The sequence below is a fragment of the Rhinolophus hipposideros genome, assembly GCF_964194185.1.
Source record: "Rhinolophus hipposideros genome assembly, chromosome: 13".
Classification (NCBI taxonomy): domain Eukaryota; kingdom Metazoa; phylum Chordata; class Mammalia; order Chiroptera; family Rhinolophidae; genus Rhinolophus; species Rhinolophus hipposideros.
Window position 1 is genome coordinate 54,375,974 of NC_138059.1, and position 72,089 is coordinate 54,448,062.

At 38.0% G+C, this 72,089-nt stretch overlaps 1 protein-coding gene across 1 annotated transcript; it reads right to left on the reverse strand.

Annotated features, from left to right (window-relative positions):
• Window positions 1-5,009: 5,009 nt before the first annotated feature.
• BPNT2 (3'(2'), 5'-bisphosphate nucleotidase 2) lies at window positions 5,010-35,381 on the reverse strand. Its single transcript, XM_081071113.1, has 5 exons — window positions 34,726-35,381; window positions 20,314-20,476; window positions 18,684-18,779; window positions 11,074-11,235; window positions 5,010-9,615 (listed from the first exon to the last, which is right to left on the reverse strand). Exons 1-5 carry the CDS (start codon window positions 35,110-35,112, stop codon window positions 9,344-9,346), a joined length of 1,080 nt encoding a protein of 359 aa, XP_080927239.1. The 5' UTR covers window positions 35,113-35,381; the 3' UTR covers window positions 5,010-9,343.
• Window positions 35,382-72,089: the final 36,708 nt, after the last annotated feature.

Sequence of the window (72,089 nt, forward strand, 5' to 3'; positions counted from 1 at the left end):
AATAATTAAAGTGGAAAATGATCTAAGTATAAAACAGGGGATACCATAAGTAAATCATGTATACATGTACATCTGTGCATTTGAATATGATAACTATTAAAACTTATGCTGTAAGAGTACTTATATGAAAAAATATCAAAGCTATATTGCTAAGTTGACAAAGCAGAGTAAAAAATAGGTAAATATATTTGTTAAAGTATGCATATATAATGTGTATTTCCATGAGGAAAAAATACACACATAACTGTGTAAATCATGGGTAGCTTTGAGTGGAATTAGAGTGTTTTTTTTACTTTGTGCTTATCTATGTTTTATTCATTTTCTTTGTAAGAATATGTTATGTCTGTAATTTTTAAAAATTTACTTAAAAAAGTATATTTCTAGCCCCACTCCTATAATACATTTTAAAATCTCTTAAGCTAATTTAATGATAGAGTATAAAATTGCTCAGTGGAAATGGGAAAAAAAGACAGATTCACAAGACATCTGGTAGGCATAATGACAAACACTCGAGAATGGGTGAAGACAGGGGCAGGCAACTAAAATAAGTTCATGAAAAGTTGATTTCTGTTCTTTAGTTTGTGAGAATTTGGGGACATTGATGTCCTTACTAAGGAGATTGCCAGAGGTTAGTTATATGAGGTCTGACAATTAAGTTTGTGAACTTGTTGTAACGATGTTGCTAACCTTTTTGATATCAGAGAAATTATTTATTATGAATTTGTACCAACTGGACAAATAGTTCACGAAGTTTACTATTCAAAAGTGCTGAAAAGGCTGCACAAAAATGTTAGACGAAAACAACCTGAACTTTTTGCCAACAATTCATGGCTCTTACATCACGACAATGCACCAGCTCACACGACACCGACTGTGAGGGAGTCTTTAGCCAGTAAACAAAGAACTGTATTGGAACACCCTCCCTACTCATCTGATCTGGCCCCCAATGACTTCTTTATCCGAAGATAAAGGAAATATTGAAAGGAAGACATTTTGATGACATTCAGGACATCAAGGGTAATACGATGACAGCTCTAATGGCTCTTCCAGAAAAAGTTCCCAAATTGCTTTGAAGGGTGGACTAGGCACTGGCGTCGGTGCATAGCTTCCCAAGGGGAGTGCTTCGAAGGTGACTGTAATGATATTCAGCAGTGAGGGATGCAGCACTTTTTCTAGGATGAGTTCGCGAATTTAATTGTCTGAACTCCTAAGAATACAATAGTTTAGATTTGAATATGCTTAAATTGAGGAGCATACAGGTTATTCAACTAAGGCAAGGCATTTTGGAATACAAACCTAGAGCATAGGAGACATTTTAAACGGGTGATATAGACCTGGGGTCACTGGCGATAGGACATACGTGACAGTTTAAAATTGCCCTAGAATATGTTGAATGTAATGACCAGAAGGCCAAAAACTGACCCTCTGGAACGCAAACATCAAAGGGATGAATAGTACAAAAGATCCAGGAAACAAACTGAAAAGAAGTAGTTAAAGAGGCAGAAGGAAAACAAGAAGAAAATAAGGTCACTGACATCAAAGGGGGAAAGAGAGTTTCCAGGAAGTACGAATACACCACAGCAAAATTCAAGTGCCAACATTCAAAATGGCACTTGGCAATTTGCAACGTGGAAGACCATCTCTAAAATGGGAATATATGCTTTCTCCAGGCGCTTTTAGTGAGCTTGAAATTAAAAAATGTGAAAATACCACACAAAATAAGTTATTTAACCATCACATGCACATATCCTGATTTCCCACCCTTGCTTGTGGGAAACTTTCCTTAAATAATTGGTGAATATCCACTGTGCTGTTTTCTTTCTTTCTTTTTAAAAATCACCTTACCTTCCTTGATTCTGACTTTTCTAGGGACTTTTCACAAAACCTGTTTCAATGCAAGATGCTTAACTCTGAGGAGTCTCTCCTTTGGAGAAGAGGGCTACGGGAAATGATGCTGCTAGCATATGTTGCCTTTCAAAGAACATAGAAGCAGAAATATCGAAAGAGGGCCACAGAGGTGATCCAACGTTGCAAGAAATTAAAATGTGCTATGAAGAAATAAATCACGGAAATTCTTGATATTTTTTGGTTAGATGGCATGAATTTGAAGTGGATGCCAGGGGTTTAAATTTCCTCCATCTCACCAGTAGTTAAATAAAAAGAGGGGGAGGGTAACTAGATAAAATAGAACACTTACACTGCCCTTTCCTGAGCTGAGCACTTATAATAATAAATACAATGATTAAGGTATATTTATGGAGTATCTAATACAAACCCAATACTGCAAATGACTCAATGTAAAACCAGGAATGCCAGATTTCTGAAAAGCATCAAGAGGACATTTGCTTCTTCCAGTTGTCAAAACAGGTATTTTCTGCCTCCTACATGTAACTGTGGCCGAGAGGGACCTGCTGAGGCTGGAAGGAGTAGTAGGAAATTCCAGAGTATCAACCACTTTGAAATTCACAGCCAGGACAGGGCTCACCAGCTTCAAGAGCAAGCCCATATAACTCTCCAACCTTGCCATGTTTTAAAAATTACAGTTGACATGTAAGGAATATAGTCAATATTGTAATAACTTTGTATGGTGACAGATGGTTACTAGACTTATGGTGATCACTTTGTAAGGTATATAAATGGCAAATCATTATACACTTAAAACTAATACAATATTGTATGTCACTGCCATTTTCATACTCAACTTTGGGGGAAATGCTAATCAAAAAGCTGACAATTTTACAAGAAATACTCAGGAAACTTAAGTAAAATTTCAGAAAAATCATGTAGCATTTGAAAAAATGTCTATTTATATTATAAAAGTGTAGCTAACGAACTTAAAACAACGTAACAAAAAGTTATCAATAGCAGTAGAGATGTGGCTTGCCAGTGACAGAATGAAAGGCCTTATTCTTCTAAAGTTGCTTTATCCTCAGAAGAAAACATCTTAAAGGAGATGGATGACCTCTCTTTATCATCTACAAGGCTTGAGGAAAACAAAAGCCTTGGATATCTTTCTCATCTTACTTTTTCTATGATCACCTTTCTACAATTTTGTTGTCTTCCTTTGCTCTCTCTATCCTCCATCTTAGTTACATTAAAAAAATCTAATAAAGGATTCAAGTTATACTTTTGTTATAACTATGTTTGTCATATACACCCACTGTCAAGCAGGTAACTTGCAAACATGAAAGACAGAAAATTCTATAAAACACAAGCATTCAAAAGCCGATGCATTCACGACAGAAAGCATGACAGTGACCAGGGGCTGGAGAGGAGGGAATGGGGAGTGACCGTTTAACGGGTACAGAGTTTGGGATAATGAACAGATTCTTCAGATGCACATTGTGAATATATTTAATGCCCCCTGAATTGTGTATTTTAAAATGATTAAAAAGGCAAATTTGCTATAGATATTTTACCACGGTTAAAAAAAAAGGCAGGGAAAAATCAGATGCGACACACCATTTCAGACATGACCAATTTATTCAGAAAATTCAAATTTCAGTTTGGCAAAGTATATCCAGGGGCGGAGTTTGGGATAATCATTTCACTGGAGGCAATCACAATTTCTAGAGCTGATGGGCCGTGGACTAGTATTGGAAGAAAGCAAAACTTATAAAAATAATTTAGTGTGTGTGTGGTGGGGTGATAATCATAAATATTTAGAGGAAACAGAACAAGCAACCAGCTCACATAACTTGAGGCATGAGAAATGCTAATGCTAATAGTAACCCTTTATTCGATTTAGTTCAACATAACATTAAGCACCTGATTTGTTCAAGACACTGGGCAAGCTGCCGGGGTTGAGGTGGAAACAAAAATCACCAAAACATAATCCCTGTCCTTCAGGAGTTTACAACAGCACATATAAAAATAAATGTTATAGGTGAAGAACAAAACACACACACACACACACACAAAACAAAAAACTGCTCCAAAAACAGGAAGGAGAGTTTACTTCTCAGTAGAAGGCTGAAGTTGGGACCCCTTAAATTTGGTGGTGTGGGTGAGGCAGGGTATAGCAGGCCAAGTTTCTGATGAAACTCTGGCATCTCAGCATGTCTTAGCAACAGGAAATGGTCTAGTTCCTCCACCACTTTAAATGTATAAGGGGGAGGGGTATTCAAAGGTATTTTTATTTTAACCCCTTTCAGCAATAGTCTTATTATACAGGAGAGATGGACTTAAGTGAGGATGATAAAAAACAAAGTTTGAAGAGAGGCATAGACTGGAAACACCATTTCACAGTTTCAGTGTAAACTTAACCCTTTGTGTATATACATCTATTAGCTTAAGTAACACCATCAAATGGGGAAAAAACCCACCCGCAGTGACACAGTTCATCATGGCAGAAACATCTCTCCCGTTGGACTATAAAGTAGCTTCGGCCACTGCCAATGGTGGACATGAGGGTAGATGGAAATTGAAGTCCATATTTTACACAGAAATTAAAGTCCATAAACATTTCCCCTTTAACAAAAATGAAGAAGAGATAACATGGGGAGAGAGATGAAGTCTTTGTAGGCTAATTGATCTAATGATGAGTTGATATGCTATATTTCCTATTTAAAAAAATACAGGATCTTTCCTGAATAATTTACTATGTGTATATCATACACTTCAAAAAGAATTTTAACGGAACATACTACTAATCAAAGATCAGTTTCTGCTTTTACAATTTACACAAATTACCTTAATTATAATACTTTAGGGAACCTTACAAACACAATATACAACAACTTTTAAATATTATTCATCATCTTTAACTTCTGAGTTTGGCTTGTATTATCTCAAAGGAAAACTACTTATTAATCTCGCAGAATTAACTCACCACCAAATTTTAAAAATAAGCAAAGGAAAAGCTTTCCTGTAAGCCTTTACAAATGGAAAATTTCAATGCAAACACCTGCCAGGTTTTGATGACATAAAAATCAACAATATACATAATCAGCACCTCAAAACCAAAACCTTTTGAAGTACAAAATTCAATTTTTTTTTTTTTTAAATTCAATTCTTCTTGCCCTCTTAGTAACTGGTAATCAGAACCCCATGTAGTGTAGGAACTGTTCAGATTTGTTACGTAGTACAACATACATGATTTTTGAAACATTAATAAAGTATTGATATGGCACCATGAATAGCTATTTTTTTAAAAACCAAAGTGAGTCAGAGGGCTAGAACAGATATAATAGCAGTGAAATCATTCAAAAGTAAAAAAAAAAAAAAAAAGTAATCTAGATTGGCCTATATTAATTTAAATTAAAAACCAAACGATAAGTAACATTTCAGACCTATATACATCAAGATGCCAGTTATAAAAATGTATTTTAGCTGTAAATGCTAGATTATGCAAAAATAATTTTATATCAATTTTATTTAACTTTAATGAATTTCCCCAACTCTAATATTAAAAACATTAAAAGAACTTAAAATTTCAGTGGCAAAAATTTCCCATTTTCCCCATCTGTTAAAAAAAAAAAAAGACATATTTTTGTTTCCCTTAACGTACAATGCCCTATTGTTAAGGCACAACTTTTTTAGGGTAGAAATGAAACCATAGATTAGGTTTACTTTATACAACAGTTACAAGACAGACTTTGTAAGCATATAGTGAAAATAATTAAATACATTTGAAATTTAACCAAGATCTAAAATGAAAAATCATTGTTTCTATCCAGCAGCAATGAACACATAACCAAGATTAGTTGCAGTTACACTAAAATCCAAATAGTTTGTTTACAACTTGCCAAAGATTATCTCCATAAGGCCATTTTCAAGGTGTTATCAAGGAGAGACAAGCTGGATATTTTCTTTTTTGAGTAGAGGGTGGCATTCTGCCTTTCTTTTACGCTTGAGCTATCAGGGATAGTTGTCACCCTCAAAGCCTGAGTGAAATCCAGTTTTTGAAATTAAATATCTGAGAGAAGGGCAGAGTTCCTGAACACAGGGGTCCCAGCAGGTGTTTGCTTTGTATCTTCCCTCTGCTCCTCTTCCCTGAGCTTTCCTTTCCCAACCTTTTCTTAGCCACCGCCCCCCCCTCACTTCCTCTGACAGTTTCCACAATATTCAAAGGGAGCACCCAGCAACAGGAAGAGTTTGCACAATTATTACGTAAAACACATAAACTGAAACATTTGTTACTTCATTATACAGCTATAAACAATTCACTTGAATATTGATTTAAAATCAAGAAAAAATCCCACTGAAATTGAGGGAAAGGGAACAACTGAATGCCAAAGACAAATATGACCCATCTTGTAGGCCCTTGTAATCTCAACTGCAATAGGCTTACACGTATGAAAACTAATAGGAAAAGCGAATGGTCTCAAACAGGCTTATATATCCAACTCTCTTGTATTTTCTGCATTTTCATTCTTTGAAGGATAGGTCGGAAAAAATGCTTTGCAAAGACAGAAGCACTGAATTAGACCTGACAGCTTAGAGCTTTGTGGTTTTGCAAGTGACTTTCCTTTCCTTTTTGCAGTTTTTGGAAAGTAATGGTCAAGTAGGATTCCTCCAGGACTGATCTCCCTCACTGGGAATTTTACTTTGGTCTCAGTTCTACTCTAAGATATCAGCAGCCAATCTTGAGAGAAATAGGTCTACGAAAAAATTCCTGGACATGTTCTGGGAAAGAGTATATAGGTTAAGAAAGAGGAGCAGAAATAAAAGAACATTATGAGTTAGAGAGATAGGGAACAAGGTAGAAATGAAGAGAGGCAGAGGGAAGGGACAGCTATTGCGATTACTGATGTCTCTGCTTTTACTAATTGTGTAAACTCAATTTTAAGGGAAAATTATCCTCTAAATAGGGGCAAAGATGAGGGAAATGGAAAATCAGGAGTTGGGGAGGTAAGGGTCACTAAAAGTAAACTCTAGTGATTTTGCTACATTTTAGAAATTTTATTTATGTAATTCTGGGACATGTTATATGCCTCACTTATTTATGAAGGTGTTTTACTGCTATGTTCTGGAATAATAATGTCTCACATAAATAAATATACTGTTCTTTGTAGTTATATTAGTTCTGTAATGTATATTGACTTTTAGAAACAAAAAAAAATGTTTTTAATGGAACTTTCTATAAAAACACTTAAAAATCATTAGTAACTAGACTATACCCAACAAATTATAAAAATAATGCATTTAACTGACAGCCAATGTTTGCACATAAGACCTTCACAGTCATTATCTATATGCAGATCAATGAAATTAAAAATAAAACCAAAAGCAATCATGCTTGCTAAGATGAACTAGCTTCATTTCCATTAAATCATAAAGTTTCCAATGTAATATTGGGGGGAAAAGAATTCCATTTAAATCCCATTTCCCACTATGCCAATCAGATTTCCCTAACTTTGACATGTTTACAAGGACACAAATGCTTTTCTATATAGGACTCAGGAAACAGCATATGCCTTTTGCCATCTCTCCTGAGACAAAAGGAATCCTTTATGTCATTGCAAAGCAAAAAGCTGAGGTCTTTCTTCAATATTGTTCAGGACTTAGAATTCCTAAGTCCTGTTTAAATGTCAAGTGTTCCTACTACCAAAACTTTGAACAAAAGCTTACCCACTGAGACCCACTATTCTGTAAGGTTTGTGACCAGTTGCTAGAGATTGGATGGAAACATGTGCATCATACTAGGCTTAATTCCCTAATGAAGAGTTAAAGGGCTTTGGACAGTATAACGTGCAAACCTAAAGCTGGATGCACATTCCACCAGCTGAGGATGTCCACTCTTTGGTCAATTATACTTCCAAGATAAGAAAACAAATGGAAAGTTGCTTTACTGCTAAAAAGTTAAAAAAAAAAAAAAAAAAAAGAAGAAAAAAAAAAGGAAGGAAAGAAAGAAACCATGGGAAATCCCTCTCCTTATCAATGTATTATGGAATACAAGGACATCACAGTCCCATTAAATAAGAGTTTGTTTGTATACATGAAGCTTTCAGATACCACATGAGAGAAATCAGACATCCCAGTGATAGTTCACAAAGCAAGGTTCTAATTACAGTGACACAGCGAGTATGCCACAACCTTTCTTCCAACCAGATTCTGCATACTGAAGAGAAAAAAATTTTTTTAATGCATCAAAAAGTAACTTTAACCTTCATTATTTTACTCTAAAGGGTAACTATAAATTATTTCAAAAGTTACTACTATGAGAGTTTGGTTAGGTTAGATCCATTTATTAATGGTAAAAGCAACCATGGCAAAAGCGACCATGGCAAAAGCAACCATAACTCATTCTTGATAATGAGAGAATCCCTATCCACAAACCTGGCAAAATTTTTAAAAAGTACTTAAACACATCTTTTGAAAATAATGAAAGCTAGCGCAATTCATACAATCTCAAATAACTTTCAATTAATAATATAATTGTTTATATTTCTGTAGTGCCTTACAGCATATTTTGTCCCTAAAGAGAAAATGTACCATAATGCTAGTGCTAACACTGAAACCTTAATCCAAACCTTACATGTTAAAGAGTAATAATGCTGGCCAAGAGGAAAAGGATGGAACCATGCACTGTCCATAGGGCAAATGAAAATCAACAGCAAGATGGCAGAAAAGATGAACCCATGAGTACAAACACACTTTCCTAGTAGAAACACACACACACACACACACACACACACACACACACACACGCAGAAATTACAACGCAACCATCATATATCTATATTCTATTAGTTGGTGAACCTGTTATTAAAATTTCAAAGAAATAAAAACAATTTAAGCTCTTTCTATTTTAATCCGTAAGAAATCTTCATTAACAGATAAATAGAGCATTTGTTGCATATTAATGAACGTGTGGCTTCTTGTGCTTTCCATCTGAATTAGGGTAAAAACCCCCAATCACTTTATTTAAATGAGATATTAAGCATAAAGTAACATTAAACATCTACAAGAAATCTATCCTTTCTTCAGCCCAATTCTATATGAACGTACTAACAGTGAAGATTCATGATGTGTGGAAATGGTGATTCACAACAATGTAGACTCAGCTATAGATTGTAATTCACACATATATATATATATGTACATACATATGTACATATATATATATGTGTGTACATATATATATATATATATGCCTTGTGTATGACAACTGTACGAAAATAGTCTCAAAAATAAAGACAATACTTGAGACACGAAGCAACCCATCTTCCCTGATCTTGCATCCTATTACAGGGAAAATAAGTCTTTGATGCTTCATAAATACTTTAAAAAGTTCAGGATGGCCTTAACCATGCAGAGTCTCCACTGATCCTTTGAAGTCTCCAGCGTTTCAGGCTGACCATTCAGCTCTGGAAGAGCTGTGATCTGTAATCAGCTTTGCTCATTTATGTCCTGTCTTCTCCAGATCTGGGAGTTTTCGGACCAGAGCTTGGTGGTTCATTCTGATGCTGGCCAGGAGCCCACCTTCAATGCCGTCGGCACCGGTGTAACTGATTTCTTCACCACTCAGGGTGGTCATATGCCCCCCAAGGGCTTTTAAAATGGCATTGCCAGCACATATATCCCACTTTTTGATGTATGTCACATGAATATATAGATCAGCTTTTTCTTGACTCTTATCAGGCACATCCAAGAGTGCCAGAACTTTATAACCTAAAAGATAAAACACAGAATTTAGGTTACTGTTGGAAAGATTTAAAGAGCTGTTCAGGAGCTCTCTGTACTATCTTTGCAACTGCTAAGTCTAACATTTTAAAATAGTTTTTTAAAGTTAAGCACAGACATTAAACCAAATGAGCAAAAAATACACTGCAACGTAACTTATTAAGGTATTCTCAAGTGTAACCAAATACATGTCTGTAATTTTTAAAATTTACATCTTTGTGGTTGTTTTCATGAAATGAAACATCCAGGATGTATCATTTCCTATGGATATTATGCTGCAACTAACACCCACAGGCTTCACTTGAATATTCATCTAAGAAGGCGGGATTTGAAAGAAGAGAATACAAAATAACACTATCTTACTTCTTCTTCATATGGAGGCAAATTTAAAAATAAAATAACAAAACAACCACAGAAGAAACTGGGTCTAGAATCTGGTTTATCCCATTCCTACTGAGTATTCTGGCCATTACTTTTCATAATCGACCTAATAGAGCGTCTATAAGAAAATAACAAAGTGATATTAAGGAAGGCAGATATATGCAATCAGTAAACTAAAACTATTAGGCTTAAAAATTAATAAGCATTACTTTTTCCTTTATTATTGTGCTGAAAAGGTTTTTAAACACACATTTCTGACCATTATTCGCTATTTATTTGAAATAAAACACCTCTAAGACATTAAAGAGCATTCAAAACTAGGGTGGGCAAATGACCCATGTGTCAAATCCAGGCCATAGTCTATTTTTACATAGCCCTCTAGGTATGAACACTTTTTATATTTTTAAAAGGATGGTTTAAAAAAACAGAACAAAACAAAACAGAATAATATGCAATAGAGACCATATGTGGCTCACAAGGCCTAAAATATATACTTTCTGGCCTTTCAGAAAAAGTCAGCTGATCCTTGATCTATAACATAGGCAATGCAATAGTACAGAATATACATTAAGCTAGCTAGGTGGGCACTAGACTCTCTGGCTCATCCCAGACACGCGAGCTGAGGAGTTCAGGGGTGTTAAAAGTGACCCAGGGATTAACCATTGTAATAACACGATGATTCTTGGCATGCTTCTGCCACATGAAGTATCGAATATACTTGGAACTTTTCTTCTCTCCCTGATATTCCTAGAGTTAAATCAGATCATATGTAAAACAATCACTGACGGTACGTCACTGGCAGGAAGAGGCTTTTGTAGTATTCGAGGAATAGAAATCACTATTGTGAGGTTGTTTGCTTCTACCAGGAGATTGTTTCTAACAAGAAGGTATGTGTGACTGAAATCCCACCCTAGAAATAACCAAGATGAGACCACGCCTGTCTTGAAAGTCCACTGTCCATTCTCATTTTCTTCCCAAGTATGGCGCAACTACTTCTTCCTCCTAACAGAAGCTTTGAACATGCTGGGAACACTTTACAGGCATTGCAGGGGAGAAGGAACATACCAGCGCCACCAGCCGAGATAATTGTAGTCTGGTTTCCAAAAGTCTGAAGAGCAACCTGTTTGACCATTCCTGAATGGGAGCGAGATACAACAATCCTTGGGGTCTTCTCATCGTAAGAAGTACGAGCTTTCACATTTGACCCACCATCTACCATTGCCCAAGCTGAAAAGCAAATATATAATAATATCCATTTAGAGCACTGAAGTTTTTAAAACTATAACTCAAAGTACAAAGACTGAAAAAAATCCTTTTCCACACACAGAATTACTTGTACATTTTTTCTAAAACAGAAACCTTTTTTTTTCCTGAATACAGAGTAACATGTTTTGTTTTTTTTCTTTTACATTAAAATAGGCATGTATTAAGACAAATCTGAAAAAGACCATATAATCTTGCCCAGCCAGAGATAATAACTAATAAATACTTGGCTTAACAACTCCTAGGCTCCAGAGCTCCCGGTGGGGGTGGGGTGGTGGCTGAATCTTCACTGGAATCCCATTGCAACTCAACTTCTTCTTGTACCTAATCCAGTTTCCTTCCCTCCCTTCCACAAAAGTAATCCCAAGAGCGCCCCTAGGAAATATCCCGCATGCTAATCCCCATACCAAAGTCTGATTCCTGGGGAACCCAACCTGGGACATAAGCACAGCTAAGTACCCTGGATAACTCAAATTTTAAAATTGTTAAAGAGGTAAGTTTACATTTCTGCTTTATCAGACAGCATAAAAAGAAAAAAGCTCTAGATTTTAAAATAGAGTAAAAGTTTTTAAGAAAGTGAGGAGACTCTAGAGATGGCTTGAAATGTTTTTCTTGGTTTAGAAGTTTTCTTTACTGTCTACCAAACTACACAACAAAACCAACTTACTCAGAATTCTCCTAATTAGGGTGTTGTTCTAGCATTCACTCACAATGGGGTAACTATAACCCACCATGGCTAGCAAGGAAAGCAGCTGTATTACTACTTATTCCTGGCTGCAGAAACAAATAAAAACAATTAACAGAGTCTGGGTTTCTGAGTTCCCCAAGGATGATGGCAGTCTCTCCGACTTTTCTCACATTTCTTTCTAAAACCCCACATTGCAACAAAGATAGTAAATACAAACACCCTTAATCAATTTCTGTAAGTAGAAGAAAGAGGATAACTTAAACCCTAATTTATGAGAAAGAAGGGGAGTAAATACTCAAGATCAGCAGAGTAAGTGCTGCCACTGACTTCGGTGTGGGGAACATGGCGGGAGCTTCACAGAAGTGCCAAGAGGTCAGAAGACTATCAGTGGTGGTAGAACTCAGATAACATCAGCCAGGATTTCTCCCCAGAAGGAAAAGGTCCCATGTAAAATGAGAACTACTAAAAGCAGGCCAGGAACTTGACAATAGAGCAATGAGAAGAAGAGTCTTACAGAAGACATGGAACGAAAAGTGAAGTCTTAAATAACATACTGGAGGATGTATGACATCTTTTAGATGTCTCTCCAAGAGACATAACTTGGAAGACAGCAAATAGAACTAAAGAGAAGGAATGGGTTGAAGATAAGGACCCTACTCGACCAACACAGGATCAAACGAGAAAGAAGAAATGTGAAAACAAAAAAAGGTGCTTGAAATAAAGATAATGCCTTTTTCCGGCTAACAGAAAAGGAGGCTCCTTAATTGAGAATCATCACCCTCCAATGGATTCCACAGTAGCTGGCCTGAATATGATTAAGAAATGTAAAACTGCATGTCCATTGAAAAATCACAGAAGAAAACACAGAGAAAAGATTAAAACATTTCAGACTAATTGAAAATTTCTACAAAGCAGAGGAAAACTGTAACACAACATTACAGCATGAATAAAAAGCAACAAAAAAATAAAACAGAATGCTATGACACAAACAAAAAAACTTAAGAAAAAATGAGCTAACAATAGGAAGATATGAAATAGAAACTTCTATAACACAGGAAAGAAACTGAAAAAAAAACCCACAAAAATCACTGAAGACTGCATTAAATCACAGAATACACAAAGAACTTGTCCAATAGCACAGCAAGCAATGAGAAAAGCAAAAAGTGAAAAAGTAAACAGATAAAAGGGACTAGAGAGAAAGTGACAGATATAGAAGCCAGTGAAAGAAGAGTCAGCAAACATGTTAGGAGTCCCTGAAAAAGAAAAACAAATAATGAAACAGAACTAATCTTTAAAATGATAATTCAAGAAAATGTCCCTGAAATAAGACTACCTAAATGTCCTCACTGAGCAACAAGATACTATGTAGGTATCTGACCAGAATGCCAACACCGAATCTGAGATATATTATCATTCTATGATGATCTTTAACTTTAAAGATAAACTTATTTGGCTCTCCAGGCAAAAAGACCAAGCCACTTAAAAGGAAAGAAAATCAGGTTATCATCCTTTTGCCAACAAGAATGAACATGCGCCCAGACAGCCAGTTCAACAGTTTCTACCCGTTAACCAGGAAAAAAGGGCCTATGGAGGGTTGAATAGTGTCCTACCACAAAATTCATATCTACCCCAAATCTTTAAAATGTGACCTCCTTTTGAAATAGAGTCTTTGCAGATGTAATTAAAGATGAGGTCACACTGGACTAGGGTGAGCCTTAAATTCACTGACTGGTGTTCTTACAAGCGGCAACATAGAAATACAAAGAAATGTGAAGACAGAGGCACGGACTGGAATGATGTGTCTACAAACCAAGGAACTCCAAGGATTCCCTGGCGCCACCAGAAGCTAGAAGAGGGAAAGAAGGATTCTTTCCTTGAGCTTTCAGTGGGAGCAGGACACTGCTGACAACTTGGTATCAGTCAGACTTCTGGCCTCCAGAATTTCGAGAGAGTAATAAGTTTCTGTAGTTTTTAAGCTGTGGTCTTTTGTTATGGCAGCCCTAGGAAATAAATACAGGATGAACCAAAGATTTTATAACTATCTAAGAGGTCTTTCAACTATCACAGAATGGGAAAGATTTTGCCATGTAAGAACTCAGGTAATACCATATCCATGAGCTAGTTCTCCGGAAGAAATCTATTTGAAAACAAGCTTTATCCAAACAAGAGATGACTGAGGAACTCTCAGCAAAAGCATTGATTGTTAGCACTGAATTTAACTGTATTTAAGAGGAAACAAAAGATATGAACAACAGTGGGAGAATAAAGGTGTGTCAATGCTATCTCATAGTTGATTGGTCAGAGTCAAAGGACACCATTTAAATCTGAAGAGCTAAATCGTAAAGAAATACACACATAAAAAAAGGTATTATTGACTAAAATGGGATGGTGGTCAAGGAGGCTAAAATAAGTTGACTTAACTGTTGCTCATATGAGAGAAACAACAGATAATAGCTAAAGGAAAGGACCATGAAGTGGTATATATTAAGATGTTAGGAAAAGTGAGCAACAACAAAATAACAAATTTAACTTAAAAAATAACTGTAGTTTGAATCACATTGAATACATAAAAATCTATGCAATCATAGTTATACCAAAAAAAAAAAAAAAAAAAAAAAAACCACAAAGCAAAACAAAAAACCAAGAAAGCCTGCTCTCCCCCACCAAATAACATTTGTTTTCACTGGAGATAGTTTTCACCCCAACTCCTGATTTGAAAACTAGGAATGAGTTAAACATTTATCTTATAAGAACGACATTTCAAGATAAACAAATAACTTCAATTGATGGAGAAATTTCCTTTATAGAATTCTAGCCAGTATATGTAGGAAAAAACCCCAGAATATCCCATTTTACATTTTTAATAGATCTTAAAATTATTATATGAAAGAATCTCAATTTCTAATAGTGTCAAAATCTCTCCAGATTACATGCTGGCAGCAAGAGAATCAAAATAATTCTATAACTGAGAGATCTGGGCATGAGCACCATCAATAGTGAGATATTATATGTCACATAATATGATGTAGAGCGAAGTACATGAAGAATATCTACAATGTAGTCTTGACAAAAATGCTTAACCTTAATCCAATCAAGGCTCCAGAACTGATTCGTACTTTATAAGAAAAAGACATAAAAATAAGTTAAATGACACCCTGAGGAAAAAGAAAACTTCAAAAGGCAGGACATTCTATGAAAACTGACCTGGTATCCTCAAGGAGTGAACGTCATGGGGAAAACGGGACTGAAGGTGGTTGTTCTAGACTAAAACAATGTAACATAACCACCAAAAGAAATGCTTGCCTGCATCTTGGCTTAAAGTAACCAGTTGTAAAAATCCATTTTAGAAATAATTGGGAGAAATATGAATATTCAATCAATTAGGGAATTAATTTTTAATTTTATTCTTTATAGTACTGTTTTTGTGTAGAAACAGTAGTCCCCCCTTATCTGAGGGGAACACGTTCCAAGACCCCCACTGGATGCCTAAAACCACAGATAGCACAGAACACTTTTTTATACTGTTTTTATATGTGTACACACATATCCATAATCAAGTTTAATTTATAAATTAGGCACAGTAAGAGACTAACAACTAATAATAAAATAGAACGATTATTAACAATAGACTGTAATAAAAGTTATGTGAAAGTAGTCTCTCTCTCTCTCTGGTAACCAAGAAAGTTACTCAGTGACCCATGGGTGGGCAGCATGGATAAAAGGATGGACAAAAGGATGACTCACATCCTGGGTGGGATGGAGCAGGACGACACAACATGTCGTCATACTACTCAAAAGGTAGAGCAATTCAAAACTTATGAATTGTTTATTTCTGAAATTTTCCATTTAATATTTTTGGACTGTGGTTGATCTCGGTAAACTGAAACCATAAAACATGAAACTGCAATGGGGGGGTACTACTGTAGATGGTAATTTATTACAATTTTATGTTTGTTTTAAATTATTCATAAGAAAAGTTTAAGAAAAAGAAATAGAAGGGAAAAATAAAAATCCTCTAAATTCTTTTTAGAAATGATCTAAAAAATATAGTATTACTAAGAAGTGAATTTGCAGTGCTTTATCTCTAGAGGTCAGTATTGTGTAAGAAAATAAAGACAGCATATCTCAGTAGATAGTACCAGGATAACTTTAGGTACAGACTACTAATTTAATACTTTAAAAAATATATTTCATGTTTCATAAACTCAATATATTCAGTCACAACACTTACATGGACAAAATTATTTCAATCACCTTAAAAAATAGAGTAGGTGCTTACGTAAATATTAATGACTGATGATGAGGTAATAGTTATCAGGTAACATAACAGCTAACACATGTTTACTCCCTGTATATGCTAAAAAAAAAAGTCCACTAGGAAATAAAAAAGGTTTGGTACTTTGCTACAGACTTCAGACGCTATAACTTATTTTTAATAGCTACAAATTTTCACTGAGTGGATATACTACACTTATGCATTACTTCACTAAAATACTGAAGCATCTCTTGCTTCTAAGAATTTTCAACTCAGTGAATTCTAGTTAAATCTGACGAGAATTCTTATCAGCTTTGCTCTAACTGCTGCCAACAACAATAGTATCTAGCTCCCATTTATTATAGTCAATTGCAGTTAAATTCTGGTAAACAAACAATATTTGACAGGTGGTGCTCTGTCAACATCAATATACAGTCTGGACCGGAAAATAACAGTCCAAGAAGAGGGCACAAGCCAAACAAACCTTTGATCCAGGAATAGAAGGTCAACCGACACCTAATTAAGGACTTATTGATTCTTGTGGAATGTTTGCTGACCAGCAAGCAAGCACCTTCTGTTCCAGCACGCCGGACAAGTCAGCCACATCAGGGAAGAACGTAACTTGTCCCTAAGTTAGAGACTTTCAGCTTTTTTATTCTAAGGGAGGTAAGCCTTAGCATCCATATTTTTATGGAATAAAGATTTTTAAAATGAGCATTTTATTACCCCAATTTCCCTGGCTAAAATGAACGGATATAGAAACTAGGGCCCAAAGAATGTGAATCTACTTGCCTATCCAATATCAATTTCCTCCACATTTTCTTTATTATGGTTCTCACTCTCTTTGGAGTAGTAGGCTCTGTTTGTAGCTAAGGGTGCCATGTGATATCTGGCCAAGGAAATGAAGCAGAGGCCTTCAAGTTAATATAAAAAATAGCTGGGAATGATTTTTTGTCTCTCTTCATTTTTCTTTCTTCCTGTCTAGAATAGACCCACGGTAACTGGAAGCACCCATCTTTGTGAGCATGTAAACAAAAAGTCATCTTCTAAGAACAGAAAACAAAACGAGGAGTCAGATGCTAAATGGTACCAAAGCCACCGAACAAACCCTATTCTTTGGCAGTGTTATTAGTGAGAAAAATAAAGCCCTCACTTGTTTAACCACTGTAATCAGATTTACTTCATATGTAGCTAAATGCAATCCTAACTGGTATAGAAGAGGCAATGAGAGACATTGTCAAAAGAATGAGAGGGCATCAAAGACTAAAGCCCCATGCTTACTCAACCTTTATGCGTCCATGTTCTTTTTTATTTAAAAAATGACTATAATTCCTGTTTTATGTTCTTTCTAGAGTTGTTCTGAGGCTGAAGTGAATTTATATAAGTACACTTCATAAACTGAAAATACTGAACCAATGTGAGATATGAAAAAGGAGTGGGTAGCTCTTATAGCAACATTTTGAAATGCATCGTTTTCATGGTAAGAACTGCTAAGCCCTTTTTATGATCAGTAAAAAAAAGACAAAAACCTTTTTCCTTGTCACACAGTTATCTACTGAAAGGTTCAAATGAGATAATGTTAAATATATTGCAAATTATTAAATACCATACAAATATTAGGAACCATGGAATTATAAAAGCAGTGCAATTTACTAATTAGCATAGAATTCCTGGGTTGACTTCTCCACTAATTTAGCTGGATGAGCATAAGGAATGTACTAAATTTCTGAGTCCCATTTTTTTCACCTGTAAGTGGGAATACTGATAGTAATTGTGTCTCTCCCTCCTGAGCTATACTAAGTATAGCAGTATTGCTAAACTATACTCCAATATCTACTTTCCCTATTTCCTAAGTGACAAAATCCCTGAATTTCAGCTTGGATGGCCACTGAAAATAAAGACTACATTTCTTAGCCTCCCTAGTAGATGGGTTCTAGCTGTTTCGATCAATGGAATGTAAGCCGAAGTGACTTATGCAACTTACAGGTCAAACCCTTGGGGCGGTGGGAGTAGAAACCTTATGCCCAGCAACAGCATGAGAGAAACAGAGAGGACCTCAGCTGCTGGGGAGTCCATAACCCGATGCATTCCTATACACTAAGAATCTCTCATCTTCATTAAACAGTCTCTATCCTCTAAACGAAGTTTAGAAAGCTCTGCTTTGTCATGTATTATGAGTACCAACAATAAATTCCTTACTGTATCTAGTGAAGGGGTAAGGGGATTGACTCTAATAATTACTGAGCTGAGACTCTGACAGGATGGTAAGTACTACCATGCTTCCCCGAAAATAACACCGGATCTTGTATTACTTTTTGCTCCAAAAGACGCATTAGGGCTTATGTTCAGGGGATGTCATCCTGAAAAATTATGCTAGGGCTTATTTTCCGGTTAGGTCTTATTTTTGGGGAAACACAGTACAGACAAATGATTTAATAACATTAATTCTTACTCTGACATATTTCTTACCTGTATATTCAGAAAATGGCTTATGTATTACTCCTAGCACAGGTTTACCGTTTACAGCCACACAAACCATAGTAGTGACATACTTTCGAAGATCCTCTGTGAAAAAAAACCAACCAATAAACAAAACACGCGACTGTCAAAGTAACATATATAAATTCAGGATACAATGCAACCCCCCCTCAAGCAACAGAGTCTGGCAATGAGAGCCAGTTTAAGGAAATAGTTGAGTTTTGGTTTTATAAATGAATTAGCTGTGTTATTTTTCTAGCCTACCACTTTATTATCTGCATGTCTTCGGGAAAATTATTTAAATTCAGTTTCCTCATCTGTAAAATATGGACACTAATTAAGCATCCATCTTTAGGTATAAATTTAAATAATTTTTAATTTTAATATTGAATTTAAAAATCAAGTTAAATACTTAGAATAGTTCCTGCACAATGGATGTGCTTACTAAGTACTATCACTATTATATGATCAGGCCAATCTCTGTTTGGGGAAAACTTTTTATAAACAAACTCCTCGATATTCTGTATTCCTATTATCTTAATAGAAAAAATATTGTTTTATACTTTCAGTTGCTATTATAACAGCTAGAATAACACACCTATTGTCTTCGTCCTGTTCTCCAAATAGTTGTTATCTATTGTCTGTTAAGGGACAAGTTCAGTGCTTAGGCATTAGAACACAAAGGTGAAAAAGTAGAAGCCCCATACATTCAGAACTTACCATCTAGAAGCAAGCAAGTTTAACATATATACCAAGAGAACAGAGAAAAGGCAGGCATTAGCTATCTCTAGGTAAGAAACAAGGCATGGGAGAGGGTCCACAGAAATTAAATCTGAGCTAGGACTAGGTAAAAAAGAATGAAAAAAGGGGATGGGGTGGTAATTCTGTTTTGCTACTTACTTGCTCTCTTGGTGTCTAAGGATTAGTTTACTATTTTGAATTTCCATGATAGATTCATATGTAATAAAATTGAAATTTCCACTATCACAGATATTGTATTCTGGCTACATAAAAACAAACACCTCAATAACACATACCTCAATATACAGAGAGTGCCCAAAAATGTATACACATTATAAGAAAGAAAAAAACTGTACTAAAATTATGCTGATGGTAACCACTTTGAATACCTCTTGTAATTGCAGAAGTCAAACGTGACTTGTATTCATCTTTGGATATTGGTACTATATATATTGAGTATTAAAATTTTAATAATGTTTTTTCCTTTCTTAAAATGTGTATACATTTTTTTGGCACCCTCTGTATAAATAAACACTTGAATAAACAGGTGTCAAATAGGAACTATTTTGTTGTGACTGCTAAAAACTTCCCTTTACACAAGAATCAATGACATAACATAGTAAGCCACTATCACTAATAGTATGGCATAAATACAGTGGTTTTTTTTGGGGGGGAAACACTGATAATAACCTATCCTGTGCAAATCGTTCATATGACTCTGCATTAATCCAGCTCTCTGTCTTGAAAGAATCTAATTGGAAAAGATGTTTTAGCTTGGTAAAATACCTTATCACCACATATACAGTGCCTGCCTTAATTCTGGTTCTCTGATGTATAATGGCAATCTAAAGTTTGAGATCAATTTTAATTTAAAAATTACCCGTATATTCCTGTGTAGCATCAAGTGGGTCGATCCAGACAGTAACACTTTCCGCTGGTACCTCTTTTGGGGTGGCTATTTCCTTCAGGATGTCCTCTGGAATTTTACGATCCCATAAGATAACCTCCTGATTGGTTGCATCCACATGTTCCTCCGTATTTATCTGCATTAAAAATAGCTGATAGTTAAAAAATTTGAAGTAAAACAAAATCACTAGCTGAGAAAGCAGAAAAGAAACACTTCAGACAAAAATCACATAAATTGAAAGTAGATAAACCAATTTTTTTTGCTTATTTCAAGGCATTTCACTACAAAATTACACATAAAAGAAATTCCAGAAACATCGTCTTCAAGTACTTTCCAATCTAATGTTCAAGCTTAGCTTATTGTTTAAGAATCCAAATATAGAGAAATATAGAGAAAGCATCAAAGAAACAAGCAGACGACTGTGCTTTCTGACAAGCTTCCTTTCCAGAGTAGATCAGTGTATTAGTATTTATACTGAATGTGATACCATGCCCAGACCCCATACTACAGTGTCAGAGTAATTATAACACTGACTGAACATAAGCAAAAAGTCATTCAGGGTGAAAACCCTACAACTGTCAACAATCTCTGCAAAGTACCCCAAAATATCCCAAATTGTTATAGAAGAGGTTAAAAATAGTAATATTCTTGAAACACCAAGCCACTTAAGTAATAAAACATTTTAGTACAGAGTATAGTAAACATCCAATTCATCCATTCACTTTTTCCTTTATTGATTTAGCAAATGTTTACTGATTGTTTACAATATGCCTGACACAGTGCCACGTCATAATGTAAAGTGGTGATCAATGTGCGACAAAGATCTCTGCCCTTGTGGAGCTTAGATTCTAGTGAAGGAGATAAGCAACCAACAAGATAACTAAACCCTGTGGTATGCTGGAGAGTGGCAAGGAGGAAAAAATAAAGTAGGGAAGAATAGGAAGTATATTATAGGAGCAAAAGGATTATTCTTTAAGATAGGGTGACTAGGATCATTATTCATAATAGCCCCAAAGTGGAATCTACCAAATGTCCATCAACTGATGAATGGATTAACAAAATGTGGTACATCATACAATGGAATATTATTCAGCTATAAAAAGAAATGAAGTACTGATTCATACTATAGCATGGATGAACCAAAAAACATTATGCTAACTGAAAGAAGCAGACACAAGAGACTACACATTGGATGATTCCATTTATATGAAATGTCTAGAACAGGTATGTCTATGGAGACAGTAGATCAGTGGTTTCCTGGGGCAGGGAGTAGAACACATATTAGCAGTAAATGGGCACAGGAATATTAAGGTGATGAAATGTTCTAAAACTGACTAATGACAATGATTGCACAAGTCGCAAATCTATAAAAAAACTACTGAATTGGATATTTGAAATGGGCAAATTATATGATATGTAAAACATATTGCACTAAAGTTGTTTATTTTTAAATGACAGGATAGGTAAGAAAGGCCACACTGAAAAGGTGGTATTACAGTGAAGATCTAAAAAAAGTGAGCCTGGCAGGCATCTAGAGAAAGCACATTCCAGCCCATGGAATAAAGAATGCTAAGGCCTTGAAGTGGGAGTGTGCCTGGTATATTTGGCGCACAGAAAGGAGGCAAGCATGGCTAGAGCAAGTAAGCCAAGAAAGGAGCTGGAGATGAGGTCTGAGAGCCACATGGTAAAGGACCCTGCAGGCACGACAGAGCCAGTTACCCTCCATCATAACCACTGTTACCAATATGCAGAGTCCTAGCCATTGCAGAAAGCTAAAGAAGGGTGGGGGTGTGGGGCAAGGATTGGAAAGGAAGAAGCAAAATCCTAATATTATGCGAATGATGGCTGATTATTGAGAAAATCCAAAAGAACTTGTGGATAAATTACAGAATAATAACAGAATATAGCCAAATTGCTAGATCAATAACTATCAAACAACTGCATTTTTATACACCAGCAACAAATATTGAAAATATTTAACATAAAAAAAAAGGAAACCTAACAACAAAAAATAAGTTACCTAGAAATAAATGTACCCAATATTTGCAAAAATGTTATCAAGAAAATTAAAACTATATTAAAAAACACTAATAACTTTTTAAAAATGGTAAAGATGTCAATTCTCAGTAAACCACAAATTTAACGTTAAGTCTAATTGAAACCCCTACAGATTTTTTTTTTTTTTTTACCCTTTCTTGGAAATAGGACAAGCCATTGCACAGGTGCCATATTTTAGCTCCTCACTACTATGGCTTCATTGAGGTATAACTGACAAATAAAGTTGTTCATTTAAAGTGTACAACATGATGATTTGATATGTGCATATACTGAAATGATTACAATTAATTAATGCATCCATCACCTCACCAATTTACTTTTTTCCTTTGTGGTGAGACACTTGAGATCTACTCTTGAAGCAAATTTCAAGTATATAATACAGTATTATTAACCACAGTCCCCTTGCTGTACATTAGATCCTCAAAACTTAGTTACAATTGAAAGTTTGTACCCTTTGAGGAACATCTCCCCATTTCCCCCACGCCCTAGACTCTGGCAACCACCATTCGACACTCACTGTTTCTATGAGTTCAATTTGTTTTTTTTTAACTTCACACATAAGTGATACCATGCAATATCTGTCTTTCCCTGTTTGGCTTAATTCATTTAACATAATGCCCTCCAGATTCATCCATGTTATCCCAAATGGCAGGATTTTTAAATTTAATACTAAAACTAAAATAGCTAAATAACATTCCTGTGTGTGTGTGTGTGTGTGTGTGTGTGTGTATGTACATCTTCTTTATCTACGTATTCATCTACCAATAGGCACTTACCAACCTGTTGCTTCCATATTTTGGCTATTATGAATATTTCTATATTTCTATAATGAACATGGGAATGCAGATATCTTGAAATACTGATTTTACTTCATTCAGCTCTTTATCCAGAAGTGAGATTGCCAGATCACATGGTAGTTCTATGGTAGAAACTCCAGTTTTCCATAATGGCTATACCAATTTAACAATCCCAACAACAGTATAAAAGGGTTCCCTTTTCTCCATATCCTTGTCAACACTTGTCTACTTGATAACAGCCATCCTAAAAAGTGTGAAGTGATATCTCATTGTGGTTTTGGTTTGTATTTTCCTGTTAGTGATGTTAGTAACATCCTGTTAAAGATGTTAAGCACCTTTTCATGTAACCGATGGCCATTTGTATGTCTTCTTTGGAAAAACATATCTATTCAGGTCCTTTGCCAATTTTTAAACCAGATTATTTATTCTTTTGCTATTTAGTTGAATGAGTTCCTTATGTATTTTAGATATTAACCCTCTACTAAAGACTATATAGTTTGCAAATATTTTCTGCCATTCGATAGGTTGCCTTTTCATTTAGCTGTTCAGCTTTTTAGTTTGATGTTGTCCTACTTGTTTATTTTTGGTTTTGTTTTCTGTGCTTCTGGTGTAATATCCAAAAAAAAAAAAAAAAGTAATTGTTTCGACAAACATCAAAGAACTTTATGGTTTCATCTGTTACATTTAAATTTTTAACGCATTTTGAGTTAATTTCTGTTGAGTGGTAGAAGACAGAGGTCCAGTTTTATTCTTTTGCACATGGTTAACAAGTTTTTCCAGCACTGTTTATTGAAGAGACTATATTTTCCCAATGGTGTGCTCTTGGTGCCTTGTCAGAGATTAGCTGAATGTATGTGTGGATTTATTTCTAAACTCTATATTCGATTCCATTGGTTTGTGTGTATTTTTTTATGCCAGTACAATATTGTTTTGGTTACTTTAGCTTTGTAATATAATTTGAAATCAGAAAGTGTGATGCCTCTGGCTTTGTTCTTCTTGCTTAAGATTGCTTTGGCTACTTGGATCTTTTGTGACTCCATACAAATTTTTAGGAGGGTTTGTTCTATTTCTTTGAAAAAAAAATGCCACTGTAATTTTGATAGGGATTACACTGAATCTGCAGATTGCTTTGGGTAGTATGGACATTTTAACAATATTAATTTTTCCAATCAATGCAATATCCTTGCATTTGTGTCTTCAATTTCTTTCATCAATTTCTTATAATTTTCAGTACACAGGTCTTTCAGTGACTTGATTAAGTTTTATTGTAAGTATTTTATTGTTTTTGCTGTTATTGTATATGGAATTGTTTTCTTCTCTTTCAGATAGTTCATTGATTGTGTACTGAAGCACAACTGATTTTTGTATACTGATTTTGTATCCTGCAACTTTACTGAATCCACTTATTAGTTCTAACAGTACTATCATGGAATCTTTAGGGTTTTCTACATGTAAGATCACGTCATTTGCAAACAGAGATAATTCTACTTCTTCCTTCCCAATTTGGATGCATTTTATTGCTATTATCTACCTAATTGCTCTGGCTAGGTCTTCCACTGGTATCTTCAATAGAATTGGTGAAAATAGGGATCCTTGTCTTGTTCCTCATCTTAAAGGAAAAGCTTTTAGCTTTGCACCACTGAACATTTTAGCTGTGGGCTTGTCATACTTGACCTTTAATGTTACAGTATGTTCTTTCAATACATAATTTGTTGAGGGTTTTTAAAGGATGTTAAATTTTGTCAAATGCCTTTTCTACATCTATTGAGATGACCATATGATTTTTATCTTTCATTTGTCCTTACATCCGAGGGATAAATCCCACTTGATCATGGTGTATGATCCTTTTAAGGTGCTGTTAAACTCAGCTTGCTAGTATTTTGTTGAAGACTTTTGCATATATGTTCATCAGGAATATCGGCCTATAACTTTCTTTTCTTGCAGTGTCCTTGTCTGGCTTTGGTATCAAGGTAATGCTGGCGGCATAAATTAAGTTTGGAAGTGTTCCATCCTCTTCAATTTTTTGGAAGCATTTGAGAAGAACTGGTATTAATTATTCTTTGATAGAATAATGTTTGGTAGAATTTACTCATAAAGCCATTTGGTCCTGGAGTTTTCCTTGTTGGGAGATTTTTAATGATTCAGTACCCTTACTAGTTACAGGCCTATTCAGATACTCTATTTCTTCATGATTCAGTCTCAGAGATAGTACATTTCTAGGAATTTATTTCTTCTCGGTTTCATCCAGCTTGTTGGCACATAATTGTTCATAATAGTGTCTTATGATCCTTTGTATTCTGCAGTATCAGGTGTAATATCTAGGCTTTAATTTTTCAATTTTATATATCTGTTCTTTTTATCCTAGTCTAGCTAAAGGTTTGTCAATTTTATCATTTAAAGAAACCAACTTAGTTGATATTTTCTATTGTCTTTCTAGTCTCTGTTTCATTTATTTCTGCTCTGATCTTTGTTTTTTCCTTCATTCTGCTAATTTTGGTTGTTCATTTTCTAGTCCTTTGAGTTATAAGTTGGGTTTGTTTTTCATTTTTACATCTTTCTTTTTTCTTAATGTAGGCTTAATTTACCACTATGAACTTCCCTTTTAGAACTGCTTTAGCTGCATCCCAGAAGCTTCGCTATATTGCACTTCTATTTTTGTTCATTTCAAGATATTTTTTTCATTTCCCTTTGACCTATTAGTTGTTCAGTGGTATGTGGTATAATTTTTACATATTTGGAATTTTCTAGCTTTCTTCCTGTTACTGACTTCTAGTTTTACACCATTGTGAGCAGAAAAGTGCTTTATATAATTGCAACCTTCCTCAATTTGTTAAGACTTGTTTTCTGTCCTAACATATGATCTATCTTGGAGAATGCTTTGTGTGTTCTTTGCACACAAAGAATGTATATTCTACTGCTGCTGGGTGGAATGGTCTGTATATGTCTATTAGATCTTGATGCTTTCAAAATTCTGTCTTGGATTTTTGAGTTTTAATATAATGTGTCTCAATAAAATCCTCTTTAAGTTGAATCTGTCTGTGGACCTATGAGCTTCATGAACCTGGATGTCCATATCTCTCCACAGATTTGGGGAGTTTTCAGCACTTATTCCTTTGAATAAACTAGCTGCTCTTTTCTCTCTCTTCTCCTTCTGGGATTCCCAAAATGTGAATAGTTTCAATTGGTGGTCCCCTATACTTCATACAGGCTTTCTTCATTCATTTAGTTCTTTTTGTTCTCCTTTGACTGAATAATTTCAAATTATCTGTTTTTGAGTTCACAGATTCTTTCTTCTGCTTGATAATGTGTTCTGCTGATTCTCTGCATTACATTTTAAATTTTATTCACTGTATTCTTAAGTCCTAAAATTTCTATCTTTTTAATGATTTCTATCTCTCTGCAGAACCTCTCATTTTGTTTATGCATTGTTTTCCTGATTTCTTTGAGTTGTCTATCTGTGTTCTCACAGCTCATTGAACGTCTTTAAAACAATTATTTTGAATTCTTTGTCAGGCAATTTGTAGATCTCTATCTGTTTCAGGTTGGTTACTGGGAAATCATCATGTTCCTTTGGTGGTGTCCTGTTTCCTTGATTTTTCTGTTTTCCTTGAAGTCTTGCATTGCTGTCTTCGCATCTGAAGAAGCAGTCACCTCCTCCAGTCTTTGTTGAGTGACTCTGGGAGAGAACTACCTTCACCAGGTAGTCTGACTAGGGACTTCGAAGCTTTCTCAGACTTTTTATTTGGATGTGCTTTCCCCACACTTCTCAGTTCCTCTTGGAGGATGACTGTAGGCCTTATCTTAATCCCACAAAAAGGCCAGGAGCTGAGAGCCTCTCATTTGTGTTCTCTAGGGTGGTGCCCTGAAATGCTTAAGTTTGTGAACCTTTTCCCAATTCTTCAGAGTCATGCTGGCTTTCTACATTTGGTCACTAGCTATCTGCAAAAGCTTGCTCTCATGGTCTGCAGGAGCAAGTGCCAAACTCAAGCCAAAGAAGGTAGGTGGGGTGGTTATGGGTGAGATGTGTGGAGTATTAGTGAAGCCCATGAGCCATTTGGATTCCTGCAGGCAAGGAGTCTCCAGTGGCTTGTGAGTAGGCTTTCTGGAGTCTGCAAAACTGTTAGTAACGTTCCTTTGATGAGTTCTGAGCCCTGGTTGCTGTGCTCCCATAGCCCCTCTGAACCCTTCAGCCTTGCAGATCACCTCAGTAATCTAGGTGAGGTGAGAAAGTGGGCCTCTGAGCCCACTTTCCACCAGCTGTCCTGCACAGCTGGGGAAGCCAGGTGCTTATTCACATGCTCCTGTGGGTTAAACTGTAGGCTGAGGAGGGTCCCTCCTTGCTGTGCTGCCTTGAGGAAGGGGTGATGCAAGCAAGGTAAAAATGTTGGTCTTACTCTCTTCAATGCCTCTATTCTTGGATTTTTTTGCTCCAGTAGTGTGCTGGAGCTTCTCCACTGGACTCCCAGACTCTCACAGAGGTACTCTTGTTCATGGGTAATGGCCAAAATCTATGTTCTGTGAGGGAGTGACAGTAGAGAACTCATCTTCTGCCATCTTGCAGACGTCAGTGTAAAGTATTTTGGCTTTAGAGTTTACACTCTTAATGACAATGCTAGGCTACCACAGATGAATGAATTTAAGATTAACACCATGCAAAAATCACAAAATAAACTTAAAACAAAAATAAATCCCAGAAAATAAAGCATACTCTCTGTGTCTCAGTCACTCCAGTTTACAAAAATGCATTGCAAAGTCTGTGTGGCAACTACTGCATCTCATGATTAAGATTTCTGACTCGAGTTCAAGTCAGCTTCTCCATATCCTTTCAACTGAGTATGAACTAAAAATTGTGGAACTACATTTGAAAAGATCCTCTCTGAAAGTCAGGTAAGGGAGAAAAAACTGAGAACAAGATCATCAGCACAATTAGCTGATTTGCTTTTGTACAACTATTTATAACCTGCTACTACACCATTACACACCAACAAATTTAATAAATCCACTATCCACAATTGTAAATGGGCTTACAAACAGCTGCTAAGGTCAAAACAGTAAGTCTTCCTCACTTCTATCCCACATTCCACATTTAATCAGGCAGTAAGTCCTAGAAATTCTACCTCCCAATTCTAAATACATGTCACTACGTATACTAAGAACCTGGTTGAAATTGCCATATACCCCTCACCTGGATTCCTAAAATAGCCTTTTATTGTCTTGCTTCTTATAGTGCATTCTCTGATTTATTCACTCATTCAACAACTATTTAATGACTACATATTATAAACTGTTTGGGGTACTGGGATACAATAATGAAAAAAAAACACAGACAAAAATCACTGCTTTTATGGAGCTTCTCTCAACTCAGCAACCTGCCTCTTCCAAAATCAAACTGTGTCACTCCGTGCTTAAAACCTTCCAACAATTTCTCATTACACAGAGATAAAATCCAGACTGCTTACCATCATCTACAGGGCAAGGCTTAGATGATCCGGCCCCAGTAAACTTTCTCTATTGGCACTTACTGGTACAGACTTACTGTCTTCTGGTCCCTTGGCCTCAGGACCTTTGTACCTGTACTTGTACTCTTCTGCTCATATACCCTTTCCTCAAATCTCTGCATGATAGTCTGCTTTTTATCATTTAGCTCTCAGCTCAGATGATAGTTCCTCAAAGTGGCTTTCCCTGGCTACCATGGCCAAAGCAGGATCCCCCCCGTCACTCTTTCCATATGATCTTATTGTTTCTTCTTCAAAGGATGAAATCAACTCATTTGTTTACATGTAAACTATCTATCTTAACCTACTAGAACAGGGGTGTCCAAACTGCGGCCTGCAGACCAACTGTGGCCTGCAATCCATTGTTAATTGGCCCGCTGCAAATTCCAAAAATATATTTAGTTTACTTAAATAAACCAGATGAGGCAATACGTACTTCACCTTGAGTGAGTGGCCCGGCTGTTAGTGTATTTTACCGCATATGGCCCCTGGTAAAAAACGGTGAAAAAAGTTTGGACACCCCTGTACTAGAACATAAGTTCTGTGAATTCAAAGACAGTTTTCTTCATTACTGTAGCCTCATTCCCACTGCCTAAACCAATGCCTTAACAATAGATGATAAATAAATACTTCTTGACTGACAACATTATTCTCCACTAATATAGTTTCATTTCTTCTCCACAATCCTTTTCCACTCAATCTACTCTCCCTTCCGCACTGCTACTGCCTATCTGTCCCACTTCTCAACAGGGAATTGAAGAATAAGAAATCAATACCCCAAAATACAATTAATGCTATTCACACGACAGTTTAGTTACTTTGGAGTCAAAGAGGCTTTTGGTTAATGTCTTAAGAAGGTACCATTTACTACACTTCTCCATAAATCATTAAATCCTAATAAATTTTTGGGTATAATGCCTCACACTGTGCCTATAACACAGCAGTTATTCAATAACTATTTCTAAATGGATAAACATTGCTCTACCTGTCTTATTCTCCTTCTACCTTTTCAGAAGCCTTTCACTATCAACTATCTCTCAAATATGTCTCTATAAATAATTAAACATGCTCTAGTGTCTCACATCTTAAAAACACACCAAAAACAAACAACGCCACCCCATAGAACCTTCTCATAGTCTCATATAACACCCAAGCCAAGTTCCTCAGAGCCCAATTTTTTGAAAGATCTGTCTTTACTCACTGCCTCCATTTCTTTACCTCCCATCTTTTTCAATTTTGCTTTGTTTCCAGTAAGCAAGCACTCACAAAGTTTACCGATGATTTACATACAGAACCATTAATAAGAGTATGTGTTCTATCACAGGAATTCCAGCATCTTGATTTATTGGGTATGTGACTTACCTAGGCTAGTCACTTAATCTTTCTGAGCTGCAGTTACTCATTACTAAAAAGTGGATGATATATTTCTGTAGAGAGTTCTTTGGATGAATCAATAAAATAGAAAAGGTAAAAATAAACAGTACAGTGCTTAATACACAGTAAGTACTTAATAAAAGTTGGCTGCTACTGTTCTTATTAAATGGTATTTTCAGTCTGTTATCCTTGGCCCTAGGCCCTCACCTTACCCTTTCACACAATATTTTTTCATTAAGCAATCCTGTCCACAACTGGTTTCAATTAATATCACAATACTCACTGATGGCTTACAAACTTGTATCTCTAATTCAGATGTCTCTTCAGTTTCAGAGCCATATATTAAACTACCTCCTTAACATGTCTCCTTGAACATATCAAAAGCATCTCCAAGTTTAAGATGGCACTCATAATCTTCCTCCTTGTACTTGTCACCCCCCACTACACTTCACCACCAGCAAAACACCAAGTGTTTTGCTCCAGAAACAGAGGAGTCATTTTTGACACATCCCTTGAAATTCTCATATCCTTCCACATCTATCTTCTCCACAACCGTAACTCCAATTCAAAATGTATCATCTCTCACTTGAAAAAGTCTCCTAACTGGTCTACCCCCTCTAAACTATTCTCTAAGCATCTACCCTGAGCCCTTCCAATCATTCTTAACATTGTAGTTAACAGTATCTCCTATAGTTATACCTCCTATACTACCTTACATACAGAATTAGACAGACCTGAAATGATTCTCAGACCATTAAATGAATCTCTGTAAGTCAAAAATTTTCTAGCTGTGTAACCTTTGGCAAATTATTTAGCTTCTCCAAACCTCAATTTCTTTACCTGCAAAATGGAGGCAATAGTACTTAACCTCCTATACTTTTGTCAAGAGTAAATTAATAGTGGCAATAGAAGCTTAATTCAATGCTTGCCATTTGTCACAGTCTAAATAAATGTTAGCTAGTAAAACAAGTTACATATAACTTTCCCATTGCCTGAGTCCTGGTCCTCATCTCTCACATAGCCTATTTTAACACTCTCCTAACTGGTCTCACCCGCCTCTAAATGCCCAAAACCCAAAGTATGGCATATTGTAGGCTTTAAGAAAAGTCAGGAAAATCTGGTCTTCGTTTAGTACTCTAGGGTTAAGCCAAAGATCAGGTACAAACTTCTCTGGCATATAATATAGCTCCTGCCTACCTTACTAACTTCTTCCACATTAATTCTCGCCTGTGCTTCTGATTCAGATTCATCAGGCTACTTGAAGTTACCACAGTACCATCTCTATTGGCTCTGCCCCTTTGAACTTGTTTTTTCCCCTGTCTGCAACACTTATGGCTGCACTAATTACCACATTACTATTTATCTCAACTTTATAGGAGAGGAAACTGTAACTCAAAGAAGTTAAAAGACTGGCCAGGATCATGTAGGCTGCAGACTGGAAAAGATGTCAAGGCAAATGTTCTCTGCACTATATTAGAACTTCTCAAATTTTTCCAGTGAGTACTTCTATTGAAAGAATTTAACTCCCATCCTTACGGTCAAGGAAGACAGAAACCCGAGCTGCTCCTACCAGCATGGAGTACCATGCTTTATCTTCAAATAAATCATTGTCAAAACTTTGAACAAGTCAAGTAGAGGACAGGAGCCCCTCAAATAGAGAATTCCCTTTACTTTAAATCAAAGCTATAAGTCTAAGCTTGTCTGTTCTGTGTTTGTCTGCAAATCTACTCCAAGAAACTACCTTCAGCCTTCATTTTCATCATTATCCACGGGATATAATGAGACACAGAGTCATACAAATGGCTGCAGTTACACAGTGAAATCAAGTACTGCCAATGTGTTTAGGAAAAGAACTGCTGCCCTGAGGATTCTCACAAGATCCCTAACATGAGAAAGGTTGAAAACAAAAGGAAATCCAGGAATCCTAGGCCAAACTTGAGTTTTCTTAGGACAATACTCACTTCTCTAGTGTAGAGCTTCTCAACTTGGGCACAAATTGAAAAATTAGGCCAGATAATTCAGTGTTATGGGGGGCTGTCCTAAGCATTGTAGGTTGTTTACCCTCTACCTACCAGATGTCAAAAGGATGCCACCTCCAGTTGTGAAAAGCAGCAGACATTGCCAAATGTCCCTTGGGGGAAAAATGCCCCCAGATGAGTACTCTACAGTGACACCTGGTATACCCTAAATTTTACTAAGGGATGAACATTAGATAGGAGAGTTCAAGCATCTTACTCTAGATAGGAAAGTCGTGGGAGAAGAGACCAGCTCCCTTTGCACAGGGCACCAGGATAAAAGAAAAATGTCTCTGTGGTTTCTCAATACTAATTTTCCATAAGGAAGTAAACTGAATGGGATTTAAGTTCCTTACCATTTCAGGTGAGGCTTCAAAAACAACCAGACATTTAAGGCTGTACTTCTTGGGTGTTGGGGGAGGGGAGAGAAGAAAGCAAAGAATGTAGGGTTGTCTCTGCTTAGATGGCTACAACGTTTGGCCTCTAGTCTAACAACACAGTGACAAAAGGAGATAGCTCAACATGACACCATCCTATTTTACCATTGTATAAATGAATATAACCCACTCTATTCCACCAATCACCATCCAACATGAACCCTAAAGATGTACGCGCAAACATTCAGTCACAAGGGAAAAAAAATCTATTTTATACAAAGGCAGAGATTTCAACATCTGCAATTTCAAAATCTTAGCTTTTGTGTTTAATAAAATGCAGCTCACTATCCTTGGCAGCTATTCATTCCTTTAGTGTTTGCTAATAAGTGAGAAAGCAAACTCAGAATCCTGTGGAATTTACCCAAGGCATAAAGTTTGGCAGGGATGGGGTGGGATGGAGTTTGCATGTGAACATACATGCAACACAGATACATGTTTCCAATATTTGAGAGTATTTTTGTCTCTACTCTAAAAAAAAAGAATTCAACTCTGTTTACTGTATTTCACTACTATTGCTTTTAAGTTTCTACATTTTTATGTTTCCCCCAGGAAACCAAACATAAATTTTGTTTTAATAAGTCTCCTAAAAATCTAGCTAAAAAAAAAAGAGTTAGATAGTTGATATAAACTGTGTAGTAAATTGTCCTGAGCCTCAGATTTCCTATCTCTAAAGTGGGATAAACAAAATTTACTTCTTAAAGTTGATGTGAGGATCAAATGAAGTTTTGTGTCGCCAGTATCCGGACACCTAGAATACACTTAATAAATTGTTACTATTACTACTGTTATAACTATTATACATCAACTTCTCTGAAACTCCTGTTATCTTCCACAAACTCTAAAGAAGAACATTGTATTTTGCAGAAGAGAAAAATATATTTTATAAGCACGTCCCACATCTAGATGCCAACATGTATAAGTATTATCTGTGATAACGACAGCGTGGGGCAAAAGAAAAAGTGAAAATGTGAGTTTTGTTTGACAATTCTTGTGTCAATTATATCTGGTATTCAGCAACTCATATTATGAAAGTCAATGTTCCTTCCTGCTGCAAAAAAATTATTTTCAAAGGAAAGGAAAACAGAGTAAGAAAAAAAGACAGACGGAAAAAAAGAGAAAGAAAATCACAGCAATAACATGACAGACTAGAGGGAGGATCACACAAGACATATACTTAATTCTACAAAACAATCCTCTCCTAACTCTTTCAAGTACAGTAAAAGGTTTGACCTTTCAAAGAAGCCAGGGTAGATTTCACTGTTTATCTAATTAAATTCCACTAGAAACAATTTTTCTTCCCAGTAGCCAAAACCTACTGTTAGGTAAAGATATGCATATATAAAGTACTGTTACACCATGCAGACCTCTTCCTCTGGAATTTGTAATACGTTTTAAAAAGCTTTATTCATTCAATAGCAGTTCCACTGAAATGAAGTATTAACAGCAAATACAAAATGTCTGGATTCCCCTAAGAAAATATCAATTCCTTACCAGAAACCTACCGAAAGAAAAGGCAAACGCTCTTAAATTTTTTCTGGAGTAAATAAGAGATAGGCGGTTGAAAGGAAGTTGCTGGAAAATACATTTTCAGCAACTTCCTTTCCTTAAAGGGCCCTCAAAATATATGCCATTAAGAGGGTCCTGGTAACACTACAGCTAAAGTAAATCATGAGCACACCCCCACAAACGCCTTGCATACAGCAAACAGCACCACAGCAACAGTTCCCCAGTTCTTGGCCTTCAGTTGGCTCCTAGCAGGTCGGTCAGAAAACCGGTATTCTAGTCACGATTCTTCCAGTAATTAAATCAAGGAAGGCTAGAGGGCCTTGTGGGTTCTAGCCCAACTCTTTCATTTTACAGGAAAGCCCGAGGCAGGGAGCGGTTAACTTTCTCAGCCTTTCGACATGAAAGCCCACCCAGAACCCTGAGCTCCTGATCCCGGGTCTAAAGTGGCACAGACACCTGGGAAGGGGACAGAGGGGCCTGGGCACTGCCTGCAATTTCATCCAGCTCTTCCGCGAACTGTTTGTATGACCTTGAGCACCTCAAGTTCTGCGTCTCAACCTCCATCCACATCTGTGAAATGGGAGCCAAAGCCCCACAACCTGAGGCTGTTGGGAGGAGTCTGCGTGCCGGGACACGTTCCAAGGCTCCCCGGCTCCCAGGCCGAACTCGCCGCCCGTCCGCTCCCGCCGCTCGCGGCACCCACCTGCACATTGGGGAAGGCGGTCTTGAGCAGGTAGAACATCTTGCGGTTGGACAGCACGTCCCCACTGGTCATCTTGTCGTCGGCTCCCTCGCGCGTCTTCCCCTTGGATTTCTCGTGGAGGACGTTGCTCTCGCGGACACGCCTCACCTCGTCGCCACCGCGGACGGCGGCCAGCACCGACACAGCCAGCATCTCGCGCAGGTCCACGGTGCCGCCGTCCGCCGCGGCCACCGGCCCCGCCGCGCCGCCGCCGGGCTCGCCGCCCAGGCCGAAGAGGCTGAAGCGGCCGGCCAGAAAGCCTGAGTAAAGGTGGTAGAGCACGCCGAGCCCCAGCAAACAAAACACGGCCACCCCCAGCGGGGACAGGCGGATGCCCATGGGGGCCATGACGCCGGAGGCCGGGTGCTCGGGGCAACGGCCCTCACAGGCCTCCGGGCGCCCACCGCCGCCGCGCTCCCAGGCCAGGCGCCGCGAGTACTACACCGGCGCCCGCTCCCCGGCGCCCGCGCGCCCCATCGCTCCTTCCTGGGAAAGGCGGAGCCGCGCCGCCAAGGACACAGTCGTCCTCCGCGTGCCCAACTCCCCGGGGCCGCGGGGCCCCAGCTCCTCAGCTGGCCAACGAGCTTCACGTCCACGTTAGCCAACCGCCGGGAGGTGAAAGGGTAGCGTGGGTGTGTATCCGGGTTACGCAAGGGGCGGGGCGAGGGGCGGGGCGAGAGGGGCTCCTCCCTCGGGGCGGGACGATGATGGGGCGGGGCGGCCGGCCAAGTGCTCCGGGAGGTACTGGACTGCGCTGTCTCCTTTTGTTGGGGTCCCGCAGTATTTCGGTTTTCACATCACTCCTGGATGTGGCGAAGCTACTTTCTACGCAGGGACGGATACTGAGTGCCTTGTGAAAATTAAATCTCCCTTTTAACACCGGTATATGGCTGAAATAAAGCCATAATGACAGTCCTGACTTCCCATCACTCAGATTATTGAGGAACCAAGGAAAATACAAGTCATTTTAATAGAGATCTGTATGCGTTTTTCTTCAGCACTTGTGTAGACAGTCTGTAGCTTTAAATCGCCTCTCTGCGCTCTTCCAGGAAAAGCGGGAGGTGAGCGGTGACAGGAGGAATTTTACTTGACTCTTCATTCTGTTGGCCTCTCTTGTAGTGATCTAAATGTTTATGCATTTGTATCTGTATGTATATAGAGATTTTTCCCGTTACCTCCACTCTGAGCTGCTGAAAAGCATACTTTGATCCTACGCTTTCATAATGAAAAAAAACTCTGGACTTCTCTCCCTTCCAAGGATACTTTACCTATACCTTCCTCTCAGAGGTTGAGAGGGGAGAGGAATTGCCTGAGAAAGTCCACTTGATATAAAGGTCCTCCCATGATGGTCAGTCAATCTAGAATATGTAATCTTTGAGACAATGTACGCCCTCCAAATGTACGTACAGAAGCATTTAATAGAAATGACTGCCTTCTACTATGCCACTGGTCTTAACAAGAGTAGTGAATACTTAACTAAATTTTAATCAGTATTAAAATAAGTATTAATAAGATTATCTTCCATCTTAAAAGTGAATATTAAGATGTGCGGTATCATTCTTAAATGTTAGAATATTTACATAAAATCAACTTAAATTGCATCCTATTTTACTATTCATAGCCAAAAGTCAGTGGTTTTAAATGGGCTTTAATACTATTGACCTTAAAAACTGTAAGTGTACAGAATGGATTCTGAACATCCATTGCTAAGCAAGTCATTAGAGACATCCTGACCTTTACCACTTCTGTAGAGTTCAGGGCCATTGTAGAATCTGCAAATGGTTATACAGATACAATAAACAAAGACTACTGATTGCTTGGTTTCCCTGCCAGCAGTCTGTAAGTAGCTTAAAAATAATCACAACACAAAATCAAGTACAAATACAAATCAATGAAAGAACGGTTCCTGGAGTGTTGACAGCACCAGATCTTAAGGAACTGGCACTGTCCTTGCCAGCTTTTGGGAGTATCTTTGAAATTAAGCAAAGCTCCTTTCAAAAGAAATCTGAAAGTGAAGGTCACTAAATTCAGGGATAAATATAAGGGATCAAAGATTGAAGTATAAAGGCATAAAATGAACAGAACCACGTGAAACTGCACTATGAAATCATCAAAATGTATGAGTTGGGTAGTAGTTATGAAAATATTAAAAGCATCACTGGAAAGCCTGGCTGATGTTTGTAAAAATAAACTGAATATTATTTTCCAAGGATATTGGAAAGGAATATTGGGCCATGGTCACTGTGACACTTACGCAAAGCGTCAATGATGAGACAACTAGAGAGATACTAAAAACTCCGGAGCATTTACGCTGCAGGAAAGGGATTTAAAAATGGAGGGAAAAAATGCCAAGGGATGTGAAAAAAAGTGAGAGTTTAAAGATCATGGTTCCAAGAGGTGCTCGAGTAGTCAAGACACAATTGATAATAAATATTAATAAAAGAAAACATGTAATCATTAAGAGAAACTTAGGACAAGAAGAAAAAATTTAGTTAATTACATGTGGGACAGTGATGTTTTCTTAGAACCTTCATAGCAATTTGATGAAAAGAAACTTGCTTTCCCAATAATAAGTTGTTAGAACCTTTTAAAAATGCATATATACAAATGAAAAATATATGAAAGTAAGTGTAAAATAGTGAATTTGTGGTTTGTGTGTGAAATAAATAATACCCATTTATGAAACATCATTAACCTCTTAAATGATAAAGATATTTTAGTTTGTGTGAATGACCCCTGACCCCAAAATGTACCTTGGAGAAACTCTGTGTGTGTGTGTGTGTGTGTGTGTGTGTGTGTGTGTGTGTGTGTGTCGGGGATGAGGGGGAGAAGAGGGAGAGGGAGAAATCTCTGCCAGTTAGTTTCCTTGTGTTTTTCTTTTTTCTTTTAAAAGTGCGTTTTAGGGGGACAATATAATTAATTAAAAGTTTAGGCAAGTTGGACCCTATGTAAAAGTGCTCTCAGTATCTTTCTGAGAAAGCAAAACAAAACAATGAACTGATGACATTTCTTCATGTTTAAAATATCAAACTTCCAAGAACAGTGTTATTTGGATAGTCTTCCCTTAAGTAATTCAATCCCATAAAAACAATAATTCTGTTTTGTAATAAATATCTCAAGTGATATGGTGCTTGGTTCTGCCATTATAGTTCTATCTTTGACAGCACATGCAATTCTTGGGATAGTGGCTTTCATATGTTAAGATTGTGGATGGTCTATTTCTAACATATGATCTACATCCATTCTTAAAACTGTTTTACCCTGAGATTTAGAGTTACTCAACTAAATGAGTAACTTTTTCAATTAATATAAAATAATTATGTCAGCATTATAATTTTCTACTGTGACCCTGATTTTAGAAACAATAATAGGAATATTTATTAAATACAGGCAATGTTGTAGATACAATAGAAAACTACATATAATTTTTACCCTTTGAACTGATAATCACTCTAATCCATGTGAATGACATGAAGTCAGGCAGGTATTTTACATATTTTTATATCCTCTTACCTAACTCAGATTCTTTCCATATCCAAACTTAGTAAAGATTCATGAAACTGGACTTTTAAAAGTTAATTTTAACAAAATTTTGTCTACTGTGCAGAGGGTTTTAAAAAATGTTGAATTTAACACATACATTACGATCCAACATTTGTCTGTTTAAAACATTTGTTTCACAAGCATACTTTGTTTCACAAGTAAACTGAAATAAATATTTCCTTTGGATATGTTAAGATGTTAAATATCTTTATTAAATTTAGTGCTTGGCAAAGTATCACTTCAGTTAGCTATGTAAAATTTCCCACATCATATTTATCTCTAAATGATCTGAACTCATGTTACACGTTTTGCCCACTACCTGAAACCTGAGGTAAAATCATCCTCTATTTTTCCTTATAAAAAATTTGCATTAAACTATAGTTGACATACAATATTATCTTAGTTTCATATGTATACCACATTTACTGAACATTTATATACCTAAAGAAGTAATCACCATAAGCCTAGTAATTATCTGACACTGTACAACATTATTGCAATATTATTGCCTATACTCCCTATACTGTACTTTACATCTCCGTGACTATTTTATAATTACCAATTTGTGCTTCCTAATTCCTTCACCTTTTTCACCCAGCCCCCCCACGCCCCTCCCACCTAGCAACCATCAGTTTGTTCTCTATATTTATGAGTTGGTTTCTGTTTTATTTGTTCATTTATTTTGTTCTTTAGATTCCACATATAAGTGAGACTATATAGTATTTGTCTTTATCTGACTTATTTCACTTAGCATAATATCCTGTAGGTCCATCCATGTTTTGACAAATGGTAAGATTTCATTCTTTTTTATGACTAAGTAATATTTCATTCTTTTTTATGACTAAGTAATATTCCATTATTAATATCAATTCCAACATTCCACAACATCTTCTTTATCCAATCATCTATTGACAGGCACTTAGACTGCTTCCCAAATCATCTTCTTAACTCCATTTAGCTAAAAAAATACAATGTGGTATTTAAATTTTTATAGTCTGCAAAAAATAGCTTTTGAATGGGTTCATCAATCATGAGTAGCATATATAGTCTATGGAATTGTATTCATAATTTACAGGGACCCTTGAACAACATGGGTTTGAAAAGCACAGTTCTACTTATACACAGATTTTTTTTTCAATAAATATATTGGAAACATTTTTGGAGATTTGTGACAAAAAAAAACTGGAAGACAAATCTTATGCTTTTCTTAATAACATTTTCTTTTCTCTGGCTTAATTTATTATAAGAATACAGTATTAATACATATAACACACAAAATATGTGTTAATCAACTGTTTATGTTATCAGTAAGGCTTCTGGTGAATAGGAGGCTATTGGTTAAGTTTTTGGGGAGTAAAAAGTTATGTAAAGCCATAAAGAAGAACAAAATTTTACCATTTGCAATGATATGGATGGACCTAGAGAACATTATGCTAAGTGAAATAAGTCAGACAGAGAAAGACAAATACCATATGATCTCACTTATATCTGGAATCTAAAGAATAGAATAAATGAGCAAACTAATCAGAAACAGTGTCAGAGATATAGAGGAAAAACTGAGGGTTGCTAGATGGGGGAGGGGTGGAGATGAGGGAGAAGGTGAGGGGGTGAAAGCACCATCAGTAAGCACAAGATTGCCACAGAGATATGAAAGACAGTTTGGAGAATATAATCAATAATGTAAAGATTTTGTAGGGTATCCAATGAACGTTTGTCTTATTGGGGAGACCACTTCAGGCGTGCTTTAGATGCCTGATCACTGCGCTGTACATCTGAAGCTGAAGCCGAATAATAATGAATGTCAATTATGATTTTATATATATATAATGTCAATTATGATTTTATATATATTTTATATATACACATATATATAGTCACAAGAAGTGGAGTACAGCATAAGGAATAGAGGCAGTGGAAATGTAATGGCTATATGCGATGTCAGAGGGGTAGTAGATTGGGGGAGGGGGGCTATCATTTTTTGAGGAGTATAGATAACTGTCTAACTATTACAGTGTTTTGTACACATGAAACTAATAAAATAAATACATAAATACATACATACATACATACATACATACATACATACATAAATAAAACTTATGTGTGGATTTTTGACTGCATGGTGGTTGGTGCTTATAATACCCACATTGTTCAAGGGTCAACTCTATATTACAGAAGAACACCAACAGAATACATATTGCTATTGCACAGATTTGGGTATTATGCAAGTCAAGTTATGTCACCCAGAATGTAAGAACTCAATATATTTAATATTATCTTCGCCAATGTGTCTCAAATTTTTGCCATTGAAAAAAGATAAAAAAATTTTTTTACATGTAGATATAACAAAGAAAAGCTTCACTAAACAATGCTTACTCTTACTACTTGAAATATTCTTTTAGTTTTTTAAACCCTCTAAATTGATTTCATGATTCAATTAATGGATCACTTTTAGGAAAGAGTTTGTGAGTCTCTGCTTCTGCTTGTCTTTCCAGCAGAGGCACTTACTCCCTTGTCAAGGATGTTATATTTTCAAGAATGCTTGTACAGCAAACATCCTTGAACGACAGAGATGGTATTTCCCTTCAGAGCAATGTACAAGTTTGTTTCCTGTATATTATAACAAAGATAATGGCAGGCAGACTTACTGCCAGTCATAAAAGATTCAGGGTCCCTAAGCTCAAAGATCCTTTCATGTAATGCAACCCACTGTGTGTGCAGGAGGTGACACTTTTAGTGTCACCCTGTGGAAATTGGGGCTTCAGAACAAGTGCAAATGTCACACCCTGAATGCCACAATTGCTTTGTCTCTGAGCCAGGAATCTCTTGTCTTCTGTCAGCCTCCATGAAACTGGCAGGCTGACATGTTAGCTACAGGAAGGGTGAAATCTCAGACCCTTCATAGCTTTTGACAGTTACAATTCCCACATCATCAATTAAATCATAAAGCCAACTTTCCCAATTTATTTCTTTATCTTAGTTGCAAAGAAAATTAAAAAAAAATATTTTTGCAACCGTCAACTTACTAATACTGTGTTTTCCAGGTATCTTCCAGAAGCATCTATTCTTTTAAGCAGAACTGTCTTACTCATCTGTCTTTACACATGAGCCTCATTCAGAGAGCCTTCCGCCTGTGCTGATAAAACAAAATGCACCCAGATTACTTTAGGTAATGAGGGTTTATAAAAGAATATCTGCAGCAATGAGGAACCCCAGGAACATTACCCAGAAACTTAGAGTCATTCTGTGTTTCAGTGCTTCTAAAACTGTAATGTTCAGCAGATTACAAAGTGCTTCCACAATGGTTCATAGTTATGTAGAATACAAAGCAGCACCAGTGACTCACTTTTTCTTCATGCATCATGTTCACACCACCACAAGGAGCTCTGATTCTGTCACTCATCCTGGCACTGTTTCACCCCTAGTTACTTGTCTCATGATGTAGTTTTCACATACATCTATCTGGGTGTGTTGGCTCTGGTAAAGTTATTTCAGTCAGAGTAGCAGGGTTACTTTCATTGATATCTGTACACATGGCAAAAGTCATAGCTACTTGAAGAAGAATAGCCTGATGTTGCTTTCCTTTGCAGAGGGCCAGGGCAGATAGAACCATCGTTGCCCATCTGTTATAGCCCCTCAAGTAACATCTTAACATTCTTATATGTCATAACAAACACCTGCAAGGTAGATATCAAATCAGAACATTCCAGAGGTTAAGGCACTAGAGGGAAAATTTAGTTTCATCTCTTGGCTTTATAGGTGAATTAACTGAGTTCCCCAAAGCCATATTGGGAACCCTGGTCTCCCACTTCTTGTTCCTTATGGTTCCCACTACATGCTCAGGAATTTACAGCAAGAGCATTGGCCTGGGCTTTCAGCTCCTGCTACAGTGTCTGCTCCATGGGTGGCACATTCTTATTCTCTCTCTCTCTCTCTCTGTCTCTCTCTCTGTCTCTCTCTGTCTTTTCAAATTCAAATGAATCACTTTAGATTTGCATATGATCTGATTCAGATTGCATTTTTAATTTTCTTACATCTTGGGTGCTTCTGAACGATACCACTTAATTTTAAATATCCTTTGATTTTTATTTCATGAATCACTTATTACCATGAACAACCCCAAAAACCAAATTTCAGGTTTTCACTCCACGTGTTTTTCAAGCCTGGTCTCAGATATCACAGTCTCCAGGAGGCTTTCCTGACAAAGAATAGACCTCATACTTTTTGTGCGTACTCCCATACAAACAGTGTTGCCTCTGTCAGTGCATGTATCCCATGATATCGTCACTGCCTCATTACCTGGCTGCCTCCCGTACTGGACTTGTGAGCTCCTTGTGGGCAAGACCTGCAGTGTATTTTTGTGTGGTATCCCAAAACCCAGCACCGTGCCTGATGCATGCTCAATAGGTGGTTTATAATGCATTTTGCTCACCACACCACATTTAAACTGCCACTGCCTGTCCCCAGATACCTTTCTGAAACTCATATATCATTTCTTATCTCTTCCTATTCCCATAGGTTAGTAGAATAAAGGTAATAGTCTCTCAGACACAAAACCATATCAAAGTCTAGGCCAAGGGCAACGGGAAGAAAGGTAGAGATTACTACATTTAATTTCAAATGTGCATCTCTTTCTTTTTCAGCTCAGATTTCTGACTTTCAGCCTCTGAAGAGATGTAAATGATAGTGACATATCTTTGGAAATATAAACATATATTTGATATACATGGAACAAGTCAACAAAGATGGTGAATCCAGCTGGTGCCACCTAGTAAGCGTGCAGAAAGGTAGACAGATTTTAATGGTTCTTTTTTTTCTTTTTATTATTAGTTTCAGGTGTGCAAAACAATGTAATAGGCACTTATACCCCCCACACAGTGACAGCCTCCCTCCCCCAATCTACTACCCCTTTGACATCACACACAGCTGTTACATTTCCACTGTCTCTATTCCTTATGCTATACTCCACTTGTATATATATGTATATATATGTGTGTATATATATTAAATTATAGTTGACATTTATTATTATTCAGCTTCAACTTCAGGTGTACAGTGCAGTGATTAGGCATCTACACCGTCCCTGAAGTGGTCTCCCTAATAAGACAAGTGTCCATCAGACACCCTACAAATCTTTACCACATTAGTGATTATATTCCCCAAACTCTTTCGTATCCCTGTAGCAATCTTGTGGTTACCAATTGTGCTTTCTAATCCCCTTACCTTCTCCCTTCTCCCTTGTCCCTACCCCACCCCCATCTAGCAACCCTCAGTTTTTCCTCTATATCTCTGACACTGTTTCTGATTAGTTTGTTCATTTATTCTATTCCTTAGATTCCACATATAAGTGAGATCATATGGTATGTGTCTTTCTCCATCTGACTTATTTCACTTAGCATAATGTTCTCTAGGTCCATCCATATCGTTTCAAATGGTAAGATTTCCTTCTTCTCTGTGGCCGAGTAATACTCCATTGTATAAATGTATCACAGTTTCTTGATCCAGTCATCTACCGATGGGCATTTCAGTTGTTTCCATGTCTTGGCTATTGTGAATCATGATACAATAAACATAGAGTGCATACATTTTTTCAAATTAATGTTTTGGGTTTCTCTGAATAGATACCCAGCAGTGGAATTGCTGGGTCATAAGGTAATTCCATTTACAATTTTTTGAGATACCTCCAGACTGATTTCCACAGTGTCTGCAGCAATCTGCAATCTTACCAGCAGTGCACGAGGGATCCCTTTTCTCCACATCCTCGCCAGTATTTATTGTATGTTGACTTATTGATGATAGCCTTTTTGACTGGAGTGAGGTTGTATCTCATTGTGGTTTTTATTTGCATTTCTCTGATGGTTAGTGAGGTTGAGCATTTTTTCACATATCTGTTTACCATCTGAATGTCCTCTTTAGAAAAATGTCTCTTCATGTCCTCTCCCATTTCTTAATTGGGTTGTTTACTTTTTTTGAGTTGAATGAGTTTTTTAAAATACATTTTGGATATTAACCCCTTATCAGATATATCATTGACAAATATCTTCTCCCATTCAGTAGGATGTCTTTTTGTTTTATTGATGGTTTCCTTTGCTGTGAAAAATCTTTTTTTGACGTAATCCCATATGTTTATTTTTTTCTCTGACTTCCCTTCCCCGAGGGGATGTATCAATAAAAAAATATTACTAAGGGTAATGCCTGCAAACTTTCTTCCTATATTTTCTTCTAGTAGTTTTTTGGTTTCAAATCTTACATTTAAGTCTTTAATTCATTTTGAATTTATTCTTGTATTTGGTGTAAGGAGGTGGTCCAGCTTCATTTTTTTGCATGTGTCTGTCCAGATTTCCCAGCACCATTTATTAAATAGATTGTCTTTACCCCAGTGTAAATTCTTGCTTCCATTGTCATAGATTAAATGACCATATGAGCATGGATTTATTTCTAATCTTTCTATTCTGTTCTATTGATTCATGTGTCTGTTTCTATGCCAGTACCATGCTGTTTTGATTACTATAGACTTATAGTATAATTTGATGTCAGGTATCATGATACCTCCCACTTTGTTCTTGTTTCTCAAGATTGCTGAGGCTATCCAGGGTCTCTATGGTTCCATATAAATTATAGGATTATATGTTCTATTTCTGTGAAAAATGTCCTTGTAGTTTGATAGGAATTGCATTGAATCTGCATATTACCTTAGGCAGTACGGACATTTTAACTATATTAATTCTTCCTATCCATGAGCACGATATGTGTTTCCATATATTTGTATATTCTTTAATTTATCTCTTCAGTGTCTTATAATTTTCTGAGTACAGGTCTTTTACTTATTTGGTTAAATTTATTCCTAAATATTTTATAGGCTTTGAAGCAATTGTAAATGGGATGGTTTTCTTAATTTCTCCTTCTGGTAGTTTATTATTAGTATATACAAGTGCAACTGATTTCTGAATATTACTTTTTATCCTGCTAATTTATCAAATCATTTATCGGTTCTAATAGTTTTTGAGTGGAGTCTTTGGGATTCTCTCTATATAATATCATGTCATCTACAATTTTACTTCCTCCTTACCGATTTGGATGCCTATTATTTCTTTTTCTTGTCTGATTGCTGTGGCTAGAACTTCCAAAACTATGTTGAATAAAAGTGGAGAAAGTGGGAAACCTTGTCTTGTTCCTGATCTTAAGGGGAATGGTTTTAGCTTTTCCCCATTGAGTATGACGTTAGCTGTGGGTTTATCATATATGGCCTTTAATATGTTGAAATATGGTCCCTCTATTCCCTCTTTCTTAAAAGTTTTATCATAAATTACTCCTGGATTTTTATGGATTTTGCCAAATTATTTTTCTGCATCTATTGATATAATCATGATTTTTATTTTTCATTTTGTTAATGTGGTATATCACATAAATTGATTTGCAGATATTGAACCAAACTTGCATACTAGGAATGAATCCTACTTGATCGTGGTGTATGATCTTTTTAATGTGTTGCTGAATTCTGTTTGCTAATATTTTGTTGAGGATTTTTGGATCTATGTTCATTAGGGATATCAGCCTATAGTTTTCTTTTTTTGTAATGTCTTTGTATTATTTTGGGATCAGGGTAATAATGGCCTCATAAAAGGTGTTTGGGAGCCTTCCCTCCTTCTGGATTTTTTGGAATAGTTTGAGGAGAATAGGGGATAATTCTTTTTTGAATGTTTTGTAAAATTCACCTGTAAAGCCATCTGGTCCAGAGCTTTTGTTTACTGGGAGCTTGTTGATTACTGATTCAATTTCCCTGGTAGTAATCAGCCTATTCACGTTTCCATTTCTTCTTGAGTTAGCCTTGGAAGGATGTATGCTTCTAGAAAATTATCCATTCTTCCAGATTGTATAATTTGTTGGTGTATAGTTGCTCATAGTAATTCTTAATTCTTTTTTTGTTTTTCTGTGGTGTCTGTTGTCACTTCTGCACTGCCCCCCTCTTTTTCCCCAGGCACAAGGCATCACGTAATCAATGAACAATTCCATCTGGTCAGGTCGGTGCCAGGTACTGAGGAGGTTATAAAGGAAAACTAGACTACAAGCCTTTGAGAACTAACAAATCATCCCAATAAATAAAACAAATGGCTTTAATATAAAACACATTGAATCTACAGTAGACCTGTGCCAGCTGGCACAGCCTTGCTAGCTGGTCAGACCAGGCACATGAAAACAAGGGTAGGGGAACTTCCTCTGAGGCCAGAGCCCCTAAGGAGGAGTGGTTGGAGATGGTATCCTGGGTTATCAAGGATTCCTCAACAACCACAGGACAGTGGCCCAGAGTCAAAGGCAAGAGTCTTTGAAGGAGGTGGGGGCATGAAGAAGGGAAACAAAGGCAGCCTGCCCTGTCCCACAGGATAACCTGGAGTATGCCTCCCCATCTCAGCCTGTTCAGGGACCAATAGGTCACATCAGCCTGACCCAGAGTCATAGTCCTCAGGGGAGAGACTTCCTCAACCAGAAAAAACCTAGGGAAGTCAATATGTACCAAGTACCCGAAGAAAGTGGATAGAAAAGTGTGGCATTCACAGTGTATGAGAAATGCAAATAGAGAATGAATATTTGAGGGAAACAATCTTTTGTTTGCTGGAATGTGTTTCTTTGATTGCATGAGACTAGATTGTGTTGGTGGAGTGTAGTGAATATTGTGCATAAATAATTAGGAACACAATGCAGAATGTCCAGGAAAGGACTCCCGAGGCTGAGACTCAAGAGAGAACAAAGATGCAAAAGAAAAGCCAAGTGTTTTGTTTTCCCTTAATAACAGTATAAGATTTTAAACAATGGGTGTTTCTTTTGGTTGCTGAAGCTGTTTTCCCTTTTTTTCCATACATGTTCTTGCCCTTCTTTGCCTAACCAAATCTAAAGAACTTTGAGACCATGGAGTTGGCCCTCTTCCCACTCCAGCCTATTTTGTGAATTTCTATTGTGCTCCTAACCTTTACTGTTCAGTTTAATACTGCATTGGCTGGGATTCAAAAGCTGAGAACAGGAGGAATGGAGAACCCATATGTCGCGCAGGGTACCCTGCTCGCTGTGCCATTTGTCATGCAGGGTCTCAGCTCCCACTCCCCGCCCAAGAACGCAGGACACGGTAAGGCCAAAAAGGAACACCCATGGAGCCATAAGTAGGGGAGTAAAACCAATATATTCTCGCTGGCGTCTGGGCTGGAGACACAGGGAGCAGGATCTACATAATCTGCCTAACAGCAGTCAGCGCTTGCCAGCCACCATCTTCTTGCTAGCCCCCATTCTTTTCTGCTAGCGTAGCCACAGCAGTTATATCAGTGGCCAATGGCCTACGGGTTACAGCTGACGGCCAACTAGCCACAGCTGCTGGCATCTGATCACAGTTGATGGCCATTTACTACCCGAGCCAGCACCTTTCTATTGTGAGGCCGAGAGCCTGGAAACTGCTTTTTGGAGTTCTGTCCCCACACTCCACCCCTACAGGGTCTCGCCTCACAATCTACGCGACAAGTGTCTTCCGCGAGGGTCCCTGTGTGAGGAGCCTGGAGGTGAATGCAATATTCTAGACACAGCCAAGCTCTCTGAGCACAACCAGGGTTTCTCAGGGCACCACCAGTACTTCTGGGCACAGCCAGACATCCTGGGCTTCTTAGGGTACCACCTGTTTCCCCGGGCACAGCCAGGTTTTCTTAGGGGACCACCACAGTACTTCTGGGCACAGCCAGACTTCCTGGGCTTCTTAGGGTACCACCTGTTTCCCCGGGCACAGCCAGCTTTTCTCAGGGCACCACCACAGTACTTCTGGTCACAGCCAGACTTCCTGGGCTTCTTAGGGTACCACCTGTCTCCCCGGGCACAGCCAGAGTTTCTCAGGGCACTGCCACTCTCTCTGGACACAGCCAGACTTCCTGGACTCAGCCAGGGCCTATCAGGGCACTGCCACTCTCTCTGGACACAGCCAGACTTCCTGGACACAGCCAGGGCTCTCAGGGCACTGCCACTCTCTCTGGACACAGCCAGACTTCCTGGACACAGCCAGGGCTCTCAGGGCACTGCCACTCTCTCTCTGGGCCTCTCGGGGTACTATGCTGGAACAATAGCGGCTCACATCAAGGTGCTTACATATTATCAATGGCGGCCAGTCAAGACACAAAAGCAAACATTCTCGCCAGTCCCACTACATGGTGGTATGTTCCCAAACAGTCAAGCGTCCATTAAATCAGGGATGGAAGGCAATTCCCCATAGTCCATAGTCATTCGCCAGGGCTGTCCTGGGGGTGGGGGATGACCTTGACCTCACCCTCATCTCCCGAGGAGGACTCAGCATGCGTTTCCTCCTGGGACAAGTCCCGCATCTGGGCTTCCTCAGCAAGCACTTCCCAGCCCACAGGGCGGCAACAACCTCCGCTTTCTCCGCTTTCTCCGGCCTCTGCTGGTTGGGGAACCATCCACTTCTTTCCACCCCTCCATGGGAATCGAGCTCTCCGGCAGCTGCTCCTCCTGGTCTTCCTCAGACTGAGCTTTCATAGGCACAAACTGCTCCACTGCCTTTCGGAAAGCTTTGGCCAGCACCATATCCTGCCGACTACGCCATGTGTGGTGCAGGGTGTCCGGCGGGGCGGCCTGCGGGGTCTCTGTTCCCACTCCCCGCCCAAGAACGCAGGACACGGTAAGGCCAAAAAGGAACACCCATGGAGCCATAAGTAGGGGAGTAAAACCAATATATTCTCGCTGGCGGCTGGGCTGGAGACACAGGGAGCAGGATCTACATAATCTGCCTAACAGCAGTCCGCGCTTGCCAGCCACCATCTTCTTGCTAGCCCCCATTCTTTTCTGCTAGCGCAGCCACAGCAGTTATATCAGTGGCCAATGGCCTACGGGTTACAGCTGACGGCCAACTAGCCACAGCTGCTGGCATCTGATCACAGTTGATGGCCATTTACTACCCGAGCCAGAACCTTTCTATTGTGAGGCCGAGAGCCTGGAAACTGCTTTTTGGGGTTCTGTCCCCACACCATATATTCTCAAGAGAGTTGATTACCAGTTCATCTCCCCAATTTACTGCCAGGATCCCCAAAGGAACCCACCGAATTGCTCCCTGCCACCTACACATAGACCAGGAGCACGATCAGTGGAGAGGAGTGAGTGAGGAGTCCTTTAAAGCCACTTGCTGGATGCTGTTCTTACCACCACCATCCCCCCATCTCCATCTTAGACAGAATGACAGGGATTCAGGTGGAACTGCTTGGGGAAAAAAACCCATGTGTCCTAGAATGTGAGGGTAACGGTGAGAGGTTGGTGGGCAATACAAGGCCTGCATGGAGCAGCCTGGGCTTATAAAGTTAGGCAAGACAAAGGGCCAGGATTTTTGTCCTAGACAAAGAGGTTACCCAGAAAGTACCCAGCTAAGGCTCTCTTGAGATGATACTGTCCATGAGGAGTGCCAACTTGCCAGGCCAAGGTGACTGTGACAAAAGGCCTCCAGGAGATGAAGCTTCCAAGACAGAGACTGGAGACCATGTCACCAATCTCAGAGAACTGGCGTCGAAGATCTCTGACAGAAAAGTAAAAATGATTACCAACTAAAGTGCCCCAGGAGAGAAAGAGTCAGAATTTGGTCTTCCACCAAACAGAACACAGCCTTACCAGATCAAGACAGCGCCATATATACCCTTCAGAATGTCACTGCTTTTCCTCCCTCTGCCCTGAGCCTGTGTTGGAGAATGAGAACCAGCAGGTGTCTGGGCTTAAGGCTGGCTTGAAAGGTGGGGACTAGAGTAGTTAAACTAAATGTAAGAAGTGCTTCCTTTGACACACATGTTCAAGTTTGTCCATATATCAAGTAGATATTTGGCAGGCATGTATTTCAAACATTTAAAAATTATAAAATACCGTATTTTGCCATGTAAAATGTGCTCTGATGTACAATGTGCACCCACGTAATTAGTCCAAACTTTCAGGGGGAAAAATCTTTGGTTTTAATTTTTAATTCAAATTTTTATTTGTTTATATTTAGGCACTTGGTTTTTTTTTATATTATAAAGAAATTTTAGCATTTATTTATTTATTTATTTATTTTATATAAAGTTTATTGGGGTGACAATTGTTAGTAAAATTACATGGATTTCAGGTGTACAATTCTGTAATACATCATCTATAAATCCCATTGTGTGTTCACCACCCAGAGTCAGTTCTCCATCCATCACCATATACTTGATCCCCTTTACCCTCATTTACCATACCCTTCCCCCTTACCCTATGGTAATCACTGAACTATTGTCTGTGTCTATGAGTTTTGTTTCTCATTTGTTTTTCTTGTTCTTTTGTTGTTTTTTGTTTATATACCATATATCAATGAAATCATATGGTTCTCTGCTTTTTCTGTCTGACTTCTTTTGCTTACCATTATAATCTCAAGAGCCATCCATGTTGTCACAAATGGTCCTATTTCATCTTTTCTTACCGCTGAAAATATTCCATTGTGCATATATACCACAACTTCTTTATCCATTCATCTATCGAAGGACATTTCGGTTGTTTCCATGTCTTGGCCAAAGTAAATAAAGATGCAATGAACGTTGGAGCACACTTGTCTTTATGTATAAATGTTTTCAGATTTTTTGGGTAGTTACCCAGGAGAGAGATTGCTGGGTCATATGGTAATTCTATTTGTACGTAATCTTTTGAGGAAACTCCACCCTGCCTTCCATAATGGCTGCACCAGTCTGCATTCCCACCAACAGTGTATGAGGGTTCCTTTTTCTCCACAGCCTCTCCAACACTTGTTACTATTTGTCTTGTTGATGATAGCCATTCTGACTGGGGTGAGGTGATTTCTCATCGTGGTTTTTATTTGCATTTCTCTGATGATTAGTGATGTTGAGCGTTTTTTCATATGTCTATTTTCCATTTGTATGTCCTCTTTGGAGAAATGTCTCTTCAGGTCCTCTGCTCATTTTTCAATAGGGTTTTTTGTTTGTTTGTTCTTGAGTTGCATGAGTTCCTTGTATATTTTGGATATTAGCCTCGTATCCGAGGCACTGTTTGCAAAAATCTTTTCCCATTCAGTTGGTTGCCTCTTTATTCTGTTGATGGTATCCTTTGCTGTACAGAAGCTTTTAAGTTTGATATAGTACCATTCATTTATTTTAGCTTTTACTTCCCTTGCCTTTGGAGTCAATTTCATAAAATGCAATTTGAACCCAAGGTCCATAAGTTTAGTACCTATGTTTTATTCAATGCTGTTTATTGTTTCAGGTCTTATGCTTAAGTCTTTGATCCATTTTGATCCATTTTGAATTAATTTTGGTGCATGGTGACAGATAGCAGTCCACTTTCATTCTTTTGCATTTCTTTCCTTTTCAACAGGCTTTCCAGTTCCGCCAGCACCATTTATTGAAGAGGCTGTCTTTTCTCCATTGTATGTTTTTTGCTTCTTGGTAAAAAATTATCTGTCCGTATTTATGTGGTTTTATTTCTGGGTTCTCAGTTCTATTCCATTGGTCCATGTGTATGTTTTTCTGCCAATACCATGCTGTTTTGATTATTGTAGCCCTGTAGTACAAGTTAAAGTCAGGGAGTATGATACTTCCAGTATTATTCTTTTTTCTTAAGATTGCTTTGGCTATTTGGGGTCTTTTGTCGTTCCACACAAATCTGATGATTTTTTGTTCTATTTCTTTAAAAAATGCCATTGGGATTTTGATGGGGATTGCATTAAATCTGTGTATTGCTTTGGGTAATATGGCCATTTTAACTATGTTGATTCTTCCAATCCATGAGCACGGAATGTCTTTCCATTTCTTTGTGTCTTCTTCAAATAGGATTTACCTATTTTTAAAATGTATTTATTTTTAATGTAGGAACATTTTCTTGACACTATGTTTGCTTTGGTAAATTGGTTTCTATTAATATTGTTACTTGTTAGGTACCGGATAGGCTTTGTATGAGAAGGACAATCCTCAGAGAATGACACTAATGAGAAGGAGCCCAAAGATCAGGAGGGGTGAACCTAGGGAATTATTTCTTCCAGAGTCACTCATACAGAAAGGGAAGCTGGCTTCAGTCCAGACAGTGTGCTTGAAACAAAGCACATTTTCTGGCAGCGTGTAATTGTTAGTCTAGGTGACTCACGTTGCTTTATGCAGAAGCCCTCATGTTATCAGTGATAGATGCTACTCCCAAGTACTTTCTTGGCTAATACTATAATAGCTGGCTTTAGAAAGTTCTACGGTATTACGCTTTGGACTCTCAGATCCTGACATGCCCTCTAGACTTCTTGGCGTCTATCAGAGCCTGTGTACTTGGGACCATATACCTTCACCCTTGTCCCACCAGTAGGCTTTTGATTTGAAATACTACTTGACATCTTGCTTAAGTGCATTGTGATCCAGACTACCAATTCTGAGATTCACAATTCTGAACTCTCAATTTCACACATGTTTCATTAAGGCTTTTTCTAATTTGCATCTTATCTACTGAAGGAAATTTATATTTAAAAAATATTTTACTAAAATTCTAGGGCCGGCCTGGTGGCTCAGGCGGTTGGAGCTCCGTGCTCCTAACACCGAAGGCTGCCGGTTCGATTCCCACATGGGCCAGTGGAGTCTCAACCACACGGTTGCCAGTTCAATTCCTCGACTCCCACAAGGGATGGTGGGCTGCGCCCCCTGCAATGAGCAATGGCAACTGGACCTGGAGCTGAGCTGCGCCCTCCACGACTAAGACTGCAAGGACAACAACTTGAAGCTGAAAGGCACCCTCCACAACTAAGATTGGAAGGACAACAACTTGACTTGGAAAAAAAGTCCTGGAAGTACACACTGTTCCCCCAATTAAGTCCTGTTCCCCTTCCCCAATAAAATCTTTTAAAAAAATTCTTTGTCCACTTAATAAGACAAAAAAAACGTACAATGTAAGTTTAAGAACTGAAAAGGATGTCTCACAAATAAAAGTATTTTTTAAAAAGTTCTTTCCAGGAAGAGACAATTTCCCAAGGCAGGCAAGAAGAGAGATGCTGTGGGCAGACAAAATTAGGCACACATTCAAACTCTGCTACTTATTGGAGCTGAGAACCCCGAAGAATCATTCAGTCTCTTGGAATCTCAATGTTTTCACCTGGAATCACAGGAAATGGTTGAGTTTTCTCTAAGAGCAGGAGAGATGATCTATATAAAAGACTTAGCTCAGTGTTTGCCTATTAGATGTTAGCTGCTGTTGCAAAATGGAACCCAGGTATAATGGCCCTTATCATGGAGTCAGTAAAGCCTGTCTCTAGAAAAGTACAGTTGTGCACTTGACAATGGGGATACATTCTGAGAAATGCATTGTTAGGCAATTTTGTTGTACAAACATCATAGAGTGTACTTACACAAACCTAGATGATGGAGCCTACCTCTATATCTGGTCCCACTGGAAGGTCTTCAGGGGCAATAACATACATGGAGTTGTCATCTCCTCTAACCATTCCTTCTTCTGGAATACCTTCTGAAGGGACTGCCTGAGGCTATTCTTGAGGTGAGGTGTCACTCTATATGTCCATAGTGGTTTGCTTTTTTTTTAATCATAGATTTGTTTGAAAACAGATAATGCACCATGAACATTCCTCTCTGTTAATAAAAACCTCTCAGTGTTGGGATCCATGTTTTCAAGCTTTGTAAGGAGTTTGTTGAGGTCTGCAAAAGCTTCTGCTTTGCCCTTCACTGTGAATTTCTTGAAGGTTCTTCTTTTTTCTTCTCCTGCAGTTTTCTTTGCTCTTGCCCCTTCTTCAGCTATGTGTTTCTAGTATTTCAGCTCCAACGACTCCTCATTAGATAGCTCCTCAGGACCACCTCTAGGATCTCCTCAAGGTAATCCTCATTCACACCCAGGTTAAAGTCGTTTGCCATCTCAACCACAGCCTGGTTGAGTTTTGCAACATTTGTGCTATGACTTTATGATGGCTACAATGGCTACGATGTCACTAGGCAATAGGAAGTTTTCAACTGTGTTATAATCTTATGGGACCGTTGTTGTATATGTGGTCCATCTTTGACCAAAAACCTCATTATGTGCCTCATGACTGCAGTTATGAGCCTGGTCTATTGCTGGCTGAGTTGGAATCCAGGTTTTACCATCTTAGGCAAGACACTTAGCGTCTTGTCTAGTTGGGCAAACACTCTCACACACACGCACACACACACACACACACACACGCATACACACAGGACACTAAAGAACCTTCAGAGAATGCTTTGGAAAGGTAATTCTAATTCAACTCATGAAAAGAGTGGTAGAGATTAGAAGTAAAAACTCTCCTTTGGTTAACTTGCCCCATGATGGTCTACATTTGTGCTTTTCACTCTCAGTGCCCCCCGATGGCCAACGGCCATCAGAAAGCATTCATCTGACCCTCTTCCCCTCACCTTTTCCCTCTGGCGCCAACACTTTAAATTACCTCTTTCTGGCACATTCCCTCCATCTTCCTTGTTAACAGATCCCAATTTTTGTGGGAGAGAAGAAATATGTGCCTACCCCCATGTGATGGTTCATAATTTATCTAAATAATTATGATAATACTGCCCTCTATTGACTCAGGCTTCCTTAAAGAGTATGGCATTATAACCCGCCTCTAGCCAATAATACTGAAGAAGAGATAATTGCAGGACAAACCTGAGCATAAAAGCAATACCTTAACTGTGGTGGAAAGAAGATAAAAAGAGTCTGTGTATTTTATTACTACCAATAATGGGAATACTGAACACAGTTTAAGATTTGTTTGCAGTTCTTTTTGTTCTTTGACTGTATTCCACTAAGATAATAGCATATATGAAGTCCTACAAGTATTCATCAATCTGTGGAGATGATCAAAGGGCCAAGGCAGAGGTAGATGCACAAGAGGATGTAGGAATCCCACAACAGAACTTTGGAAACCACTAGTCCTGTCCCATAATACAGTGCCAGAATTCCTTATTCCATAGCCACCAAGTTGGTCAGTAGATTTTAGTTGAATACCTCCATTGGGGGAGTACCATTTAATTAGGGCCATCGGAATCAGGAAAGTGTTAAAAAAAATTCATTAAGAGTCATGCCTGGACAACAGGCATAAACCAAGACTGTTGGGGACTAAGTGAGGCATATGATTATTGCACCTTTAACACCTAGGTGGTCCATTTTACATTTAGGTAGTTTTAACCAGGCTTGATGCTCATTCTGTCACACCTCAAGGCCATTACCAGTTCTTTACCGTTGGCATTCACTTGGAGGTTTGCAGCACATGGCGTATCAGTTGTTAAATATTTCAAATACCATCCCCGTTTAAAACGTTCTTTCTTTTATGAAACCAAAATCTATGACTTTACTCATTGGTTATAATTCTCTCTCTTTGAACCATGCAAAACCAATTTAATTCTCTGACACACATTCTGCACACATAGTATCCATTTAATTATTTGAAGATGACTATTTGGAGAAATCACTATAAAGCTTGAAATAAAGCTTCAGACAACCTATGAGTTCCAAAATACTGTTATAGCTTAATTAAAGAATTAAATGTAAAAAATAACCCCCAAAACCTAAAAAGGTAGAAGAAAATATCAATGTATACTTGTTTACCTTCTAAATTGGAAAGAATTTGCTTAGATTAAAACACATTGGAATGAAATAGAAGAGTTTAAAATTTTTGTGTACATTAAAATTTAAGACTTCTATAGGCAAAATGATGAATAATAACAAACCCAAAGAAACTAAAAAAATACAAAAACAAACAAAAACACTGACATATATAATAAGGAAAACACTAAGACTAATTAATTGGCCAAATTATATGAAAAAAGAATTTACAGATGTAGAAATTAGATGATTAATAAACTTGAAAAACTATTAAACTTCACTAATAATCAAAGAAACTCAGATTAAGCAAAACAAGATAGGAATTTTCTTTATTGGAAAACATTTTTGAACTAATACCAAATGCTAGAGAAGGATTCTTAGCCATTTACCAGTGGCAGAAAAATATTAAAAAACAATTTAGCATACATATGAAAAGACATTTAGACAGCACTTTGATTAAATGAATTGCAAAAAGGCTTCTGCACACAAATATGCATCCCAGTGATACTTACAATGGTGAAAACTTGGAAGCAATCTAAATCTTCAGCAGTGGTTAATGATATATCTTTACAGTGAAACAGTATGTGTTCTTAGGACATGCTGTTTATGAACACTTTTTAAAAATACGAGCAAATACCTATGCCCCTATAAATAACAAAAAACATGCAAAAATTAGAAAAATCTATCAAATGAAAGAATATCTTTAAAATTATGCACGGAAAATAGTCCCAAACCAACTATGTATAAAATCATGTTAACAGTGCTTGTCTTGATTTCCAGTCAAGATGGTGGACTAGGTAAATGCTCTCCTAGCCTCCTCTCATGACCACATCAAAGCTAAAACTAAACTACAGAACAACCATCGTTGAGAATTACTTGAAGTCTAGCTGAACCAAGTCCTACAACTAAGTACAAACAAAAGAAGCCACCATGAGACTGGTAGAAGGGCACATATGTGGTCCTTCACTGGCTTGTGACCGTTAAAAGTCATGAGGGCTACCTTACCTGTGGAGATGCCCCTTGGAGGAGTGAGGGGGTCTCAGCTCCACACCAGGATCCCCAGCCTGGTGTTCCAGTGCTGGAGAGAGAAGTATCCATAAATTCTGGCTGTGGAAACTAACAGAGACTGTGGCTGAGGGAGGTGGAGGGCAGCGGTGGAGTCCTCTTAAAGGACCAGCACAGACTTACTTGCTGACAGACTCACTCTGAGGTCCAGCAGTAGGGCAGCAGTTTGAAAGATGCTAGGGACATATGGGGAGAAACTGAGTAGTATGGTCTCAGGCACAGGACTGGAGGGGCAACTTTCTCCCAGAAAGAAGCGCTGGCAGAAGCCATTCATTCTGTGCTGAGCCCCTCCCCCTCCCAGAATGCAGACACAGGTGGCTGCCATATGTGAGTCTCCATCAACTTGGCTAACACTGATTGTCAACTCCTGCCCTGGTGAGTCCCTAAGACTCTGCCCTACCCAACTTGTGGGCACACGCAAGCCAATTCCATCAGCTTTTCCATACACATGGCCTGTCTCGGCTCATACTGCAGACTTTTCCAAAATCTCTCACAGGTTCACAAAGCACACAAAAAAAGCATAATCTGGCTTCAGCATGTCTCATGCTTCTTGCCGAGCAGCCCAAAGCCAGTCACTAGTGGCAAGCGGCCTCAGTACATGGCTTGGACTCCCCTAGCGAGGGTGGCAGCCATCTACAGATTGTTTTGTGGTTCATTCCAGCTAGCCCCAGGCAGGGCACAGACTGAAGCTGAACTTAGCCTGTGTCAGGGTCCCTCCCACGAGGCCTGGGGCTAGCACTCCCACTGGCCAGCATTGGAGTGAGCTGAAGCATCACCTGGCTGGACAACAAACTCAAAGGGCAGACTGGGCAGATACCAGAGGCCTATTAAAGCGAATCCTGCTTTCATAGGGTCAGCAATTGCACAATAGCTCCTCCACTGTAGTCACAACCAGTCCTCACAACAAATCAGCCTGTGGGCCAATCATTCCCAGTGATATGCAAATAAGAACAAAAGCTCAACTACAACAGGAGGGCACACACAACCCACACAAGGGACAAACCTGGAGCACTTAGCTCTAGTGACCAGGGAGATTGCACCACTGGGTCCCATAGGACACCTACTGTATAAAACCATTCTACCGAGTCTGGGAACTATAGCAAATCTACCTACTGCACAGAAACAAACACAGGGAGGCAGCCAAAATGGGGAGACAAAGAAACAGGTCCAAAATGACAGAACAGAACAAAGCTCCAGAAAAAGAACTAAAGAAAATGGAGACAAGCAATCTACGAGATGCAGAGGTCCAAACATTGGTTATAAAGGTGCTGAATGATCTCAGAAAGAACTTCAACAAAGAGATAGAAAACATAAAAATGGAGCTAAAAAAAAAAAAACAGAAATAAAGCATACAATGAAATACACTGAAATGAAAAGTACATTAGAGGGAATCAGCAGTAGATTAGATGAAGCAGAGAATCAAATCAGCAATTTAGAAGATAAGGTAGCAGAAAATACCCAATCAGAAGAGCAAAAAGAAGAAAGAATCAAAAAAAAAAAAAAATTAGGATAGTTCAAGGGGCCTCTGGGACAAGAGCAAGGGTAACAGCATTCATATGTGTACCAAAAGGAGAAGAGAGACAGCAAGGAACTGAAAACCTATTTGAAGAAATAATGATGGACACTTGCCTAACCTGGGCCTAAACATACAAGCCCAGGCAGCACAGAAAGTCCCAAACAAGGTAAACCCAAAGAGGTCCATACCAAGACACATCATAATTAAAATGCCAAAGGTGAAAGACAAAGAAAGAATCTTAAAAGAATCAAGAGAAAAGAAGTTAATTACTTATAATGGAACACCCATAAGTCTGCCTCGCTGATTTCTAAACAGAAACTTTTCAGGTCAGAAGGGATTGGCATGAAACATTCAAAGTGATGAAAAGCAAGGGCTTTGCTACTCTATTGAACAAAGGTATCATTTAGAATCAAAGGACAAATAAAGAGTTTCCCTGACAAAAAAAAAGCTAAAGGAGTTCATCACCACCAAACCAGTATTACAAGAAATGTTAGAGAGACTTCTTAAAGATGAAAAAACAATATGAATAATAAAATGGCAACAACTACATATCTATCAATAATTATTTTAAATGCAAATAGATGAAATTCTCCAATTAATAGACAACATGGCTGAATAGATAAGAAAAAAAGACTCTTACATATGCTTCCTACAAGAGACTCTCTTCAGATTGAAAGAAACACACAGACTGAAAGTAAAGGGATGGAAAAAAGATATTTCATGAAAATGGAAACGAAAAAAACAAAAAGCTGTGGGAGAAATACTTATACCAGACAAAATAGACTTTAAAACAAAGGCTATTACAAGAGTCAAAGAAGAACCCAATAATTCCTCTTCTGGGTATTTATCTGAAGAAAGCCAAAATGCTACTTTGAGAGGACATGTGCATCAGTATGTTCATTGCAACATTGTTTACAATAGCTAAGATGTGGAGACAGCCCAGGTGTCCATCAGTGGATGAATGGATAAAGAGTAGGTGGTACATATACTCTTGTGCAAGGCCTTTGAAAGGAATGGGTTCTTGCCATCTGTGGCAGCATGGATGGACTTTGTGCTGAGTGGAGTATGTCAGACAGAAAAAGACAGATGCAATGTGATTTCACTTATAGGTGGATTCTAAAGAACAAAATAAATGGACAAACAAAACAGAAACAGAATCATAGATACAGAGAACATTTTGATGGTTGTGAGAGAGGCGGATGGTTGAGGGGTGGGTGGAAAAGGGGAAGGGATTAAGAAGTACAAATTGGTAGTCACAAAATAGTCATGGGGATGTAAAGCATAGAGAATATAGTCAATAATATGGTAATATCTATGTATAGTGAGTGCCAGCTGGGTACTAGACTAGTCAGGGGGATCACTTCTTACATTATATAAATGTCTAACCACTATGCTGTACACCTGAAATTAGTATAAAATAATATTTAATTGAAAAATTTTAAAAGGGAGGAAAAAGGTGAAGCGGAATAAGCTGTTCAAATTTCCAGGTACAAAACAAGTAAGTCATGGGGATGTAATGTACAGCATGGGGAATATAGTCAATAATACTGTGATAGCATAGTATGGTGTCAGATGGTTGCTGAATTTATCATGGTGATCACTTCTTTAGGTATATAAATGTTAAATAACTATGGTATGAACCTGAGACCAATATAATATTGTTTGTTATCTATATGTTTGTCGCGTCCCGCACAACAAGGACAGTAAGGGTGTGAGAAGTGGCAGTTTGGGTTGTTTTTAAGCAAGAAACGAACAGAGACTTAATGCAGTTAAAACTCTCCGAAGGCCAGGGGTCTCAGTCTCAGAGGACTGGAGCCCAGAATAAAGCTGGCTAGAGGTTTTTATTGATAGGTCTACAACTACAAGAAAGCAACATTGTTTCTTACAAGGTCTGTGAGGCTCAGACCTCATAACAGAAAATGTTTATTGCAATTACCCTTTGTCTTTAAACAGTGGAAGCACAAGGTCCCAGGATGTTTTTACTTAAATCAGGTACCTTTTCAGGATCATGTATTTCACATTGTAACAACTCCGTTGAGAGAAGTGGAACCAGGTGCAAGGGGAAAGCCAGAGCCCGCACTAGACTTTCCCAAGCAGGGGGAAGGGGAGGCAAGGCCCTTTCCCATACCTGTCCAAGGCAGCTCATTTGGGGTCCCCACTCGGTTCCGCCTGGCTTAGGTTGTATCTCTCGTGAGATATCTTACCCGTCTTTACCTGCAAACCATCTTTTGGGGACCAGACAGAGAGACATAAGGTGTAAACACAAGGATGGAACAGAGTTCCAGAAAGGCACAATCTCACAAACTCTTCTTTCCTTAAGGAAAGACATGAAGGGACAGTTGGCTAGGCTGTTGTGCGACTACATATTTTAATAAAAATCTTAAAAAAAACAGTGTTTTTCTTTGGGTGGTGGAAGTATGGATGAAGTTTCTTTTCTCTCTTTGGCAATTCTGTAGTTAGAAAAAGGTTATTTTAAAAAATATGTATTTAAAGATATTTATGGCCTTTCCATTGATCCTTCTTTGCTCTTCTATCTGAATAACTTCTTTTAGCTCTTTTTCCTACTGCTTCCTCTGTGACCCACGTCATCCTTTGCTGGTGTGATACAAACAACAATCAAATACTTCATGTCTGAGATAATCATTGAAGAACATTATTGCATCTTTTTTGTTTTAGATGCCATTTTGATATTAGTTAACTTTTTTGTATGTTTGCAGTCAAATCCACTGTTGTTTTGTATGGAATAAAGTTCTCTAAGTTAATGCATATTAGCATTTTTTCCTGTGCAACTCACTTACGTAATGTAGCCCTGTGCATATTCATGGCAGTGGCTCACTCAAGGTGAGAGGTTGGGGCAGGGAAAGGAGTGGGTCCATCAGAAAGTTAGAATGAGAAGGAATGGTGAGCAGGTGCTGGGGTGGAAAAGGCTGATTGCCTGCCAAATTTCTTGTTTCCTTTTTTTGAACACATCACTGGACTAGAGTTCCCAACCTCCCTTAAAACTGAATAGTCATGTAACTGAGTTCTAGCTTATGGATGAGAGGGGGAGTAATATTTGCTATTTCAAAGCTATACGAATGTCTTCTGTACAACATCCTTCATGCTCCTCCCCCCTGTGGCCAGCTGAAGCAGAGAAGGGATATTGGAAGCCATGTGCTAAAGATGGCAGAGCAGCTCTGTCAGCCTGTATTCCTGAAGGATTGTATGAAAGAGGCTGCTCTGCCAAATCTGCTCACCTGCTCAGCATAGTTACATAAGCAATAAATAGTTTCTTCTTGTGTGTCAGCAATTACACAATTTTGGATCTATTTATTAGACCAGTTAGCCAATTTTAACTAATACAATACTCAATGATGTCCAAGTGACCCTAGTATTTCCTTATATTATTTCCTCATCTCTTTTGCACTAAGGGGGAGAATTTGCCCTAAATGCTTATTCCCAAATGATTCAATCAAGACACAGAAAGCCATGCTATATGAATACTGTAGATTTTATAGACCAAGATATAAGACTCCATATTTTGTATTCATAAAGTTCAACTTGTTGGGTGTATTTTATCATTTTGGCTTTTCAAATATTTATTTTATCTTAATGATATCATTCCCTAGTTCTTGCCCTCTTCACATTTTATAAACATCCTTCCATATTCTCAGCAAAGTTCATTACTAAAAGTTATGAACCAGTCACATTAGTGAGAATTTATGTAGTTGATTAAGAATATAATTTAAAATATGGTAGTATATTTAGTTTTAAGCATTTGACCTGGAAAAAATGATATTGCTTTTACCAATTAGCTTTTGCTGTGTAACAAACCATGACACAATTTAGTGGCGTCAAACAAGCATTTATTATTTCTCACTATTCTATATCCTGGCTGGATACTGCTTTTGGTTTGGTCCAGCTCGGCTGCAGCTGGAGGCTCCAGGATGGCCTCACTTACGGCTCTGGAACCTCACCTGGGATAGTAAGAAAAGCTGGAAGGCTGGAATTGACCCTTCATCAGGAGGTTAGGTCATGCTTATTCACATGGGGTGAAAGGGTTCCCAGGATTAGAGGAAATGGAAAGCCCCCTAGAATCAGTTGGGAGGCCCTACCCACGGGAAATCATGGTGGCCACTTTGCAACAAAACTACAGTGCTCTTATCTATTCATTTAAATGTATTTGCTATTTATATCTACACCCAAAATACTGAGTTGTAACATGTAGAAGTAAAGATATAAGACAGAAGTAATGAAGTTATGGGGTTTGAAGGACTATCTATACCAGAACACCTGTGCTAAGGGACGCTGCTACAACTAACCACAAAGCTCACCTCTGAGCTTCCTATTAGTTGGGGGTTGGGGGATAGAGTGAGGGGGGAGACGAACATAGAGTTCCTCATGGATTCTAGCTTCACAAATGCAAACCTGTTCTATGGCAGCAGGCAGCATCCACAGTAGCATGTCAAATCCTAAGTCTTCCCTTCATATTTTCTCTACTTTCCCTCCTCTTCCTTTCCCCAGTGCTCTCCTTATGCTCATCCTTCATGATTGTGATGTAGGGAATTAGCAAAAGCAGGCAGTGAGAGAAACAGAAGATGATAAAGCAAAATGGAGTGGTGATGGGAAAAGAGTCAGTGAATACTGTAGGCATGGGAGCCTTGAGAAAATTCAGACAGAAAATCAATTTTCATGTGAAGCTCAAGCTTGCTGCAGGTCTTACCTGTTCATCCTGTTTCCTTCCCCTGGAATGCTGTTTTTGCAGACCTCAGCCTGCTTCTTCCCTTCATGTCACTCGACCTCTGCTCTGGCATCACCTTGTTATAGACGTCTTTCCTGACCTCCACTACCCCAGTCCCACCTTATTCTCTACTCCCTTATCCTAAGGTTTATTTTCTTACTAGCCACAATCAGTCTCTGAATTCACTCATTCATTCACTGTTTAGTATGTGACTCATAAACTAGAATTGCATACTAGCTAAGCTCTCAAACTGGAGCACCTACATTCAGAAATTTACTCCACTCCTAATGCTGTTTTAACTATTGTCTCAGTTTCTTTATCTATAAAATGATAATGTACATAGAAATGAATTGTGAGCTTGAAGTGCGTCAGTTCACACAGTACACTTAGCAAGTGCCTGGCACATGGTCAAACCATGATAACTTGAGCCAGTTGTCTCATTCACCACCATGACTTCAGTCCCCAGAAGAGCACCCGCCACAGAGTAGATGCTCAGACAATACTTTTTAAAATAAATAATAAATGTTAGTTAAATATTGAATACATTTATAATAATCACAATTAACTCTTACTGGGTACTACTCCCCGCCAGTCATCATAGTGCTACAAAATTATGAATAAAGCATTGTTCTTCTTGTAACTAGTTTACATCTGAGGAATCCGAGCCTTTGCTTAAGTAGTTATCCAAGATCACAAACTGGTATATAGCAAAGCCAGGGCACAAACCCAGGTTCATGTGATACAAAACACATATTCTTCACAACTTGTATATACTGCTTCTTTGTTTACTGCATTTTGATAAAGATATACTGTAGCTGTTTTAACTTAATTCTTGGAAGAATATAATTCAAAAATACTTACTTGATATATCCTATTATTTGTTAATCACAAACATTTTTCTGGTCTGACATTTAAACCTGACCTTTGAAGAAGGCAAGACAGAATTAATAGACCTAGAAGTGTAAGATAATTTCTTTGAGAGGATACTTCAGTCCAGTCTAGCCCTTTATTCATAGAACTCCCGGACCAGTGTCACCAAATTGGCATATACCAGGTCTCCATTTCACTGTTCTACAGTCATTAGGTTAACATGGCGTTAGTTGCATTTAATGTCATTTCATAGGAGCGAAATATGTAACTACTCTTTTTGTAGAAGCAACAGGTGAATTTAGGACAAAGACTAAAAGGTTCAAATTTCTGTTTTGTTGTAGTCTTTGTTGTGGCTCTTTTCTTGGTTCCTGTCATGTTACAACAGTTAAAACAAAACTGGGGTGCCCAAGCAAGTATAGGGGGGAAAATTCTATGACGAGTGCCTGGGAGAAGACACCAGAGTAACAGCTAAGCCAACATTATTTGAGATGTGCTGCTGTTCTTTTTGCCATCAGTGAACATCTGCTAAACTCGGGTAATTTACAAGTTCTCTTGGCACAGTTTGTAGAATGGTCAATCGGTAAAGTTGTAGCTGGCAGGAAAAGGAGATCTGAGGTGTTATTCTCCCATTGCCAGGTACGTGAAGATGGTCTGAGCAAGTTACATCCTCAATAAAGCAATAGCAGTATTTGAGCACCACTGATACAACCCATATTCAGACCTTAATAGAAAAAGATGTGTAATGATGTCCAGCATGGCCTTTATCATAAAGTTATACCCTCAAAATCATAACATTTTGAAATGTGCTGTCAGAATTTGTAAGAAATAATTGTATCTTCAAATAAGTGAATATTTCCTTAAAAATAACCAAAGATCATGTGCTGCTACCAAATGTTTTAATACTTCAGTCTTGGGTAGGGAATTCACAGCCCAGAGTTGAGATCAACTCAGACCTTATTTTCAGAGAACTTATAATAAATAAAAATGCAGGATTTTAGCAGCACTATTCATGTGTTCATTCCTAGTATATTATGATGGCACTGTCTTATCATTGCTGTTTATTGAAATGTGTTGACTCTGAGGTGAGCAAATAATGGTGTTGCTATTAGAATAGAGTCCAGAAACTAATTTTCAAATTTAAGCATGATGTAACAATTATCTTATTAGTTGATGTTATTATTATTTTTTCTTTATTTTACTGAAGATCATTTGCCCACTGTAGGGAAAATCATTCTTATCCTTGGTTTTGGCCAAGTGACAGGTGATTTCTCTCCATGTAGAGACAGAATGGGGCAGAAGGGTCACAGGAGAACTTGAAGAGTTCCCTAGATTTAGAGGTGCAACCTGTCATCAGGCCACTACCTCAGGTTGCACACACACACGGACACACACACGGACACACACACACACACACACACACATACATACACACATAGACACCATGTACATCTTTTAATGAGTGCCTTTTTCTAATCAAATAATCTTCCAGTCGTTGGTAAAATAAATATTGCTTCTTTTTTTTTTGGTCATTTTAAGTGGTTCATTCAGTAACACTAGTGGATGACTACTCTGCCTTTATCAATTTTTTCTTTAATAGTATTTTTTTTAATGAAGTGATTAACTGTTGAGGACAAAACATCTGACTAGTGGTGTTGAAATATATACAATTATTCCTGAAAGGGAAACAATGTTCTTGTTATGTAAATGAGAATTAAATGTCAAGATTTAAAAATAAAATTATGTCTTCTAAAACTATGAAACAGGAATATTTATAACAGACAATTTTCTTCTCCTGATCTTTAGTTCCATGACCTGCTGGAGGTCGTTTCTTTAAAGCTCTCTGAGGAGAAAGTGGCAACATTTTTACCCAACTGCATGCCCATGGCTGGGGAAGGGAACAGGCAACTAATCTAATCTGTCAAAAGCTGCTTCAAGTAGCTTTTGAATGACGAAAGATGATTTAACGGTAGCTTATGCTTCCCTATGATGAAGTACAGTAATAAATGAGTATAAATGAGTAATTATTTATTAGAATCCCAGTCCTCAAAGCAAAAGGAATAAAATAATAAACATAAGAGTAAAAATCAGGCTCCCCACACATTAGGATCCTCCCCTGACCTCCAAGGACTTGCTTGATTCCTCCCTCCTTGGAACTCCTCTCCTTTTCTGCTTGTCCCTGGAGTGTGTCCCTGATTTCTAGTTGGACTCCATACTCATCTCAGGCCCCACACTCACCTTGAGCCATATCACATGAATCCACAGTGGCCACTGCCATCCATCGGCCAGGGTTACTTGGCATCTTGGTCTGGACATTGTATAATTATCTGAAACTTGGCATGTCTAAAATGGAATCAATCCCCTTTTCCCCAAACCCTCTTCCTCCTGTTTCCATGTGTCTTGACCAGTAACATAAGGGGCATGCGGGACTCTAGTCTGGACACCATCATAGACAAGACACTTTTTTCTCTTTCACCGCCAACCTCCAATTAGTCACTTATTTTATTAATTATATTTCCATTGCATCTCTTCTTCTCCATCCTCTCCATTTCCTCTGCTCCTCCTTTGCTCAGGCTGTCATCACTTCTTGTCTAGGTTATTGTGATTGCTTCTGAGCTGGTCTCTTTGTCAAAAATACCACCCCAACATTTTAAGCAAATTAATATCCATGAGTAAGTGCCCCACGTAGTAGACTATAAGCTTTATGGAGGGAGAGATTGTCTCTGCCCCGACTTTAGAGCTCCAGCTTCTATCAGTGTCTGTGCCAAGACACTGTCTGGGCATAGAGATGAGTTCCTAGCTGTGTGTCTATGGATAACCTACTTAACATGTTTTGCCTCTATTTTCACATCTGTAAAATGGGGATAATACTGGGATTTACTGTATGTGTTTGTTTTAATATGTGTAAAGGGCTTAGATTAGTGCCTGTCACATAGTCAGCACTAAGTAAATGTTAGTGTTTATACTAAGCATTTAATATTTATTTGTGAAATGAATGAATTATTTCTAATTTAACTTTAGCTTGTCTTGTATTATTCTCTATTTTTTTGGGTTCCCGATAGATTCTAAATTCCTTGACTCTGGAGACCATGGACTTTTCACCTTTCACTGTACCTAGAGAAGTGCTGAGCACAGTATTAATTCAATAAGTACATACCTGTTGGCTTATTGTGCTAGAGAAATTAAATACTTCCCCCTGATAAAATCTTACAGTGTACTGGGAGACCATTCTTACAAACAGAGGCACTGACAGCCTTTGTTTTAGGTTCCCTTTTCAAGGAAGTTTGCATCATTGAACCACCTAGAAAATAGAGCTAGGAGCTCCACTGGAGCAAAGGATAGGTTTGTTTGCTGTCCAGCACAGTAAAGATAATGTCTCTGTCATGCAGGGTGTCATGCAGAGTCTCTGGTACCGCTCCCCACATAAGAACACAGGATATGGTGACGTCAAAAAGGAACACCCACGGAGCCATAGATAGGGAAGTCATACCACTATATTCTCGCTGGCGGTGGGTTGGAGACACAGGAAGCAGGAGCCACGTGATCCACAACCTGCCGTCCACTTATCTCTGCCAACCAACCCCACTTGCTAGCTGCAATCTGCTGTGCTAACTGCAATCCGCGCTTGCTACCTCAGCCACCATCTTCTTGCTAGCCCCCATTTTCTGCTAGCGTAGCCACTGCAGTTATATTAGTGGCCAATGGCTCCCTGGTTACAGCTGACGGCCACCTAGCCACAGCTGATGGCCATCCAATCACAGTTGATGGCCATTTACTACCCGAGTGAGCACCTTTCCACGTGAGGCTGAGAGCCTGGAAACTGCACTCCTGGCTCTGTCCCCACATATATATATATTGTTCCAACTCCATTTAGAAGCATGGAGAAGTAAATAAATAAGACATCCAATTTTAAATTCTCTAGGCACTGCATGCTCGAATTCCAGTTTCTCATGCTGCCTTTCAATACTGTTATTATGTGCTTCTGACATGCGGAATAGAACCGAGTGAGGAGATCAAATAATTTTTCTTTGAATTTTGCTCTTGTACATAAAGAGTGGGCCTGAGAACATATTGAAAATACCAATATTTAGCTACAAAGCCTGGAAAATTTATGTGGTTGTACATTTACGAGAGGGCAGAGTCCAAGGAAAGTGAACTGTTCTAAAAAGAAAGAGGTTGTGTTCTACTTAAAGCACAGTAGCATATGTGGCCAGGGTGGTGAAGGCTCCACAAATCCTGTAGTGTGGTGAACATTGAAAGAAGAGTCTAAGGAAGAGTTTCAAATTGAAATGTTTTCCTCACCATAGGAATGAGTTAAATGGGGCAGAATGACTTAATCAGACAGGTATTTGAACTGGATAAGTTCTAAGATTTCCTAGGAGTTTAGAAAAGCAAAATGACTATGTTGACTTAAGTTAATAATACCCGTGATGTTGCTGTCCATGTAATTAATATATTTGATCCTGTGCCTTGATAAACAGAAGAGGCTCTTTCTGTTTGAATTTGTTTAATCCACTGACAGATGGTTTTGCTGACAATGACTGCTGTTTGTCTCTGACACTATTTCTACATTGTATAATCATGCAGTCACAGTGTCCGCTACAGCATCAAAACAAAAGTCTCTCATTGGTCTATCCATTCCCCAGGTCTATCCATTCCCCAGCGAGACATAAAAATCCTTAATTCTAGACAATATTATTAACCATTTTCTGCAGGCCAGGCACTTTGCTAAGTACTTTCCATGTCGTACCCCATTTAATTCTTAGAATAACTCTGTGATGTTGGCACTGTATGACTCCATTTTACAGATAAGGAAACTGAGACATAGAACATCATGTTATTATCCAAAGTCATATAGTGTAAGTACCAGAGGGGAATTTGGATTCTGGGCAGTCAGAGTTCTAAGCCAGTGCTCTTATCAATTACACTTTTAAAATGCAGAATCAGATGTGGAGAGAAAAAAAAAAATCTAGCAATTTATTAAGGAGGCATGAAATGTAGACATTTTCCTAAGGTGTTAGAGGAAAAGATTCATGTGCTTTTCCTAGGATATCGAAATAACCCAACTGCCTTTTGTTTGTTTCTGTAAATTGTGATGTTAAAGCTGAAACTCTGCAGGTTATTTTAAAAGAGAAAGTATTTCACAAAATGATCAGAATGGAAATGTTTTTGTTTTTTTTTTTTCTTTTAAAGAAAACTGTTTTTTGATGACACTTTTGAACTTGCTGCTCAGTGGGAAACAAGCAGGTTTAAAAAGCTGGAAGTTTCTAAATACAGTTCAAAATCTGAACACTTTATGCCTGGGGAAAATTGCCTTTATAGTAAGAGTTTCAGTCAGTCATATGATATGACTATTCTACAGTTATGTGATATTTTAGGACTCTTCAAAGTTGGATATGTGGCAGTTCTTTTTTCCAGACTGAAGACTCAGGGTCAGTGCTGATGGATTTCAGGGATAAAAACCATTATCCCTTCAGGCTCAACAATAAGATTGTTAATTCTCGGATGACTGGTCTTGTGACAAGTAAATGATGAAGATCTGTTAAAAGTGGATTTTTAAAAAATAACAATGCTACTCTTACAATATGAAAAAGTAATTAAATAAAATTAGCTTTAAAGGGGGCACAGCCTTCCTTGAACTTAATGATATTTTCAAAACCATTGAAAAACTATTAGGCCCAGATGGTTTATACTTGGGACTGGAAAACTGGGGCTAGATAGTAAATATTTCAGGTTTTTTAGGTCACATACAGTCTTTGTTGTAACTATTTAACTCTGTCATTGTGGTGTGAAAGCAGCCATAGGCAATACATAAACAAAATGAATTTTATATATGGACAATGAAATTGAATTTCATATAATTCCAATGTCACAAAATATTATTCTTTCCTTTGATTCTTTTCAATCTTTTAAACATATAAAACTCATCATTAGTGTACAGACCATAGAAAAACAGGCAGAGGGCTGGGTGTAAGCTGTAGGCAGAGGGCTGGGTGTAACCTCAAGCCATTCTTGATCCTGGCTTAATTTGACTTCTATTTGGCAGTAACACATAGAATGAGCATAGCAGGTCAGGTTAGTGAAACGGTCTTGGCACATTGTCAACTCTTCTTTCTGCATCCCCTCTCCACTCTTGTACTTCCTAAAGATGACTTGCATCCATTCAGGAGAGTGTAATATAGACAGAGTGCATCAACTACTTTAATGATTATAACTACCAAATAAGGATGCACTGTTACAGTGTTATTACCTTTTCTTTAACTTTGTCAGTTGTCTTCATAGGAAGTGACTCAGGAGTTGCTACTGAATTTTCCTCAAGCCAGATAGTTTAATTGTGGTTTTTGCAATTATTTTTAACCTTTTAAACCGCAAGTACTTTTGCACCAACCTAATAGTTCAACCTTTAGTGATAGCAAAAACAAAATGTTCTATGTTTCCAGCTGCTCAGAGATGCTGCTTATTATTGATGCAAAGCCTAGTCAGATAGACCCCATTACCTCTTCTTGGAAGACCACATTTCCTGACCTTCCTAGCAGTTAGGTAGAGACTATATGACTGATTTTGGCCAGCAGAATGTAGACAAAAGCAATGTATGTCATATGCAGGCCTGACTCCTAAAACATCCAGTTATCTTTAATGTCCTCCCCTTCTCTCTCGCATCTGCCCAGCTAGAAGCTAAGATGGCAGAGATATTGGACCTCAACCACAGAAAGAGTCACAGAACACAGAGCCCTCCAGAAGTGCTGCCTGACTTGCCCTGGATATTGACTGAGCAAGAAATAAAATCTTACTGTTTTGAGCTACTGAAATTATGGGGCTGTTTCTTAGAGCAGCTAGCATTAATTATACTGACTAATATAATTTTGCAGTCCTACCCAAGGATTTTATTCAACTTCCTGTCCTTGTCTTTGATGGGGTTTATTGACAATATTTTGTATTGCAACAGTTATACATTTGTTGCTCATAATTATAACAGTAAGGAAAACTTGTTATAAAAGTTCACAAAACCATTAGTCACATTTCAGAGTATTTGTCTCAGAGAAATGGAAATTTATATCCAGACAAAAACCTGTACAGGATTGTTCATAAGTAGCTTTATTTATAATAGCCAAAAACTGGATGACTGAAATGTCCCTCAATAAATGAATGGCTAAATGAACTGTTATATCCATACCATAGAATGCTGCTCAGAAATAAAAAGAAACAAACTATTGATACATACAACGACTTGGAAAGATCTTGAGGGCATTATGTTGAGTGGAAAAAACCCCAAATCTCAGAGGGTCACACATTGTATTACTTGTATTCCATTTATATAAAACATTCTAGTACTGACAAAATTATAGAGATGAAAAACACGTTAGTAGTGATTGCCAGGGGTTAAAGATGGTGGAGGTGGAGTTGGGGTTAAGGGTGGGAGTGGGGATGAGAGGGTGGGTGTGTGTGACTTCCTGGGTGGCATGAAAGAGGCCTTTGGAATGATGGAATAGTTCTGCGTCCTGATTATGGTGCTGATTATATGAATATAACATGTGATATGATGTGATATGATATGATATGATAAAATGACACAGAAATATACCCATACATTGTAGCAATGTCTATTTACTATCAAACTATGTAAAATGAAGCCATTGAGGGAAACTGGGTGAAGGGCACAGGGATCTCTTCATACTCTTTTTGCAACTTCCTGTGAACCTATAGTTGTTACAAAACAACCAACATCTATGAAGTCCTTACTCTGTGTTAAGCTCTAAGTGTTTTCCCTGTGTTATCTCATTTAATCCTCACAACAACATTTTGATGTAGGTATTTTTGTCCTTGTTTTACAGATAAAGAAATTAAGGATTTGAAAGCTAAAATAATACAATGAAGATCACACAACTAGAAAATGATGGAAGGAGGATTCAGTTAATTCATTTCCACAAATCCTGTTCTTCTCACCTTTCTGTACATCTACCCTTTATTTCCTAAAGAACAATGCCTTATCGCTCTAGGACCACTTGGTAAATGGTCATCCTGATAAGCAAA

What these genes read in the sequence shown, in the direction of transcription:
- BPNT2 (XM_081071113.1), bottom strand. Translation starts at nt 35,112, where the DNA reads ATGGCCCCCATGGGCATCCGCCTGTCCCCGCTGGGGGTGGCCGTGTTT. An exon ending in CCGCCTTCCCCAATGTGCAG is followed by an intron (nt 20,477 to 34,725) that starts GTGGGTGCCGCG and finishes TTTTTAATGCAG; the next exon opens with ATAAATACGGAGGAACATGT. An exon ending in TATCTCGGCTGGTGGCGCTG is followed by an intron (nt 9,616 to 11,073) that starts GTATGTTCCTTC and finishes TTTATCTTTTAG; the next exon opens with GTTATAAAGTTCTGGCACTC.